This window comes from Onychostruthus taczanowskii, unplaced genomic scaffold (genome assembly GCF_017590055.1).
Source record: "Onychostruthus taczanowskii isolate IOZ18803 unplaced genomic scaffold, ASM1759005v1 scaffold19, whole genome shotgun sequence".
In the NCBI taxonomy this organism is placed as follows: domain Eukaryota; kingdom Metazoa; phylum Chordata; class Aves; order Passeriformes; family Passeridae; genus Onychostruthus; species Onychostruthus taczanowskii.
The window spans coordinates 9,799,534-9,871,622 of NW_024499128.1; the positions used below are offsets into that span (position 1 = coordinate 9,799,534).

The 72,089-nt window shown below is 41.4% G+C and overlaps 1 protein-coding gene across 1 annotated transcript; it reads right to left on the reverse strand.

Moving 5' to 3' along the window:
- Positions 1-597: 597 nt before the first annotated feature.
- Positions 598-44,511, reverse strand: CARD11 (caspase recruitment domain family member 11). Its single transcript, XM_041401689.1, has 24 exons — positions 44,269-44,511; positions 23,611-23,823; positions 22,879-23,016; positions 21,925-22,250; positions 20,929-21,108; positions 19,201-19,353; positions 18,982-19,107; positions 18,296-18,493; positions 17,253-17,432; positions 16,160-16,214; positions 14,845-14,954; positions 13,575-13,678; positions 10,692-10,744; positions 9,992-10,124; positions 9,329-9,530; positions 8,763-8,889; positions 7,447-7,687; positions 6,939-7,035; positions 5,812-5,907; positions 4,731-4,863; positions 4,006-4,185; positions 2,728-2,852; positions 1,781-1,896; positions 598-1,221 (listed from the first exon to the last, which is right to left on the reverse strand). The coding sequence occupies exons 1-24, from the start codon at positions 44,279-44,281 to the stop codon at positions 1,017-1,019; spliced, it is 3,504 nt and encodes a 1,167-aa protein (XP_041257623.1). The 5' UTR covers positions 44,282-44,511; the 3' UTR covers positions 598-1,016.
- Positions 44,512-72,089: the final 27,578 nt, after the last annotated feature.

The window sequence follows — 72,089 nt, forward strand, 5'->3', positions numbered from 1 at the left end:
CTCGCTGTCACTCACAGCACACAGGTCAAGGACTGAGTGGTTCACAGCAATTACTGGCTTATGAAATTCTCCTTTTCTTCTTCTAACAATAGTCCCTCCTGTTGAGAGTGGGCATATTGGCAGGCAATGATGTTGTAGAGAAATATTTCAGTGAAGAAACAGAGGAACCTGTTGTCCAAAGAAGGCACCTGTGGTATTTTCCATGAGTAAAAGCATGTTGAAACTGAGAGATGTACAAATGAATACAATGCAGAGGCAGGGATAAACTAAATGAAATGTTGGCAGATGTGGAAAGATCTGATGTGCCACTGGGACAGTGAAGTCTGTTTTCCTGTAAGTGCCGGGACTACAAAGGAAACCTGCAAAACTGTTAAATAAAACTGGGGTTTCAAAAGGAAGAGAAAATTTTCATTTTACTTAATGCCAGGAGGAATAGCTATTTTCTTCTCTTTTGATTAAAATGGCTGCGGAGAACCAGGGCTACAGAGCTGCTCTGGCCATCAGCAGCTGTGTTGCTGCTGCTCCCAACCAGCCTTCAGCTTCCTCAGCTGGGTATGTTCAGAATCTCACCTCAGGGGTGTGTGGGGCACATCTCAATTCCACATCCTGCAGCCCAATCCCCATGCCTTATCCCTTTCAGATTCCATTTATTTGGTCTCATCAGAAATTTTGAATGAGACCAAAGAGATGCATATTTTGAACATAATAAATTACCCCAAGCTCCCTCTCAAGATCTTTGTCCTCATGTGTTAAATAGGTGCTGTCCCTTAAGAAATGCCAGTGGATCAGAAATTGTGGTGGTGGCCCCACAGCCTGGATCCCAGCATCTGAGACTCTGGCTCTTCAACACAGCTCCAGTCCTGTTCCAGACATGCATCCTGCCAGCAGGAAGTGCTCCACCAGCAAGGGTGAAACAGGAGTGAGCTCTGGGCACCTCACCAGAGAATTCTGAGAAGCCCTGCTCCAGCTGGATGTGTCCTTTCCTCACCAAAGAGCTCCGTGTTCCTGAGGGCTTTTCATAGCTGATCCTCATCTACCCAGATGGTTTTCCGCTGCTCTTCCCCGATCCTGTCCTTTATGGTCCGGATAAGATCCTCAATGCTGCTCCATGCCTCTGCCTCCACGGAGGCATAAAGGCAAGGCAGTGCTTCCAGCTCTTTCTCCTTCAGGCGGCACATCCGTAAAAACTCATCCTCGGTCTCCGGCTTCGGCAGCAGCTTCCTGTATCAAATGAGCAGACCAAAAATAAATGTCTTGCATTTTAAGTTAATCCTGTAGTCCCAGCTGTCCCATCAAGAATTTATTTTCTCCTAACTACTTACAAGCAATAAAAGCAGTGAAGAATGCAGCTACTGCAGGTCTACCATCCCCTTACCTCCATGCTGCCCCCAAGGAGAAATATTTGCTATGGGGAAACAATTTCAGAGGATTGAATGGAGGGAGAGTGCAAGTGTTTACGAGCTCTCCTCTTCCAGCTTGCATTACCTTAAGAAATGCTGTGGGAGTGCTGAGCATGGAGAAAACCACATTTTCTTCGGTCTCATCCTCCCACTATGCTCATTGCCACCAGTGACAGTGAAAGAGTGCCAGATTTGGGGAATTCCTCTTTCTCCAGTTGTAAGATTTCAGGGAGGAATCACGGGAGGAAATAGTGCACACTGAAGTACCAGATGGAGAGGGATGAGGGTCTTTATTTCTCTCAGTGAGAACATTATTGGACTCAAGAATTATTCACTGAATAAGACAGAACATCAAATATGCAAAAGGTTTGACATGTTACCTGAACCTCTTGATGTTTTTCTCTGAGACTCTTATAAAGAGAACAATAGGATATATCTTGGCTTTGATTAAATCCTTCGTGCAGCTTATTCCAGCTTCCAGGAGACAATGCTTGTTCTAAAAACAAAGTCATAACAGTGTCACAAAGGAAAATTCACTGCTATGGAATCTCATGATAATGATATCTATCCCTTATGGGGTGATTTAAAAAGCTCTCTATTTACCATTGTACTGATTTAAAACCTTTTAATCAAATATACATTGAACGTCCAGCTCCTCCTACTGGTTTAAAACTAGTCAGTCAATAACAGCTGAGCTTAACAGCTTTCTAAAAAGGTTTAAAATGGAAATGGAATGCTCTAAAGATGAAAAGTATGACAAAATACCAGTTTTACATATAGACCCAAACACACAGACTTGCTTTTTTTCAGAAAGAACATCTACTGCAACTACTTGTGAGACAAAAAACCATCACTTTAATTCTCCTTTTTTTCCATGCTGTGCATCAAATCTACTCTACTTGACATCAGATCTCTGTCTTGGGCATTGTTGTCTTTGTTCTGTACACCCCTGTGTCTGGGTTTCAGGCTTCTCTTTCCTTTGTCTAGGTCCTTGTATCTCTTACTCTCTCGTGTATTCATATATACTTATGATATGAAAAGGAAATGAATAAAGGATGGAGCACAGAAAATGAAAGGATATTTAGCTGCATCTATGTGGGTCATCACAGGGAATGAGGAAGAACATAAAAGGATATGGCTGAGGATGGGAAAGAAAAGGAAAAGTGAGAGCACAAATAAAAGCCATTTGGGGAAATAAATAAAAATATGAGATTGAAGGAGGGCAGGAGAGAGAATATGCAACTGTAAATTGGTCAGTCTGATATCCAGGACATTGCAGAGAGGTTCCCAGAGAGGCCAGAGAAGGAAAACAGAGCACTGTGAGCACCTTTGCAGCAACAGCCTCGATGTTGGCAGGTACAATACATTCATATGTGTTCAGATTCTTTTCTCTGCTGAAGATGACAGTCTCTGTCCTTTGCTTCCTTAAGAACTCTTCCTTTGTTACAATATCTAGGAAGAGATGTGGATGGGGACAGAATCAAATTTACAGCAGCAGAACACGTAGAAAAGTATCCAGCAGTACTTCACGTGGGATGTAAGGTTGTTCAGGGAAGGAGGATGAGCAATGAATTGTCTTAACAGCTGCCTCATTTCTTCCATTGAATTCAATTAAAGCCTAATCTGATCACAGCTGAGCTTCTCAGCTATATCCTGCATCAATGAGTCCTTGGGCAATTACTACAACACTATGAAGGCATTAAATTAAAACAGTAAATACAATTCCAGCACCTAATGTTATATAGTAGCAGTTCAGGGATGGAGGATGCTGAGAAGTGCTAAAAAAAGGTGGTCTCTTCAGCACAGGATCCTAAAACAAGGATTTAGTGTTCCAACACTTGTGTTTAAAGTTTCAAAAAAATTTGGCTTAGGTTGCAATGTGTGATACTGGCCCCCTTGTGAATTGCAGCTCTACATCAAAGCTTTGTTTTATGTTGCAAGACAGAGGATATTTATTATAATACTTAACTTCTCAGTTTCTCTGTCTGGATGACTGTAAGGCTGCATACTATGCTGTGGGTATTCAGTATTAGTGTAAAAATGAAACGTCAGCTCTGTTTAATGCTGGGTTGTATACAATCCTGCCCTGCAGCCATCACGGCACTGCGTACTGCTTTAATAGTAAATACTTAGCATGGAAGAAAATCAGTCTTTCCAGTAGATCAAATGCACAATCTTCACAGCTTGCATGAAACAGAAACCTAAAGTTGCTCTAGGGAAGATATTCCTCATAATAGCAAATACTAGAAACAAATTAATCAAAATTTCACATTGCCTAGATATGCAGTATGCAAACAGTATGCAAACAGAAAGAGCACTCACAGCATTTCAGTCTCCGAGGGGCAGCCTAGCAACCACACAGCATACACATGGATAATATTTATAGACACAAAATCTCATAACCATGTGTACTGGCTGTCTCAAAAACATTCAAATATCCCAGATAGTCTCAAAAAGCAGGATTTACAGCTACACATCACTCTGATGTGACTTGAAGTACCTCAAGCAACTCTCACATGTGCATTCCTCTACGTGTGCACGCATATATATGTTCATATTTCCAACACTGAGAGCTGACAGTCATAGCTCTCTCTTATCCCATTACCTGGCTTGCATATGTTGAATTCCAGGGCACCTCCAGAGTTGAGAAGCTTCTGCACCAAGGGCTTGGCCAGCATGGTGGGGGTGAACAGCACGGGGCGCCTGCGCTCGCAGTGGATGGGTCTCACCAAGCTATAAGGGATCAGACTGAGCTTCTTATCCAGTTCACTGTCGGAATCCAAATCTGAGCAAAGAACAAGACATTTATCCTCAGGGTTCCTCTCCATCAATATTTGGAGAAAAAAAAAGGAGATACACATGAACCAGAAATGACACAGTTAGTCGTACTGGTCCTCCTTCCCTTTTACTGGGGTGATCTTTACTATACTCACAGCACTATGATGTCCAATCTAATACTAAATAATTCAACTGCCTTTTGCTTTCAAGAGATTATTTCTTAACCTCTTCAACGCATTTGCTTGAAGACTCTCTGCTTGTTAGCTTGACTTTAGGCTCCAAGTTAAATGTTTTGGAGCACAAGGCAAGAAAGTACCTAGGAAGAACTGCCAGCCAAACAGGACATTTCAGTGTCTTAAAGCTGCCTGTGAAGGCTTAGTGCCCCAAGTAATTTTAGCAAAATCAGTTTTGGTCACAGTTGTTGTTGAACTTTTGCAGAGTGTACCACAAATCCAAGACCTGTGATACATTTCCCAGCCATTCTGTTCTGTAGATGTTTATGTAGGCCTTTGTATCAGTGCTATGTGTGTAAAGGCTTTTTTAGATTTTTACCTTCCAGTTTATCAGGCAGCTGCTTCTTCCCTTCAGATGAGCTCAGTGCCAGGCCTGAGGGCCAGCCTGTGACGATGCGGACCCGCTCGTTGCTGTTCATTCGTTTGTATTTGTTCTCAGACCTACTGACAAACTAAAAAGGTGAACAAAAAAAAAAAACAAACCAAAGAGAGGTTTGAGCCTCATTTCTTGCATTATTTACACTCCTGTGTGTTCATCAGCCGATGCTCGTTTCCCACGAGATCTGAATCACTTGTGTCTATCAAAGACAGGACTCCATGGATCTGTGGACTGAATTCTAAGACTTTAAATATCATAGATCTGTTTCAGAGCCTGTGTTAATCCCCTTTGGGATTTGTTGTTTTGTTCTCTGCTCTTTAGAGGCATGTTTTCCCTTCACAGAGCTCCCTGCTATCTCCAGTACAAGCACTGATGTGTACATCATACCCAGAGTATGCACAAATGTATCACAGGCTATACCCAAAGTGCCTCTTCTTTGCTCTACCAGAGAGACTTAAAAACTCCCAAATGGCATCTTTTTACAGTCATTTTACATGAGAAATAGGCTTCATGCTTTCCTTCCTCACCCACCCGCCTATTCCTCTATCCAAACATTAACTCCTCCTCCTGTGTATTTGCTAACCTTTCCCAATCACCTTCCTTCACACAGCTTTATCTTTCACCCACAGTCTCTGTCATGCTCACAGTCACCCGCCCACAATTAAAGGAATATTTTCTGATGGAGCCCTATCTCAGAGACTTGGAGATTTGATCCAGCCCATTGGATTTGTCCTTATGGTACAAACAAAGCACATTTCATCCTCTGATGGCAGATGTGTGGGATTCCTCAAGGCACATCCGTAATGGAAGCCATACCCTTGAAAACAAACACCCCACACCACAACAGAAAACACAACCCATCCTTCTCCTTCATGCATTAAATCTCTTTTTGATAGGAATAAATTCCAATACAACCTCTAGACTTGAGCTGGGATTTCTGGGTGAATTAGGATAGCCTGAGAATATCCACTGTTCAGATCCACTATTTCAGACATTGCACTGAGGATTTGAACTTTATTACCTGTAAAATCTGGCCCAAAAGAAAGCTTGCTCTGGATAGGCGAGGGCTGGTTTTGGGGTCGTTCTGCAGGGCAGGCTCCTCTGGCTGCAATGTATTCTAGTAAAAAATTGCACAGGAGATTTTCTCATCTCCACTCTTTTTTGTATTTTTTAATCATAACATTTGAGAAACAAAAGAAATCAAACCAGATATTTTCTATTTCCAATAAAAAGGAATGATTGATACCTATCCCAAATAAAATGTTCTAAACAAACAGTGGGCATAGCACAGCCTGTGCTGAAAACATTGCTTTTTCACTGCTCTTCACATTCCTTTGTTCACAGACTGTTCTCCACACCTAAGAAAGAGATAATTTCTGCACCAAGAAAGAGCATGCACAGCTTTTGCTTTCAGAAGCACCTCTGCCAGTGATCTCTGTCCCTTTGATCAGTGGGGCCGTGAGCACAGAAGGAATGTGTGACACTTAACCTTGACTGAAATCAAGCACAAGAATTGTCTACCTGTCTCTGTAAAACTTAAAAGCATGAATGTCTCCCAGACTCTAAAAAATAACTTATGGTAACTAACACACCAGGAAGGCAGTTTTAATTATGTAAAAATTGAATTTTGGGGTCTAAAAATGCTTTTAGTGATGAAAAAGGGAAAATTTAAAGGGCTGTTTTGTGTGAAGGCCTGATAATCCCAATTCTCTCCACAGCATCCAGGCTGGAAGTGACAGGTATTTCTAAAGTGGGACAACAGACTCTATGGTTTAGAGGCTTATTCACAACAGGAGAGAAATAATTCTTAACTGCAAGGACACAGCTTCTTCCTTATGTGTACATGAAGATACATTAAATGTTTACAGGTAGAGAAGCATGAGAAGGGTGACTAAAACACAGAACAGAGTTTGGACTTTTAAAGTGTAGTCCCTCCTAGCTGGAAGGGTTAGTAGTGAGCCACAGCTGGGTTAATTCCCAGGGACAATATTATTTAAAGCAAACAGAAGGTGCCCATTGCCTGACACAATCAAAACCTACAGAGAGCGTAAACAGGAATTTCTGTAAAATGATGACGAAAAATGAAAAATGAAAAACCAGTGGCAGGGGAGTATGAGGTGTTAAAAGGACTTTGTTGTAGATACTTACCCGCAGGGCCCGAAGGGTGTTGTAGGAGTTTTCTGTCTCATCTTTGCTTCCTCTGTGCATCAACCGCTGCAGCTTCACCAAAAGGAGTTGCTGGGCTCTGAAAGAAAGGATGAAATCACACAGATCAAGATATTTTTGAAACCACTCACGAGAAAGCTGGATTGCAACGGGTCTGTGCCTACAGAAAAGATTAAACAGAAATAGCAGTGAGGACTGACTGAACCATGCAGTAAAGGAAGGAGCAAAACAATATGAAGAACTGCAGTTCAGTTAAGGACTAAAGAATAACCATGGAATATTTGCATATGATACTTTTTGAGGGACTCACTTTATTTTTTCAGGTAACATCTGGAATTTCCATTCTTAAGTTTTATAGCTCATACTACAGTTTAACATCAGACCTTATCTCAAAATTTAAGCCATAGACACTTCTTTTCTTACAGCAATAATTAAGTTCTCTGTTTCCAGATCCCTGCTCTCAGTAATGGTCACTCAGCATCACTCTCACCTGCTGTAGCTGGGAATGGTCCCCATCTCCAGGTCCCTGTCCGTGAAGGGATCCACCCTGGCACAGAGCCACTCACACCTGCCCTGGTACATGGTGTCCAGAATGTGGACGATCTCATCACATTTCACTGACAGGGAGCAGCAGTCCAGCTGGCTGGAGATGTTCAGGTTCAGGCGGATGTGAAATGAGTCCCCCGAGGTGATGAGCCCTTCCTCCAGCTCCGACAGCAGCTTGCGGTACCCTGCAGCAGGGAGAGAAGTGGTGAGGCAGGATCTCCCACTCTGCTGCTGCTCCATTCCCTCTGGGAGGAGCCACAGCACGAACTCCTGAGGTTCCTCTGAGAGAGGTTTGTACTTCCAGAGTGCTGCCTGCAGTAGTTCCAGCAAGATCATGGGCCTGCACCTCAGAGACACTGATGGGGCACTGGCTCAAGGACAGCCCATGCTGCTGCTGTCAGCTCTGTGGGAATATTCTCATTATATTGCTACTTTTAGGTAACTCCATTCTCAGTACTCCCCACATGACCTGTGGAACAAAGAACTCAGCAAAGACACAGACACAACTATAGCTCTGCCCTCTAAGTACCATGTGAGTTCTGCCACCAATTTTAATGACAAGCTATTCTCCTTATTATTAGCTCTAATTGGCACTCCCAGAATCTATAACATGCTTTATCTGCAGTTAAGTGATGCTCAAAAAATTGCAATAGTCTTTCCTACAATTGAAAACATCAAAGAAAATCAAAGGCATCACTTCCTGCATGATCTATGCAGCTGAAATTCTCTAACCAGCATAAAAACCATGAATGCCCATTTATACACACCAGTAAAGAATGGATTTTGGAACGTAATTTTTGATCCATAACCTGAAATTATCATTATAGAACCTGAACACTAAAATCAAATTCTATTCGCCACACATGAACTCCAGCTGTTAAAGATAAGATAAACCCAAAAGGTAACAAACAGGGTAACTCCATCAGGTAAATGCTAAATCGACCAGCTGGATAAAGATCATTCAGCTTACCACATCATATTGCAGAAAACTGTACATAAAAATAAGCTTGAGTGTGTTTCATGTTGCTATTGGCCACCATGTAAATTTTTCAGGCTCCTGTTGACAAGCACATGTTGGTTTTTTTCCTCAGCACCAGGCTAAAAGCTGAAGCAGTTCCACAGAGGAGCTGTAATTAACACCAGTGGCATGCTCCAGATTTATCCCAATACAAAGGATATGCTGGTCCCGTCATTCTCTTCCAGACAAGTTGCTATAAAAGCCCTTGGACTACTTGAGATAAGAAATACTTTTGGTCTTACCTTCATGATTTGATTTATACTGGAGTGTTACTGGACCACTGCACCTCTGAATTGTCCAGTGAACTTCTTCCTTTGTGCAAGTATCCAAAGGAACACTTTGATTTTCCCCTTTAATGCAGCCCTCCAACTAGATATGAAAGAAATATTACTCTTCAGTGCAAGTTCAATCTCTGAGTCAATTAAACCATTTTTTTAAAGTGCCATGATCTTTTCCTTATTAAACAATGCAGACACTTTGTTACAAGAATGTAGATTATGTCCTAATTATATGATTCTTTTTCTCTCAAACAAGAAATGCTAGCAGTCAACAGAGCTGCAGCACTTGCACAATCTCAGGCTTCCCTGGGAAGGGGGATAAATGCAGGAATAAAAATAGTCTGGGGTGTTTTTCCCCCCTTGGAAGCATTTGAACAGGGAAATTGTTTGGGAACATTGGCAATGGAAGGAAAACTAAGTAAAGAGAAACTTGGCAGAAGCATTGTTGAACTGGTGCTCATGGGTTGCCAGGGACAGCATAGGTGGGTGGGCAGACACCCAGGGCTGCTTGGTGACGATGTCATGCTCACCAGGAGGATCTGGTGTCCCTCCCGAAGGCCAGCTTTCTCTGCCAGGGAGCCTGTCTTGACAGAGCTGACGAAGCTGCCTTTGTCATTGCCCCCGAGCAGGGTGATCTCTGAGTTGAGGCTGTCCCCGTTGAGTGTCACACGCTGGACCGTGTGACACGAGCTCCTGATGCGGCCCACAGACGTGACGGAGGGACGGAAGGGCCTGTGTCCAGGAGAGGAAGGGAGAGCTGGTTATCCCACTCTGAGTTAAATGAATGCATGAGAAATGAGAGATATACAAATAAACTTCTAGCATTATCAAGCACTTGTATCTAAGGACTCTAAAAGAAAACCTCTTTGTTACTGCAAAAGTTCTGGAGAAGAGCATCTCTGAAAACTCAGTATACAACAGCTGTCCACTCAGCAAGCTCTTGCAGCAAGCGAGCAAGATCACAAGGAGAAATTGAAGCCTTTAGAACATTTTGTCTGCCTTGAAGTTTTTGAATATTCAGGATGACCTTCATGGGTTTACAGAACATGAAAGGGCTCCAAGATAGCGTTATACTGCTGCCACCATAATCACTCCTGCTGTTATAACTTCAGCAACTAATAAATAAATAGAGTTTCTACCACAGCACCCTTTCGTCTCAGTCTCTAAGGTAAGTAAACTGGCATCTCAAATACCTTTCCAGAGAGAACTTTCTAAATATGGAGTTGACATGCTCAAGCTCATAGGCATCCAGGCCTTCTGACTGATGAGAAGAAGAGGAAGAGTGCACTGAAGGAGCTCCATGTGAATGCCTGTCGTGACTGTCATCTGGAAAGAGTAACAAGAATGATAATGAGTCCTAGATAAAGTGACAAAGATGGAAAAGGGGAAAAAGAATTGTAATTGATCCCAGCCAAAGCTGAAGTAGAAAATTCTTCATGCAGAGATGTGATGCATATCCACAGGACATGGCACAAGGGATGCCACTCTCATAGAACAGAAAGTGGGAAGGGACCTCTGGATCCTGAACAAAATCTGGAGACTGTCTAGTCAAAGGTCAGTGCAGGGTCAGCTCAAGGAAATTGCTCAGAACTTTGTCCAGTTGGGTTTTGATATCTCCAAGGATGAAGAGTTTGGCTAAAATTCTCTGGACAACCCTGTTCAGTGTTTGACCACACTAGTGGTAACAAAACTAACCCTTTTCCCTCTTAGTTCTTCAGGAAATGACTACTTTCCCCTTCTCACCACTGGCAGACCCTTTGTTTTCTTGATTTACTCACAGGCTATGTGTCCCATTTACTTAGAGCAGGGCTGGTTATCTGACAGTCTCTGTAGCTGGGGAGCTGATCACATATTAGCTCATATTTCAATTATACATGATATCCTCTTGCTTACCATCCATCTCCAAAGCATCACATCCAAAGCTGTCATTGTCCTCTTCAACCAGGCTGGAATTAAAAACAAAGCATGAGATAATGGAAGAGAAAGCTGAACAGTTTCAAGCTTTCAGCAGATTTCCACCTTCAGTAGATTTTATTAAGTTCTGAAGGAGGAACTTCTTCTGTGAAAAAGGAAGATGTTGGAGATGTTGCATCAGGCAATGGTGCAGCTGCAAAAAAAATAAGCAAGTAACATCCTTGAGGGTCCAGGGATGATACAGAAAAGGGCAGGAGACAACATGTGACAGCTAGCATGGGAAACATGTGAAACAGCAAGAAGGTTCAGAAGGCAGAGCTGCCAACAGCAGTGAGGGAATGAAGATTTTGCTGAGGACAACAGGAAGCTGCTGACTGATGGTCTGGTGTGTGACTCACACCACACTTGGTTCAGCACAGAGATAAAGGGCTGCACCATGCCTGCTGTGCATGCACTGCACCATGGGGGCTTTCCACAACAGAGCAAAAAGCCAGAAGTTCACTGATGGACAGAGTGAATGCAAGGGAAGTTACTAAGGTGCAGCAGAAGAGGAATAATTTATATGCTTGATTTAAAGTACTTGAAGCATTTTATAGCAGTTTCAGGGTAGCTCTCATGACTACTCAGGTACCTGCAGTACAGAATGGCAAAGTGCTGCAGGCTTCTGCACAGGAACTGCCACAGCTCTGGTCCCAGCCCAGCTCCCAGTGACACTGCCATTCCTGCAAAGGTGACTAGGTTGGCTGGCCTTAAAGCCACTCTAAATTCACTAAAACTTTCAGGGGTATTGGAGCTGTCCAGCCAAGTGAGTGATCTGTCAGCTTCACTAGAAGGACTTCATTAAAGCATGTCCTTTGGTTGCAAAGCTGTTTAAACAACAGCTTGTTGTTTTTCCCATTCAGAATGATTTGTAGGTCTCCTGTGGAGCTGATATTCCTCATATTTGGCTTCAGCTGAAGGGTGAATTTCTGCAGCCAGGCTGCAGAGAATCAGCTATTTTTACTCCATGCATAAGCAGGGAAATAATCTACGTTTTCCTACATTAAATGATGATCTCACCTTTTTTTCCACACAAATTAAGAAGAGATGAACTGTGAAACCTGAAACTTGGCTTGCAAACAGCAATTATTCTGGATTATGTTCACAAATAAGTCCCAAAAATTTATCATGCTAATTATAAAGTTATAAACTACACTGAACTTTTGGGCAGGCTCTTGAGATACTTGACTTTTGTGATTATCAGCTCAACAAAGTAAATCCCCATTCAGACCTTGTTCCAGGGTACCTGTTCTTTCCACATGAAGAATATCTAATATGAGGGAAAAATTCAGATTTCAGTACAACTCAGTCTTCCAATGCCTTAACACACGGAACAGAATATAGTCAGAGTTACAGTGAAATAAGTCTACAAAATGAATAATCTCCATGTAATCTCCACTGTGTTCTGTAATACACTGCAAATATTGAAAAGTTCAGGCATGCCAAAGGCTTCTCAAGCACCTGAAGCACAAAACATTCAAATAATTAATAAAAATCCCCTTTTTTCCATCTTGAATTGCTACAACACACTTTAAAAAGGGACTTGGAGGACAATGAAGGAGAAGCTAAGGGAGACTAAAATAAACACTGCTTAAATCCTCAGCAGCCTAGAAAATTATGTGGGAGAACCAGCTGAGGATGCCCTCACTGGAAAGCTGTCTTGCAAAGCTGTCCAGAGAGAGAGGCAGAAGTGGCAGTCTGCCCAAGATCAGATTACTTTGAAAAACATAAAAATCTGAATAAAGTTTTAATAAAGATTAGATATTAAAAACAGATCTAATAAAGATCTAAACCCTCAACATATATTGCTTTCTTCTAAATTGGTCTGCTCTGTTATTTTCTCCTTCTCCTTGCTACCTTTAGGGAATGTATTTGTGTCTCCTGGTATTTCTGATGCAGACACTGATGCTATTGACACCACACCAATACAGCATGTCTGAGTATCACATTGCCAAAAACCTTTTTAAAAAGGGATCAGTGCCCTTTAGGGAACTGTGAGGCTGGAGAGGTTTCTTTCCTTCCTGCCACCAACTTCCCACTCACCAGCTGATGTGATTTCACTGCCAGGGGAACTCCAGGGGCCCTGACCTGACAGAAGTGGAAGCTGCAGCAGAAGGTGAAGTCAAGGGCAAAGCCTCTCTCCCCTCCCTTCTCTGCTGAGAAACAAAGCCTGAGACTCACAAAAACCAGCTCCCTCCTCTGCCTCTCCTCTCACTCCTCACAGATGTGCAAACAGCTCTGCTCTACTTCTGCAGCTTTTTGAGGAAGGGGGGCTTTGAGAGAAGGGGAAAGAACAGGGACATGAGGGCAGCAGGGAGCTGAGGGGCAAAAACTGAGTCTGGGTCAGTGTGCAAAGGCAGGGAGAGCACTCTCCAATAGCATAAGTGCTGAGGCATTCCAGTCCTGTTTGTGTTTCTGTGCATTACAGTCAATGTGTCATTCATCCCACCTGAACTTCAGACACCCCTGAGTGCTTTGGACAAAATGTGGGATGAAGGGCTGAACGTTGAGCAGTTTAGGTTAATCCTATGCCTTATAGACAGAACCAGAGGACACAGTCTTAAGCTGCATCAAGGGAAATATCAGGAAAAAGTTCTTTGCAGAAAGGATGATAAAGCTCTGGAATGGCCTGCCCAGGGAGGTGGTGGAGTCATCACCCCTGGGTGTGCTTAAAAAAAGCCTGGATGTGGCACTGGGTTTGACTTGATGATCTTTAAGGACACTTCCAACCCAGGGATTCTGTGAATTCTGTGGGTTCTATAGAGGCTCTCCAACTAGAGCCCCTTTTCCCTTGTCTCTGTGGCTCAGGGCAGGTTTCCCCACCTGCAGTGAGGGGTGTCCTCCTTGCAGCGCCGCACGATGGAGTCGTTGCCGGGAGGCTCGGGGGTGGTTGACATGATGCTGTCATTGCGATTTCGCAGGGTTTGCTTTGAAGGAGAAACCAAAAGGTGTCAGAAAGGCTATCTGGCTGAAATGTGCTCTCACTTCTAACTCACAGCAGCGTTAGCGAGGGTGCTCTGCACTGGCTGTACTCTGCACTGAGAAGCACACACAGAAAAAAGAAGAGAAGTTGATTCTACCTGTGCAGAATCCAAGAGCACTCATATTTCCCAGTTTTTAGCACAATGCACAGCTTGTGAGCTGGCACTGCACCTTCTCCTGTGACCACACAACTGCCTGATTTACTGAGCCATTGTAACTTTACTTCTGTGTGTGGCACAGCTGACATAGGAGGAGGGGGATGAAAAGCAGTATGTGTACTTATAGAAATATATATATGTAGTTGGAATGAGGAAGAAAAATACAGATCTCTATATATTAAATAATTAATCTTCCAGTGCACTGGAAACTAAACCCTCAATTGCACTAGAGGGAAAACAGTATAAGTCATCTAAACATCCAACAGATATTCCAGCAAATATTCCTAACCCAGCTAAGCTTATTACGAGTGGCAGCAAGTTCTTTCCTGGCTATTCTTGAGTATAATTTTAATTTCCTGGGGGCAGCATTTTTCACGGTGTTCTAGAAAATGTTTTGTTCTTTGTTATTAACACTCTGCAAGAGCACTCTCTCTATCTGCCTGTCCTGCTGTGTCAGTGCTCACATATGTATAATGGAATATCTACCTTGGAAGATTATGGGGATACAGCAAGCAGGGAAGAAATGGTTTGACTATGGCATGCAGAAATTTCCAACTGTGATCTGCACCCCTTTCCTCACTCGCTGTTACTTATAGACAGGAAAAGCATTATAGAACTCAAAAAACCCTTAACATTTTCTCAGATAAGTTACAAAGCAGCTTTTAAAGCAAATCTCTTTCTTCCAACAGTAAATGTTAAATGGCATGAGGAGACAGCAAGAGGTCATAAATACCTCTGAAATATCTTTAAATAAACATAAACCAATTTTGTGATTTTGGGAAAGACTAATAACATAGTTCTAACAAAATGCTGGCAAAAGGATTAAGGGAGCTTCTGACAAGGGCCTTGAATGGGATCACAGCTGGGATGCTGGGGAAGGGCTAATACTGAGTTGTGCAAGCTCTGAACCACACTAGGAGAGATGGCTGTAGACAAGCAAGGGGCATCCTTACAATCTTGGTGACTTCACAGCTGCTGATGGAGTTACTGATGGACACGGAGGAGCTCGTGTCCGTGCGGCCGGTGCTGCCCTCGGCCCCGTCTTCATCCTGAGCTCTGGCTGCTGCACTCCAGGGACAAGGGAAGCACACAGAGAAAACACACCAGAGAGAAACATGTCAGAGCACTTCCACTGCAGAGCCTTTCACAGATGTGCCCCTGCACTTATGTTCTCTTTCCATTTCAGCTGGTCTGGTACTGGACAGGGGCCCTGGACACGTCCCTGCCCTGCAGCTCTGGTTCCCATTCCCCAGCAGTTCCCAGCAAAGCACAGAAATTCCCACCCTCTGCACAGACTCTTGCCCACTTTGTCTCTCAGCTCTGTCCTGAGTGTTTTTAGTAGATCTGTGAATGCTATTTGACAAATTAAAGAAGGACTGTTTCATGAATTTATGTTTTAATTACACCACCTGAATCTGTCAATTTGCAAGGTTGGCTCATTGAATTGCACTTTGTTACAACAAAGAATTTACAACAAAGATCAAGAAGCCTGAGATGCCTCAGCAGCCCCAGGTAACACAGAGTGAATGTGGACTGCTTCTCTTCCTCAGCACCTCTGACTGGTACTAATGTTGCACACTGCCTGACAACAAAGCTGATGTTTAACATGGAATTCCTTGGAGAAGGAGCTGTGTTCCCCAGGATATTTTATCCAACAGGGCCTCACACAGCTATTGAATGAAGTCCTGCCTCTGATGGGGTTTGGTGTTTCAGGGGTAGTGTTACACAAACAAGAGGAATTAGGAGTAGCTCAAACATTTGGTAACTTGGCAGCTGGCTGGGGCATGGGTCAATCCCCCTCCCCTAGGCTTTGCAATGTTTTAGATTTAAAATTAATTCCCTTTTGCTGAAGGACAAAGGAACTCATTAGACAATCACTAAATTAGGGCCTTTTCAGCTTGAATGATTTTTCCAACAGCAAAAGGAGAATGGTATAATGATTTTTAGTACAGATGTTACACAAATGACTTTACAACTTCTGTAAACTAAATGGAAAACTGAGTAAACAGAAGATTTAGGTAAGCTATGGGATGCACATCGTGTGCCTGAGGAGGTACCTTTGGATGGAGAGGACAATGAAGTAGAACTCTGGATCACTTTTAATCATTACATTTGTAACTGTGAGAGACACTGTTTTGTTTTTTTTTACTGACTTGGACTTAGTTAAGAATTTCCCTGGTTGGCATATTTGTTTAAACAACTTAAAGAGATTAAGTGAAAGAGACAAAGCAATGGAAAAGGAATAAGGACATGAGTGCTCTTTCTGACCTTGAAACTCTGATGTTTTGTTCATGCTGACAGGAGATTTAGCTCTTGGACTTATCTAAAAGAAAGAGGACAAAAATCAGCAAAAATGCAGAATATTTACCACACACTGTAAGCCAGATATTTTCACCACCTTTTTTCACTGTTATGTTGTAATACACTTGCCCTCCTTTAAACAACAGGACCCCAAATTTAGAAGATATTTAGGTATCTAAATACAACAGCAGTGATGGAGTGTGAGCAACCTGGCTACTTTTGAATGCCTGGCCCAAATGCATTGCAATTTTCAGATTCTGCTGAAGAAAAAAAGAGACAAAAGGTGAAGTGGGTGCCTTGGGACTGGTTTCAGGCAGCTGTTAATACAACAGGCATCCTTTTGGAGTGTGCAATGTGAAAAATGCAGCTCTATTGCCATAAGTAATAACAACAGTCAGAGCTCAGAAAGGTTATGAAGGGCAGGGAGAATTCAAGTGCAGATGAAAGGGAAGAGAACCTCAAAAGCCCGAATATTAGATTTTTGTGTGGTTTTTTACTGATCATGAATCCAGCATCAGATAATAGCCATGTGAATGCAGCTAGTCGGGGAAAGCATGAACCTAACTCATGCTACCCCCTTCCTGTTAGGGGTGAGGAAATTGCCATAATTTAATTCTAAATTAGATAGTTAATTTTGCTCTAGATCGTGTCTATTTCTTTCTATTTTTCCTTCCAGCTGCTGAGAGCTTTTCCACCAACGCTTTGTTTTTCACCTTCAGTGTGTGCTGGACCTCAGGCATTATGTCATTTTTTTTTCCCACTAATGTTAAGAAGGCAAAGAATCAATTTATTGACAACGCTCCAAGAATGTGAATGAACAGCAGAAGCAAGAAGAAAACAGAAAATGGGGAGAAGGGACAGAAAACAGTCTATGAAGCCTGATTAGATCTGCTGTTCAAGATGCAAATCACCATAGGGCAAAAACTATCACACACAGCTCACTATCATACACAGATCTATTCTTTACAGCAGTTTCAGAGGCACAGCCACAACATGTGTTATGTCTGATAATTCTCAAAGTCCCTGCTCTGTGTTATTCCAGCCTGGGATTCAGACCCACCTGGATCCCCTTTAGGTTCACTCTTCTCTTGAGACGAACTTGATCAGGCAAGAAGAATTTGTTGTCTTCTGGAGAGTCCTCAGAAGTGGAGGAGTCATCGGCTTCCTGACCATTGGCTTTTGGGCCAGAAGTCCCAAAGGCCTGGGAGATAACGGTAATGGGAAGATTCCGTGGCAAACTCTAAAGACCACAAGGGAACACTTTATTTCTGAGACCAGTTTGGTACAACAAGCTCATAATCTTCCTTTAGAGTAATCTGATTGAACCCATTGCAACTCCAGTGCTTCAGAAGCTCACACAGAATGTGGCTCCAGACCCAACCAGTAATTTGGGCTGAGATTTGTGGGGATTTCTGTTCACAGACTAAATTCTTTTTCACTCATGTTCCTAAAAATATTTGCAGTTTCTACCCCAGTGTAGAAAATAATAGTTTTTCTGCATTTTCCCCCTTCCATTTAAAGTCAAGCTGTGGAACAGCAGCCTCTGGGAAGCCATGTGCATGACAGACAACTTGCAAAACACTATTCTTATATTGCAAAGAATATTGCAAAGAATTCACAACACGACATTTAGTAGATTTTTTTTTTTTCAGTTAATTTATGGAAAGAATTAGAAAAGTCCTCTCTCCCTTCCAGACCAAAATGTTTGTAAAAGCAAGTCTTAACAAGTCTCTTCCTTATAACTCTCTACAACTCCCTGAAAGGTGGTTGTAGTCAGGTGGGGTGGGTCTCTTTCTCCAGGCAGCATTGACAGAACCATAGGACACAGTCTCAAGCTGTGTCAAGGGACATATAGGTTGGATATTAGCAAAAAGTTTTTTACAGAAGGAATGACAAAGTACTGGAATGGCCTGCCCAGGGAGGTGGTGGAGTCGCCATCCCTGGATGTGTCTAAACCAAGACTGGATGTGGCACTGGGTGCCAGGGTTTAGTTGAGGTGTTAGGACGTGGGTTGGACTCCATGATCTTTAAGGTCTCTTCCAACCTGCTCATTCTGTGAATTCTGTGAACAGAAGAGATGCTGTCTGTCTTGCTCAGCCGTACCTGGTCGAGGAAGTTGCTGTCCTTGGAGAGGCGCCGCAGTTTGCACTCCAGGTTGACGATGCACGCTTCCTTGCGCACCACCTCGATTCGGAGCTCGTCGTTCCTCTCCTCCAGCTCCCGGATCTGCTTCCTGTATTTGTCCTTCTCAATCAGACAGTGCGAGTACTGCGTCTGCGCCTCGTCGCGCGAGCGGAACGCCTGCAGCGGGGCACGAAACCTCCTTGGCACCTGGGCAGCAGATCCTCCTCCTGCTGCTTTTGTTTGTGAGGTGTTGGAAATGGGGACTTCAGAAGTGGTACCCAGTCACCCATTAACACAGCAATCAGGACCAGCATGTGCCACAGTAGCATCATTAAAAATTATGATGATGAGGGCAGTTCATTTACAGCTCCCTCTGGGTTGGTGGGAAAATGTCCCAGAGTGCAAATGGGGTGACTTGACACTGATGTAAAGCCTTGCAGGATCTGCTGTTAAGATCCTGGTCCTGCCTGCCAGATGCTACACTGTGGAAACAACCCAATATTACCCTGTGTTTAATTACCATAATGCAAATCCCAACAAGAAATTCTTTTAACTGCTTATTTTATAATGGTATTTTGGGCCCAATTACCTACAATTCCCCAAAGTGACACAGAGCAGATTGAGGCTTTTGCTATTGATATTCCCCTACTTTAACTGTGAGATACCTGGTCCCGCTCCTTTTCCACCTCTTCCAGCTGTATCATCACAGTGTTCATGCGGTGCTTGTACATCTCACAGTCTTTTCCTAGTGTTGAGCACTTTAACTCCAAATCTTCTTTCTCCTCAAGATACTGGAAATGACAAACTGTTAGCCACCACTGCTCTCACAGGCATTTTGGGCACCAGCCTGGGATATTCCATCTCTCTACCCTTCCATTCCTCACCTTGTCTCTCAAGTCTTCCACATGACGAATCTCCTCTTGGAGATTGAAGATCTTGTTGACCAGCTCATGGCGATCCTCCAGTGCCTCCTTACGGTCGTGTTCCAGAATATCCAAAATGGCTTTGTCTGAATCTGGCAAACCCCTCTTGTCAGCCTGAGGAAAGACATTTTTTAGAGCCAGGCCAGGGAAACAGAAAATAGTTTTGCAGGGAGAGAAGTATCAGAGACAGTAACAAGCAAGAGGAATAGCAAATTAACAAGCTACTGCAATGGGGAAGCAGGACAAAAGATGGACATTTGTTCATATTTTAAAGCAGTGTCAGAAAAGATAAAAGAATAAAATCTGTTTTGCTGTCAGAATAGTCTGATGAAGGAACTGTTTTACTGCTCTATTGTACTGGCTATAATTTGATCCAGTTTGGATGCAGTGACAATTCTTCACTCCAAGCCCTGCATTCAAAACTCTTTTCTATTAATCAGCTCTCACTGAGCACAAAAATCACCCTTTTCCAAAGAGCAGGGCCTAAGAAAATATTCAGGAGAATTTTTAAGGCATGCACAGGTTTTGCAGGGCTGTGCTCAGAGAATATTAAACATGCCTGGAGTACCTTGTACCACTGCTTCATTTTCTACATCGTCCAGGAATATAATTTCTTGTAGATTTAAAATGAACAAGATTACCAAAGCAGGTTCCAACACATAATTGCCATCCAAAATTAACCATAAATGGAAGATGGAAAAGGCATAAAATGCTAGCAAGGAATATGCATATTTATTTTTGAAATATCTAGACTGAGTTGGAGATTTCAGGGACATTTAGGTTACCCAGTATTTCTAAGCATACCTAAGCATTTCTAAAGTAAACTGGTTCGAGTTTATTTATACTTTCACTTAGGAGAATTTAAATCCTATTTTTAGCTATTTCTCTGTTTCTTTATGTGCTGTAAGACCATTTCAATTAATATAAGAGACATACATGCACCAGAACTCCCAGAATCTTCTATTCTACATTTTTTTCAAACTTTGAATTGGATTTGTGTTAGAACTAAGAATTGTTAGGCACTGCTAGAGGCTAGGGCCATTTCTGAAACGCCTTGTACTGATAATTTTTAAGTGTCCTTTTAAAATGCCACAAGCCTTTTCTAACAAAGTGCTAAGTAATCTCACATATATCCCAATACTTGGCTAAGTTGTTCACAGAGGAGTCCTAAATGTGCTGCACATCAACTGTTTTCCCTACCTGCCCAAACACAGGCTGGTGAAGCTCCCTGTGCAGGTTCTGCAGGGCACCCTGGAGCTTAGTGACCACTCAAGTACAGGAACCTTTATCATCCTCTGCTTCATTAAAACCTTTTGGCAAAGACATGACAACAACCTAGCACAGGGTACGCAGAGCCACTGTCAAAAAGTTCTGTGCTGGCTGTTTAACACAGATTTGTAATGACAGGCTGGTACAATGTTCAGCAATTAAACACTGCACTCTTGGAAGAGCCAATTTCTCATGTACACTTGATTTTTTTAGAGGACTATTTTTGTAGAACTCCTCCTCATGCATGTGTCTGCACAGGGAGCACTCCAGGCAGCTGGGAGCTGTACAAGCAGCCTTCTGTCTATCCAAACTTTGCACTTCTGCTGGTTGCAGCTTTGCAGGCAGAGGTTTCAGCCAACACCTCCTGCACTGTAACTGGAATATGTGTGAGTTTTTAAAGGCAGCAATCTGCTTTTATACCTGAATGATGGACTGTAACTCCTGGATTTTAGTCTTCATCATCTCATTTTCACGCTCCAGCTCCAGAACCTGCTCCTTTTTGGGTCGGTTTTCAATATCATTTTTCAGCTTCAAAGACTGGTTCCTCTCCAGCTTGCACTCCTCTTCCACCTTGTTCAAGCGATGCTTCAGCTGGTCAATCTACAGGGAGCAGAGAAAAGGAGAAGGAGGAGAGGAAGGGGATTTTCTCTAGCTCTGACATTTAGTGTTCTGAAAAAACTCTCACTTCCAGGTGGAAAACATACAGGGGAAAATAGCTTAAACTGTGAATGCTAATGAAAGGTTGATAATTGGGTGCTGAATGTCCACAACTTAACTGGTGAAGTCTCAAATACAAACCTGTTACTTGCCAGCTACAACTCATATGGGCTGGTTGTGAAATTTTAGACTCCCTGGACTAAAAAAAATGTGGCACGTTCTCAATCCTCCAATAAATAAAGCAATATGAAACAGAATGAACATGTAAGAGGCTGACCACACATTGTGCTTACCTGGACTAAAAAAAAATGTGGCATGTTCTCAATCCTCCAATAAATAAAGTGATATGAAACAGAATGAACATGTAAGAGGCTGACCACACATTGTGCTTTTTGCACATGGACTATCTGGATCAGGAAAAACAGGAGAAAATTCAGGATATCTTTCTGAATGTATCCAATCCCCCCAGCAATACTGCTGGATAAGTGTACCAAGATATTACTGAGCCTAAAAAAGCTAAAATTAAGATTTTAGCAAGCAGTTATGTTTTACATTTTATTTATATTTGCGTTCTATTCTGTTAATTCATTATCTGCCATTAGTACACCTCACTGCAGTTGGCATTTCTGTACAGTGATGCCTTCAATCATCTGCATAAGCAAAGCAAATGAGAGCTCCACATCTTTCTGCTGTCAGAGAAGGTCTCATTTTCCCAGCTGCCACTGGCACCTCCATTGCTGCCCAGAGCATTTGCCTCACCTCCAGCTGCAGGTCCCGGCTCCTTATCACAGCCATGCTCTTCTCGTCACTCAGCTGGGCATATCTCATGGCCAGATTGTAGTTCTCATCTTTCACCTTGACCAGCTCATCATTGTAGTTATTCCTCTCCTCCTTCATCTTGTTGTATCTCTCCTGGAAGGTCAGCAGCTCTATCTTGTTCAGCTTTAGCTGCTTTCTCTCATCCTCCAGCTGGCGGGACTTGGCCAGGAGCTCACAGCGCTGCACGTCTTTTGTCTTCACCTGCTGCTGGAGCTTGATGATCTCATTCATTAGGAAATGGGTAAGGCCTTCGTGTCCCTCCTCCACTGAAAATGTTTGAACAGCTTATCAATGTCTGGTAAAGTACCTTATTAAGTTACTTTATCAATAAAGTAATAAGTAGGATCAGCAGAACAATGTAAGAAACAAAAGGCCCAGAATATGTACAAAGTTACAGAATTTACACAAATTCACACACAGCTGTATGTCTAACTGGGAACAGCACAAATATTACACAGTACACTGGTATCAGCATCACAATATACACACATACAGCTTGTCTGGCTAGAAGATGAAGCCTTTACATTTGTCTTGTTTCAGCTGAGCCTGTGGAAACAGCACAACCTTTGTACAATGAATCTGTGCAAGTACAATTAATCTGAATGCTTATGATGTGCTGCACGTGTGTAAGTTGTCAGTGTAATTTAGTCCACTGTTGCAATATAGCTTCTCTTGAGAATTCTGGTAATGCCTATCATTCCATTTGAAGCTTCATTCAGACAGCTGGGATGTCCCTTTGCTTTAAACATTACCAACCACATTTTGCTTTGAAGGAGACTGAAAGCATTCTACAACAAGATTAGCTTTTATTTCTACTTCTTGCTGAAAAAAACCATGCCAGTCTTCCAGAGAATCCTTACTTCAGCAGGCTCCTTTGTGATTGATTCTACTCACCAACAATAGTGGAAAATCTCCGTGTAGGCTCTTTCCCTGTCACCAGTTTGTAGAGTTCAGGGTAGTAAAACTCCAGGCTCTCTAAGAACACCACGTAGCCCCTCTGGCCCTTGGTGTGGAGGATGTCCAGCAGCCGGCCTGGGTACAGACAGCAGAGAGGTGACACATCAGCCCCACGAGCAGCATGAGCAAATATCACATCCCTGATGTTCCTAAGGTTCATCCCTGCCTTGGCAACGAGCTGTGCAAAATCCGGCTGATTAACTGAGTTCAGCTGAACCCATAAAGTAATGCCAACAATTCTGTATGTTTGTGCTGTGTTATTCTGAGGGAGTGTGGGCAAATTGGTCTCTGGCACAGAAATTTCAAAGGACAAGTTGTTCAGTGCAGCCTTTACCAAGCAGGGATGGCATATCTTCCAGTGACAAATCACAAAGTACTGCAAGACAGCTGAAAACTACTCCTGGAATGGCACTGACTGCTGCCTGTGTTAACTGAAATATTTGCCAAAGCTTTGATGGGAATTTGAACCCCATGAGCTCCAGTCTGCACAGTACTGGAAAGAGTCTTTGTTATCAAAATAGCAGCAGAATCTCCCTGTACTTTAAACCTCCTGTAAATAAAATGAGTTTCAATCTAATAATCTGTAACTTGATGCAGGCTCTCTCCAGACTTAGTAGAGCAAAACTATTCAGACAGAGATTCAGATGGAGCCACTGACCAGATAATTACCTGCTCTGTTGATTTTGGAGGGCAGCATGAGTGAGTTGAGCACCTCATCCTCATCCTGCTCGTCGATGACTTTGCACTGCCGTAAGTAGGGGGTCAGTTTGGCTGGGTTGATGTAGCGGCTCAGCATGTGTCGGTTGCACTCCACATTCTCCCACAAAGCCTCCTCCTCATCTTTCAGGGTCTCCAGGCAGTCATCCATCTCTGGCTCTGCTCCTGAGCAAGGGACACAAGTGACAAATGAACTCCAAGCAGGACAGCTGCAATCCCGGTACTTTTTTGTGCTTCCATGTCATATGGGGTGAACTCAGAACCACTTCTGACTAATGCTGAATTTGCCCAATATTGAAGATGTTTGAAGTGCAGACTGTCCACAGCTCGTCTGGGAAATGACAGTTCCCAGAAGTGCTATCTTGAGTCTGTGAACTACTGCTCATCGCTCTCCAGTAATGAATCTGTACTCAGCCAACTCCACCGAGCTCTTTACAAGTCAGAGGATGCCTTTGCTCCAGAGAGTCAATGGCAAAGGGCATGGCGCAAGGCAAGAAGGGAATGAACCTGCAGTGCTCAGAGCAAAGACAAATACTGGCTGCAGGCAATGAAGGCTTTCATCCTCACCTCCTTTGCTCCTCCAAGCTGTACTGAGGTGAACCTGCACAGATGTGATGAGCCAGCACCTGTAAGTGGCTGCACACAAGAATGGTTAAGGCAGGTCTGTGTCTGCAGCTGGCTGTGGAGGCACTGAGGGGTGTGAGTGCAGGTAGCTGGGAGCTCAGACCTTGCCTTTCCCTGCAGGAGGGGGCAGGTGACGGCACTGTGTCACTGCAGTCTGAAAATGTTCTTGACTCATGCAAATGTTGTCACACGGTTTCTGAGTGCTTGTGAAGCAATTTCCTGCCAGCTCCTAATTTGTACCCAGCTCATTATAGAAGGTTACATGGCAGGCTACAGTGAGGCAAGAAAACTTGTACTGAAGTTAAAACTAAAGAAACTTTGTGGAAAAAAAAAAATCTTTCCTTCTTTATTTTGTGATAAATATTAACCTTTCATCTAGTACTATTTTTGCATTCTGGCTTTCATAGGGCCTTGTGATCCAGGTGGCACGTGGACCATAAGCTTTTATTTCAAGTTCAGAGACCCTGGTGGAAGAAGAATATGCAGTTCTTGGATCATATGAGACCAGAGCTCTGTTTTATGAGGCTTTGCTGGTAATCAGTAACTAAAGACCTCAAAAGCAACATGCTGTTTTTCTCAGCTTCCAGCTTTAGGAACTGGGGAGCAGCCTGTGTTACACTGAGCATCCCTGAGCAAAAACAGCTCATGAGCTGCATAGCCAAGGGGTATTAATTCCTCATTTTGAAAACTAAAGCCAAAAGTGCTAATCTGCTAAATAATGTGTTTGTCAGTGTTCTCACATAATGAAATACAGAATATTCCTACAAAAACAATGCATGCTCTCTGCTTGATGCTTTCAAAAGCTTTCCCAATTTGTCAAAAATCCTAGTGTGGGTTTCAATATCTCTGTGAGAAAAATTTGGATGGTTTTTCACAGTATGGACAAGTTAAGGGAGTATTGGCAAGGGCTTTGTTCTTCTGCTACACTACAGCAGAATTTTCTTTACAGTTTCACATCCTGGGAGCCACTTATTCCATATTTGCTCTGATACTTGCATGGGGATTACATATTTTGGGGGAGACAGCAGTCCCCAGAGGGCCAGGAAGACCAGGGCAGTTCAGTGGGATGCAGAATCATGAGGCAAGGCTGTAGTTAGGGGAAAATCTCCCTGATCTTATGAACTTCACACTGCTTGGGTGAAATTCTCACTGAATGCCAGTATTTATATGTGGTAAAGATTACATTGAAGCAACGAGCACAATAAAGGTAAAACAATAGAGAAAAATCTTTACAAAGCAGGTTGTAGTGGGAGGAATGCTAAAGGTGAAAGAGCTTCATCTGAAGTCTTCACACATTCTCATGAACCTTACTCTCCACCATTATTCTAGAAGTAACTGTATTTCACTTCAAAGGTGAATTTAACAAATGCTACATAATTGGAGAAGCTGGACTTTGGGGAGCAGAAGACAGTGAAGCAGAAGGTCACACAGTGCCTCAGTCAGCTCACAGCCACAGCATCCACTGCAGCTGAAAAAAAGAAAGTCACAGGCCCTTTAATTTCTGGGAGCGTACCAGGGAGCTCACAGATGGATCTCAGAGTGCAAAAGAAGCACTTGCCTGAATTTCATAAAATGCAAGATATCTTGTAATCTGCTGCGCTGAACCAGAAATTATTGCACACTGTCAGCAGTTCCCTCAGGACATTAGTAAGGGATTTCTCCACTAAATGATTCAAAGAAGAGTTCACTCATCAGCGTAATTCTCAACATGAACACTCTTTTTTTTTTTTTTTTTTTTTTTTTTGTCAGGTTTTTACCTGACATTAAAAAAAATCTTTATCAAATAGTCCCTTGTGTATGGATATAATACATCCACACTGTTATTTTGGGGACATAATGTTTAATGGGAAAGTAATAAGTATACTGGATGAGTGGCTAAGAATTCTAAAAGATTTCTGGTAGCAAACTCCTGCTAAACACAGTCTGTTATAAGGTTCAAGCCCTGAGAAATGACATTCAATGGAGTGGTCCTTCACTGCCATGTAGGAATGTCAGACTCTCCCTTTTGCTTCCTTTGGAATTCCACCTTGGAAAAGCCCTGCAGAATCACAGTAAGCTCTGTCCTAACTGCCTGTGCTGCCCATCAGCCCCCAGGGAGGTGTCCCAGGGATCACTCCCCTCCCTGGAGCTTGAGGTGATGCCTTTGTTGTGAGGCTTTGGCCAGGCTGCTCTGAGAGCACAATCCCTGTGGAGCTGTTCCAGAGAAAATAGCAATGATCAGCTGATATTACTGCAGAACTCCTTCTACTGAGCAAATAATTATTTGATTTAGTATTTAATATAGTGTTGAATAGGAAACAAAATGCTTGCCATTGGTTGAAATTTTGGTGTGCTGGTCAAAAACCCAAATGTAACAACTGAAACTCAGTGGGACACTAATAAAGGTCTTGTAATACTGGCTTTAATTTTAGAAGTTTTTTAGCAGTACATGCACTTTCTAGGCATTTTATAGCCCTTGTTCCCTGCTTCTGTCCTTCCTTCCTATGATGATATTGCAGAAAAGTTGTTTTCACTTATAAAATTAAAAATGACAGATTTAAAATGTTTTCAAATTTGTAATCACTTATTTAATCTGATCTTTATTACCATTATCTAATTTGTGATTCCAACACCTCTTGAGCTGTAAACTAACACATCCAGGAGTTGTGATATGCCATAGAAATACTATGGCATCCATTACAAACCACAAGTGTGAACTCACAGACTTGGACTGACTTCAACAGATATTAAGCAAAAAGAAATCAGAAATAACCACAGCAGTTAAAAAATTGCTCTCCTGCTGCTCCTTTCAGTAGTTAGTATACAAAATAGCTTTTAACTGCAGGAAAGCTTAATCTAGTCATAATCTCAGCTAGTTCTACCTATTTCAAAGGTCTCTGTAGATGTAGACAAATAAAAGAGAGAATCCCTTTTTACATTAAAAGGAACACTCAGCTCCCCTTGTCTCCTTTTCTCTCTCAGGGACTATCCTTCTGCCGGCTGTTACACACAAATGAATCGTTCTGGATGTTTGCTGGTTTTTCTGTGGTGTATTTTTCAGCTGAACAAATCACCTTGCAGTTAAAGCTGCTCTCTGTTCTCACTCAGACTCCACACTCTCATATGTCAGTGACACTCTCCACTGATCAAGGGAATAAAGCCTGCAGGCTTCAGACCCAGGGGTTCTATAAAGTGCTCATCATCAGGTCACATCTAAAGCTTCATTTTTGTTTTTTGTGCTTTGTTTCATGATGGTGCAGAGATTAACCCTTCAGCTGTTTAATTATTTGCATCCCTGTGCTCTCAAATCCTGCCAGCCTGTCAATAGTCAGGAACTGCCATGTAGCAAATGCAGTTTTCAGCTCAGGTTTCTGATTTCCTGATATTCCCTTTGTGAAATACGATAAAAGGGTTTTCTCTTTGCACTGAGAAGCAGAAGAAAGTTTATTTTGGATGAGGTCATCTATTGTTAGGTTTTGGATTTCTGTATTTGTCACAGATGTTTGCAGACTGGCAGTATTTAAAAAGAAAACACAGTACACAAAATGTTTTTCATATTGTAAGTTAATAAGAACAGAATTTTATGTTAAATGATGAGCATGAAAGAATTACATACGAATCATCATACTTTAAACCAAAAATAAAGACAAAAATAACACTCCAAAATTGTGTATGTAATTTTTCTCAGCATTTTGAGGGTGTTGTTCCACATTCTCTTTCTCTGCACATCTCCAGAGTCTGTGGGGCAATGTCTTTTTTCCCTGCAGTGTGTACAGCACCTCACATGACAAAGTGTAACAACTGGGTGATTTTCTCAAAAGCTGCTTGTGTGGATATGTGCAGATTTGCAATATCAGAGAACCACAAAACCACAAAGGGATTTAGAGCTATTTTTACTTTTAGAGGAAAGTCACAGTTTAAAATGTGATAAGGAAATTATATTCCTTTGCTTAAGGACAGGAGAGCTCTGTGTGCCCTCCAGGCTTTCTGAAATGCTGAATGCCAGCAATTTCCAATTATGTTGGCTGCTCTCTGGATGTTCTCTGGTACTGAAAACCATTTTTAAAAGGTTTAAACATTGATAAAGATGACTAAATTTGCTTACCTATCCTTGCAATTTTTTCGATACAGATGTCTAAATCCAGACTCCGAAAGGAGATGAGGCAGTGTCTCCATCTGCCTTTAAGAATTTGCACTTTATATCCTTCCTTTCTCCCTCAGTGTCCCCACCTGCAAACAAGGCTGGCAAAGGGTATGTTTGTGACAAGGTAGGACTTGTTAATTAGTGACTGCAAAGCACAAGGAACCACTGAGATGGAAAGCCCTAAGAAAAATATTTATTATTAGTGCAGTTTTATTACTTCAGACTCTGCAAACCTCACAACACTTTCTGAAGGCAGCAGCTCTGCTGGCTGGGCTGCGTTGTATTTCTGTTTTGGGTCACAGAATACCACATAAAAAGAACCATTCTGTGTATCTCAGAACCCCTTCTTTATACAAGAGATTCAACCATCTTACTTATTTCAACAAAATATAAAAGAAAAAATAGAATAAGAGATACCAAAGTAATACAAGAGCAAGAAGCTTTAACCACAAAATAGGATTATTTTTGCACAAAAAAATGTCTTATTCAATTCAACTGAGTCAATCTTCCCATTCCACACAGCCTACAAAAGAAACCCCAAACACCAGCAGCCTGCAGGGAGCTAAAGCTACATCTTCAGTAGCTACCGTGAGGAGTACTCCCATTTTCTGAACAGAAGAGAGGGAGAAGGAAGCAAACCAAACTCCCTAACTGGTTAAGAAACCTCTGGAAGCATCTTCATCTGGTTTCAGAAGAGAGAAAAGAAATTTCCTTCATTTTTTTAACTGTAAGCTCAAAACCCAAGTGAGACAAAAAGAAATGAAGAATTCTATTGTGTTCCTTTCCCTTCTGTACTTCAGTACTTCTGTACTGTGATTCAGTGCTTCTCCCATCTGAAAAAAAAAGAAATCCAAACAAACCAAGCAATTGCATAAATCAGAGATTTATGTCTAATCACTATTCCTGTCCTAACAGAAGGGGGTCAGAAGAATTAATACTCTTGGAACTCTCTTTAATTATCACTTTCTGTCTTTATTTACTTTCCTAAGAACAGATCCATATAAAATGCCATCTCAGAAAAAAGAAGGGTAACTCATACATAAAGCACAGATCAATTATTGGTGTTGTCAGTCAGGACACCCAACAGTTTGCTTAGAACCACCTAAACCTGAAAACACCGTGTACAACAAAGACAGACAAGTCTTCAGTGCTGCAGGATAACATTGCCCAAGAGCTGAACAATGAATGAACTGAATTCCACACTTACTACATTGAGCTTTTGTGTGTTTTGAAATTGCAAATGAAATTCTATACAATTCCAATTGCTTTCTGGAGGAAAACGCTATTTACACATTAAGAACATTCATTTGCCCAATGCAATATCAGTGCAGCAATGCTCCTTAGGACCCTGTAATGATTTCTTTTTCAGAAAAGGCTGAGATTGGAGCTTTCCCACCTCACACCCCACCTGCTGGCAGCATCTGCTCTACCTCTTCCTCAAGTCTGGCAGCTTTGGAGCCCCTGAGCTCCCATCACCTGATCTCACAGGAAGGAAATGACTCATTTTGCTCAATGGCCAACTGAGAGCAGGTTGTGCTGCCTCCAACATGCAAAAGGCAGCATCCAATCAGCTTTGGCTGTAGCACACACATTATTGATCATAAACAAAGACAGTGGAAAAATCCTCCTCTGCAAATAGCTGAAACAATGTTTTGACAACTGTCAGTTCTCTGTGTGTCACTATTTCCTACAAACAATTAAGCTGCTTCCAGCTCTGGCAGCAATACGCTGTTTAAGCATTACCTGAGAGAGGAGCAAATTCTGGGGGTGGATTAATCTCACCCTTTTGAATCAGGTATGAATTTAGAATTCAGTTCCTCTCTAGTGAATGGAAAATGCTCTGTTCAAAACACTTCATTCCACTATTTTACACTTCCACCTTGGAATGCTCTCCAAAGATTGGTTTCCAGCCACCCCAAATCATGGTTCCCTCTGGGGTCCATGGAGAGAGATTTTTCCACCTGATACCAATATCTACACTGGGTGTTATTCTGTTTTCACATATTGTTTGAGAATATGATACCCAGGTTTCAGAAACTGTCATACCATCTTCATTGAATGCTAATATGTGTGAAAGTAAATGAGAATGAGAGATCTGAACAATGAGAGATGCAAGAAAAAAAAGTGAAGAGGGAAGAGAAAGATGAGAATCAAGGGTGAAAAATTGTGAGGTTAGGGGAAAAGGAAATATTAAATAGGGAGCAGGAAAACAAAAAGAAAGTTAGAGAAAGAGGAACTCAACAGAATGAAAGTGAGGAACAAAAGTGAGACAGAGATAAGAATAGGAAAAGCCTTACTAAAGGCAAAGGCAAGGAATGTGGGAATAAATAGGGAAGGACCTGCCACAGATCCTGAAACATTAGGAATCAGTGTTACTTCTGAGCATGCAAATCAAGATAATGGCAGAGTAATTAAAATAAATAATTTACCACAGGACTTCAGTGCATCTGTTTTAAAGGATTTGCAAAGTAGCAGTGGAGAGTGGAGTGCCTGACATTTAATAAAGGCTTTAATCTACACATGCTCCGTCCTGTTCCGCATGGTGATGAGGAGTTAGCTGTGCTAACGTAGTACAAATATGTTTATATAGCTGCCCTTCTGTTCTGGAGCACCAGCTACTGACACAAGCATTGCCTTTCAACTAACGTGTGCTAAAAGCCAAGATCTAAGAAAGAAACTGCCAAGGCTCATGAGAATGCTGGTCCAACAAATGTCTCAGAAGTCATTACTAGGTCCCAGGTTAATTTTTTCTTTAGACTGACTCACTTTGCTTTTACAATTGATAATGAGATTTTTGTCAGGAGGAGGAGGTGGAGGCACAGCTAGGGGCAAGCCCTGTGTGTTTAGGAGGAGCCTTGAATTAAAAATTCAAGTTGCTCAAATATACAAATGGTTTGATGACAGTAGGTTAGGTCCCAGTAAATGTGTGCTTGAATTACAAAACCCAGCACATTCTTTGGTGCAGAGAGCCAGTGTTTGTGAGGAACCTCCACAGGCTGAGCTACACAGAAACCTGGTAAGGACAAAGGTTCATTAACTGGTACATATGAAACCTGAACAACCCTGGCACAGACAGCCTGATTCTTATCAGTGCTGTTAACATTTCACTTCTATTAATACAAGTCACATCAGGAAGGGAGAAAGAATTGTAGCTCTGCCAAACAAAACTCCTACTTGGTCTGTTTCTTGAAAAAATTGTCACTTTCTACAAACTCTTACATTACAGAAGTTTAAAAAAATAACAGAGAGAAGAACACTTTCCATCTAGTCAGATAATGACCCTCTGTAGGTGATACTCTCATCTCCAGGCAGTCAAAGGATAACACAGAATGCATTCGAGGAGAGGACTGCACTCACTTGAACAATCTCCAAATTCGGAAACAACTGACAGTAAATGTGTAGGACATTCTTAAAACAGAAAAGGTCACACTCCATTCTTGAATACTGTCAGATAATCTCACTGTAATTCACCATGGCCCAGGAAAGTTTGAAAATAATATTTCATATAGCAGGCTTTATAACATGGTAGGAAAATAAGATATAAATCTACACAGAGAATCATAGAATCATGGAATCTTCTGAGTTGGAAGGGACCCACAAGGGTCAGCCAGTCCAGTTCCTGGCCCTGCACAGACATCCCAACAATCTCACCCTGGGCACCCCTGGGAGTGTTGTCCAAAGCTCCTGGACCTCTGGCAGCCTTGGGGCCATGGCCATTCCCTGGGGAGCCTGTTCAGTGCCTGATCAACACCTGAGCAAAGAACCTTATCCTGATATTTATGATAACCTCCCTTGACACAGCTCCAGCAGTTAAAGAATCCCACAGCTAGTAAAAACACACAAAACATAAAGAAAGAGTAAATCAGAAGCAAACTCTGATAACTCTCCTTTTAAGATCAACCTTGACAAACTGCTCCAAACACATGAAAAACAATCCCCATTCAAACTGTTTACTGTTTCACAAGAGCAGCATACACTGATTGTGATGAGAACATTATTTAGTTAAATATCTTAAATACTCTGCAAAGGTGCAATAGCTCCCATCCAGCTCTGAAAAACGTACCCATTTGTGTTTAGCTTCTAATTTCCAACAATATATCCTGTTGGATCAAACACTGGCCAGTCTCCTAAAGGTGATGATTCCCATGGTTCACACATACATTTTGCTCATTTAATGTAAATGCACAGGTTATGTAGATAGAACAGGGATCAACACCTTATTACTTTTTGTGACCTATTTGTAACCATTACTTTAAAATAGACGGATTTAAAAGAGCAGGCTGCTCTCCTGTAGCTCCTCTGTAGCTGAAACGATGTCATACATACCTTACACAACCAACACCTCACTGGAAAAAGTGAGCTCCACTCCTAGCCACAGTCTGCCACAGTCCTGGGTGCTCTGCTCATTGACCAAATCCTTCCACCTTGCTCAGAGCTGCAGAAACATCTCAGCCAGCAGCACTCAACACACACAGAGGACAACTGGATGCCATTTGTCGAGAAAAAGCCTACAATAAATCACAGCAGCCTGGTCTAGGAAGGGTAAACTCTCTCCAGGAATCAGAAGGAGCTTGATATTTTACTCCTTGTACATGGAAATGATTGTGCTTGTTTTATGAATAGATCTTCCCTGCTTGTGCTTTCTGGTCACGTCCTCTTGCTCTGTGCCCTCTCTCTTTTTTCACCAGTGTTGTGGGACTGTGACATGCAGCTCCGGAAACCTCCACCCACCACCCTCCCTCCCAGACTTACAGCCTATATATAGCAGGCAGAGAGGTGCTGGGGGCTGCCTTACTTCCCTTTTCTTCTGAACAGAGCTGAAAGTGGGTAACTTTCAAATGTGACACCGCTGCTGAGGGAAGTCTTAGAGGAAGTGTTCTCACAGCCACGGGGAGCTCGGGGCTCTGAATGGATCAGCAAGGGCCTGAGGAGGACCTCAAACAGGTCCTTTTTTCCTGCAGAGATCCCAGCTGGGTTTCCTTAGCCATCCCCTGTCACCAAAGGCCTGCAATTAAGAGCAGGAAAGCAATCTCTGCAGAACAGAGAGACAATTCGCTCTCCGTCTTGCAGAAGGGCTCCTGTGAGTCACTTGTGTAGCAATCTAAAGGAAAAATGGTCTGTTTGTACATTGTCTGTCCATTATTTCTGTAGTGGTAATGTCTCCATGACCTTGTCTTGCTGTTTTGGGGAAGAGATAATGCCAAATACTTGGCAATTCTATATTTTCTATGTTCAAAGCACTGCAAGGAGGAATTAAGCATCTTCTGTTGCTCTCTCCATAACTAAGCCCATTGCTCTGATGATAGGGAATAAAATACTGTAAAGCTTTCATGCGGAAAATTTATCCCCAAAGAATTAACTAACCATGGAAAGAGACTAAACTCTGGTCTCATCAGGAAACTCTGGCTGGTTCAGTTCATGGTTAATGTGTATTTTTTTTAAAAGACCAAAGAAACAAAGTACTAAAACAGCAATAAATCTGACTATTTGTCTTCACCTAGTGTGGTTCTTGACCATGAGTCAAAGTAAAAAGAAGTATGAGAATTGTATTGAATTCTCTGCTGGCTGTGGAAATAAATATTTGTGAAAATAACAACTGCAAAGTGATGACAGAATTACATTCCATCTGAGAGCATCCCAGCCTTTAAGGATGGGCAGCTGCAGTTTAAACATCTACAAAACCTACTACAAAAGCAAGATTTGCAGGATTATTTGCACCCAAACCCTGATTTTTAGATGTTTAACAGCACAAAGGGTGGTAACCAACTCAAAATCAGGGGAAGTTTGTTTTATTCTTCTAACTTATGCATTGAAGCACAACAATTCCTTAGCATAGGCTGACAGCAAAATCATTTGCAGAATGTGCAGAAAAAGCTTTGTTTTAAATGCAGTGTTGCATTTGTGGCTGAGGTGAGGTTACACACAAGATGAGCACAAGCAAACGGTTCCCACGCGTGAGGATTGATTTCCCTTATTTCTCATTCCTGCTGCAGGGCACAGCTCACAATTAGGGTCAGATTTTCTAAGAGCACAGGTGGTATTTAGGCATCAAAATAAATGCTCAGATTTTTGCCAGCCTTTCCTCGGAGTGTGGGATAAGGTGGTGTTATGAATCACAGGGCTGCTGAGCTTTAAGCACTTTTTAAAATCAGGGCTTCTGTACACACTTAAATTAAAGTTGAATGCTTTCAAAAATCTTCTCACAACTGGAACATTCTTCAAATTCTAGGTGTTGGAAAAATGGGCCTTTAAAGCTTTGTGAGATGCTAATTTTTACATGAATAGGGAATGGCTCCCTATAGCACCTATAAATCTGGCTGGCAGCAGTATTTAAGTAGATCTGGTTCTCTAGTGTTGTATAAACTCTGCAGCAGTGAACATTCCATGGGGAAGAAGGCAGATGCTGTGTGCCAGAGCTTACCTGTGTTAATTCTAAGCAGTGAAATAAATATTTTGCTAGCTAACAGGTGATGACAAACACTGCAGATGCATCAATCTCTTTTCAGCATATTGTGTCCAGCCACAACTGAGATTTTAAGAATTAAATGGAATTTTAAGCTTTGAACCCTCTGAAACATAATAAAAGAAGGGTTCTTTCTACATGACTTTCTGTGAGGAACCAAAACAAATTTATTTTTCTTATGCTCAAAAGCTAATACAGTGTAGAAACTGTATGAGGTTTTAGATTAGACTCTCCTTTCATCATTAGTTGCTCTATTTATCTTTTTTTTTCAAAGCCGGTATGTTCAGCCTTGCAGAATCCATGCTGCTGACTCAGCTAACTGAGCCAAAACTCATAAAAATCTATTTAAAAAAGGTCCAATGATTTTATTTTCTAATCGTAAATATGAAATTTAATTAGCATCTCATTGCTAATGAAGTCACCATGGAAGACAAGACTGAGGAATCGGGCACAGGAGTGGAACATCAAGCATAAGACAAAGCAACTGTTATACAGGAGCCAGTTTAACTCCTGCTTTTCTCCATTCTTGTTTCAGATTTTTTAAGAATGATGGGCTATTTTCACAGGTTTCCTTCACTGACAGCAAGGCTATTCTATCCTCTCTGTGGCAGTAATTACTCCATTATGATACCCCAGCATGCGAAATACCAAATAACAATAGATAAGGTTCACTCTGGATTAGAAAAGGAAGCAAGGCAGAGCAAGTTGGATCTGAATTGAAAATCCTGTTTTGTCATAAGCTCCTCAGGTCAGCAAGTGTTTCAAATCCTGTAAAAGCAATAGACTCATCAAATGAGAAAAGAACTCTCATTATTCTCCAGGGTACTGCAAACATCAGAAAGATTAAAGGAATGTTTTTAAATGAAGCATATGGAGAATTAAAAAAGCCTCTTCAAGTAGGAATGTGTCCAGCCTTTTCATTACTAGCAATTTTAGAAGCTGTGTCCCAGGCTGACATCAGCACTGAGGTCAGCACTGTTTGGTGGAATTCTGTCAGCTGGGAGCATCCTCTGCCACCTTCTCCCTGAGCTCTTGAGAGGTCAGGAGCTCTCGCTCTGGCTTCACCCTCCCAGGTGGGAGTTCCACGAGTGCCTGTCCCTGCAGAGCAGCACAGCCACCTGAGCTGAAGGCAGGGACAGGTGCCCTCCTGGTGCCCCACTGGGTGCCTTGGAGAGGGAGCACAGAACACAGAATATCACAGGAGAGGCGACCACGTGGGCAAATGCCGTGGGACAGCTCTGCAAGGGCTGGGGAACTGCAGTAACCACAAAGCTGTGTGTGCTTTCTCCCCACACTCACACTGAAATTGTTCACAGCAATCAGTGTGGGAGGAAGTGTTTACAGGACCTTTCCTGAGAGCGACTAATCATTAATAATTCCTGGATTGCTAGAAGAGTTTCAGCAGTAACTCTGTGAGTGGGCAAGCCCTTTGGGTGCTCTCAATGACAACATTCTCTGGGGTAAAAAGCAGTTTATTAGCTGTGGTCCTGGTTACTTACATACCTCAAGACAGTTTCATATCACTGTGAAACTGTCAGTCACTTGCAATAGCCAAGAGCCACACCCAGACTTGTTATCACCAAGACTGACTGGGATAACACTGCCCATTTTATCAGCAGTGCTGGTGCTGAGGTGAGTGGTGGAGTTGAGGTGAGCTGAGCAAGGACCAACAGCTTTCTTCAAACAACACATGCACAGTCCCTGCTATCTTCAGTGGAGTGGTGATGGAAGTCTCTGTAAATGAGACTCAGTCCAAATTCCTGAAATAACTCTGTTTCTTTCTAGTATTTATGATGCCACTTATTCTAGCAAGGAAAAAAGAGGGAATTAAACTTTCTCACTCCACAGTTAGAGGGTCTGAAAAGGATAATTCTGCTAAAGCATATTTTTAAAGAACAAGGCAAGTTTAAAGCAGTGGCCATATGCTCCTTTTGGATTCTTATATGCAAACTTCTAGCACTTAGCCAAAAATGTTGCTGTTCCTTCTCAGGACAGAATGGTCCAGCTGGTGGCTCAGAATCCACATTCAACCACTCACTGGCTTTTCTCTGGAGGAAACAGGGATTGCTGGTTTGGGCAGCAGAAGCTGTTCAGTTTCTCTTGGGCTTGTGTAAGGCCAAATTCAAGGTAAAGCAAATTTCTGGTCTGAGGTTACAGAGTTCACTGCCTCCACATGAGGGGAGATGAGAGGTGGGCAGGAACCACTTCTAGACACAGACAGCATTTTGCAGAATGCCAGGATGTGGCATTTCCCAGCCCACAGAAGCTGATGCTCTGAGCTGCCACCCAGCACAGCAACCCCAACAACCCAGATTACTACAGCCAGCTGGGTGTGTGCAGCATTCTTCACGAGAGAAAAGAACTGGAAGAATAACCCAAATGAAAATCTGACTTTGTTTAAAGAGTTTAGAGCATGCTAAAGCACAATGGCCCGTCTGTTTCCAGGCAGGTTTGTTTTCATTTGCTGTGCTTTGTGCATTGCTTCACCTCCCTCTGTCACAAACTGGAGGTGAGTGATGCTTTCAGCTCTAGCATCTGCTGGACAGAGAGGAGTTTGCCAGATGCCTTCTCTCACCTGATGGGACTCCCATGCATGGGCTGGGAATTAGAATCAGAGGGGACGAGGAAAGGAGATATTAAACAAGACAAGTGAGGGGAGTCAGACTGACAGGTCAGGCTGAGGGGAGGGAGGGCTTGGGATGTTCTGCGAGGACCAAAGGAGCAGTAACAAAACACCCTCTGCCTTTTCTCATGCTCTTTCCTCACCATATTTGAATGTTCAAATAATCCTTTCTACTGTTCAGTCCCTTTGTACTCTACTTGAAGTGCTGATGGCACTGGCTATTTTAACAGCCAAAATTTCTAAATGCATTCAAGATTTCTAATACTATCCTGCTCAAGTAGCTTTGGATTTCTGCACTATTATCATGTTGCAATGATGCAGTTGCCATGAGTTTACATTTTTCTGCATTGCAGCACATAATACAAGGTATCAGGAGCTTGTCACTGAATCCACAGCCTTCAAAGGGGTATTCAAATTCTGATCACTTCTGCCTCAGACCAAGCATTTTCCAGTTGTTCCTTGCAGGTGGAATATTCTTCCTGATATTGTATTCTCACATAGCTTCTAAGGCCAATCTGGAGCCAGCCCTGCTCTCCCAGGTGTGCAGCCTTGCTGGGCAGTGATTCAGTGAAGGTGCTGCTGTCAATAGTGTTTAATCCAGCAAAACTGCCTGGATGCTGCTCTCAGTATGGGTATGGATGAGTCACAAAAACACCATTCTGCAGTGTAACACTCCATATGAAAATATTCAAGTATCACTTTTCCTTCAGGCCACAGACCTGCGGATTAAAAAACCCAACAGATTCAGCCTTTCCAGCCTTTCGGGAAATGTAAAATTCCTTCACTTTTTTTGAACAACTGAAGCAAGAGAAAAACACATTGTTTTAAATCCTGACAAAAAAAAAAAGTTTAAACATTTTTTTGTTTCATACCACCCTGGTATATTTCATGGCATAAATTGCTAAAAAAGAGAGAATAAAAGAAGGAAATTAAACCTTCTAAAATAAAACTTGCCAGTCTTGGGTCTTTCTGAAAAATATGTAACTGGAAGTACAGGAATATATTACTGGAGGGATGAAGCACACACGAAAGATTCTTAAGGAATTAAATGTTGGGACTTATCCTGACTTCCTTTGGCAGGAGCTGTGAAGGAGGGCTAGCAGTGTAAGAGCAGGGAACAATCTTAACCTAAGCTTGTTTTTTTTTCCTCAGGAAAAAATCAGCTCAGCAATACTAAAGAAGGTGGGAAAAATTGATGGAATTTTCTATTTTCAGTCACTGCAAATCATTAGTGAAAAGAGTTTGATGATCTCACTAACTACCTCATTATAAACTACAAAAACCATATGGAATGTAAACTACTTTCACATGGTGCTCAGAGACATGATTTAGTGCTGCACTTGGCAGTGCTGGGTTAACAGTTGGACTCAATGACCTTAAAGGTCTTTTCCAACCTAAATAATTCTGTGATTCAGAAAAAGCCAAGCAATGAGATGCAGGAAGCAGATGCTGGATAGACACTGTGACTTGTTCTTGTAAAAACCATGAAATTGCCACCAGGGAGGAAAGGTTCTTTTAAACAAAGACTCCATGCAATGGACCAGTTTGGTCAGCGAGTACTGCAGGTCACTGAATTGTTAAAAGCCAAAAGCCTTCAAATAATCTTACAAATGTGATAATTTTTCAGTTCATGATCAAAGTTTCAATCACCATTTTCACTGCAGTTTGGAAATGTAATTGGTGTAAAAAGACTTGAAACACCCTTTGGGTGTTTTCCCAGTTTCATCAGGATTCCGAATCCCCAGAGGGAAATATTTGATAGCTGTCTTTATTAGTGTGTCAAATCTTGGAGGAACTTATTTTTGTCCTCAAATATATTAAATGTATGTAACAACCTATTAAGTACACTCAGACTGATTTCAAGTATAGGCACAGCCAGATTGGAGATGTTCCTACGAGTTTAGAGCTATAAAAATGAAGTGGAAACAATTCTTCAGCTGCTAATGACAACCATATATGTACTGCTACCATACAGCTTCTTCTGCATGCAGATGGGAAAAAAAATCCTTATCCCACTTTAAACAGAAACCTTATGCTAGAATTGAGCATCTCAATTACAACCTGAGGAAAAATTTCCAGTGCTCAGAGGACCATTGGGAATCCTTTCCTTGGCTACACTGAAGCTGATTCCTCCCCTGAACTCCAAAAACCAGGGCTAACTTGCAAATACCAAGTACCTGTGTATAAGGCCAAGCTGGCCTCAGGGACCAAAACAAACACATCCCTTAATGCAACACCAAGTTACTTCACACAAAGAAATTCACTGAGGCAACAATTACTACAAATAACATCACACACACAGCTGTATATACATTTATCCTTTTGACAAAACCAGAATGTTACAGCATTTCATTTGACATTTCTGATAGATTTCCAGTGAGATTTGGAAAATTTCTTTCCTCTTTTTGAGCTGCTAAACAGATTCACTGAAGTAGACAGCATTAGAAAGTAATGCCCCATCTAGCCCTGAAGATAAAATAGGTTTTGCAGGACTAATATAGCAGGAATATTCTCCTCACCACATGTTCATCACTGGGAGCAAACAGTGAACAACATGTTGCCAGTTTTAGGTGCTATTAGTAATGTGTGTTTTCTTTTTTTATATGAAAGCAAAAAGTTCTTGTGGAAGAGGTTTTACAGTGACTTCTGTGAGCCAGAGAGAAGTTTGGTAAGAGGATCCATGTTTACCCCTGAAAGAGTTTTCTACCAAGGTTCTTGACATAGAAACCAAGAAAGAAAGGATAAATAAGTGAAACCTGCAACTGCCTATTCCAGTAAGCACTTTGTCTCTCATGACCAAAGAGTAAAGTGTAACCGTATGAGTTTTGTAAGAATGTATAAAAGCATGCTAAAAGCTATAATAAAGAGTTTGAATCCTTTTGAAAATGGAGTGTGTTGCTCTGTATTTTCTCCATCTCAACTACAGCACTTACTCACTAGTACAATGTTATGTGTAGATCACTAAGCTTGGGGGTTCATGTTGCTCACAAGCTATTGCCCTTCCTAGAGCCCAGATGAAGAGAGGTGTTTGAAATCAAAGTTCAGAGGAGGCTGTGCTTAACTCAGTCACTGTGCAAACCTCACCAAGGGAATCCACTGCCCAGAGCTGGGACACTGTGACAGGGAATCTGGCAGAGCTGCTGTTCTGTCTAACTGCACTTTAAACAGCCTGGCACTGCATTCTCCTCTTGCCTGAGAGGAGCAGAAGTGAGAGGGTGATATAGGGAGAGAATACAGACTGAAGCAGCAGAGACAACGAAGCTTTTATCACTCATTGGATGTATGCCACAGACACCAATTATATACATTTGACAGCAACCATTATAATTCCAGAGTCCTTGAACAAATCACAAGCAGAAAGGTTACCTTCCTGAAAATGTTCATTGCCATTAAATAAGTGACCCAGACTAGAGGATGAAGGCAGCACTTAAGAAAAAATTTGGGGGAAGGGTACAGATGGAGAATATTATTACATGTAGACCTGTAAAACCCCATCATTTGTTCTGAAAAAGGAATTGCAGATTCACTGCAGATACTGGATTGTAATGTTCACTGCAGATACTGGATTACAGTGTTCTGCAAGTGCAAATCCTACAGACAGCAGTGGCAAAACAGGCAAGAGACAAATAATTTTTCTCTCATATCAGTGGTGAGACTTGACCAAACCTGGTGGGGTTTATGGTTTTACCCTTCAGTTTGAAAATCACAAGGCATACTTCCATATTTCTTTTAAAGTTTAGATTGCTGTGGAGGCTACTGCCAAAGAAAGCTGTCAAAGGTCAAACTCCCCCATCAGTTACACAACTTAATGACCATATCTAAGTGAAAGATTTGTATTTCATGAAAGATGCATTTCAATATCAAAGAGAGTGTTAAGCCATCTGCTAACAAGTGGGTAGCTAAGGATCTCGATAAATTTCATCTTCTGTGAGCAATCATCCCATATATCTATCAGATGAAAACTTTCACCAAGCAACTGCACAGAAACCAAGGTCATTTGGTGTATGGCATTCTGGTATCTTCAGCATATCCAGTTACTTGGGATTCACCCTTCTAGAGAAGGTCCAAATTGACTTTAATTGTAAAAGATACAGGCAGTCAGACGGCTCTTCCTTCTCCCCCACATTGAAAGTTTATTAAGAAAGTTTATTTAACTCTTAATTAAGAGTTAAATCTAATTGGAAGTAACTATTTGCATTAGAGCAGGGAGTCAAACACATGATCCTGAATTTCTGTTCTGGGGTTGTCTCTCTTGATACAGAGGAGGATAGAAAGTTTCCAGGCTCTTCCCTGCTGAAATTTCTCCTCTGCCAGACACAAGATTCAAGAAACTGGACACAGACACACACAAAAATAAAATTTCTGTCTCCTGGTCCCCTTGCAAATGTTACAACACATCTTTGAAAATGTCCATTTTTAACTCAAAACAGGCAAACTATATGAAGCAAAAGAAAAGTGAGGGAGGGAGAGAGAGAGAAGAGGCATTGTCTGAGCCAATTTATGTATGGGAGCCTTTGCCCAGTAATAGGGGCAAAAAACACTGATGAAACAAGGCACAAAATCCAAAAGTTTTGTAGAATGACTCAAAGGAATACAAATGCTGTTACCATCACAAGATGAGTTGCAATAGAGTGAGAAAGAGTCATATTAGACCTGAATGTATAAAATGAGCATCTCTTATTTTATTGTTCTAGGCTTGTGGGTTTCTTGCAAGATCCAAAAGGCAAAGATATTTTAATGTATCTGTTTCTGTATTCAGAAGAGAATGCTCACAGCTCAAAGGCCACAGTTTTCTAGCTCTGAATCAGAAAGGATATCTTATAATTGCAAACATAAAAATTTAAGCTCCTTTCACTCATAAGGAGATGGACAATTTCAGAGAGCCAGGCAGATTGCTAAGAGAATTCTCCCACATAATAATTCCCTTATTAATTCAACTGAGTTTAATAAGTGAACCTTATTCAGTTCCCAAAAGACCACACCAGAACATCCATAGAAATAAATCTTCAGTCTCAATAGTCCTGCTCAAGAAGGTGAGGGTAAAAAGCTTCATCAAAGAAATGCACTTATTTGTCATATCTGATTCAAAGCATACAAATTTAAGCAAGGAATAATACCAGATATTGTCCTTGGATGCAGTTTTTAGCCATGTCTGATCCTGGTGACTCACCAATATGTCTGGTATAAAATACATGAGCTGTTTCCAGATCCTAGGAGCAGAGTTACTGCCACTACAGCATTGGGGATGAGAACTTCTACCTTTGGGACTTGGAGTCCCACAGGACTCAAAAGGACAAAAACTATGCCATTGTCAGATCAGAAATTCTGCTGTGGAGCAGGAATTCCAGAAGTTTATTGAGTTTCGTAAAAAGATTTATGAACAGCTAGAACTGTTTTTTACAGTTTTCCAAAGGCATTTTGCACTGTGCTCTCCCATTTTTCATCTACCTTCAGTCCCATCACTAAGCTCTTTCTCTGCTCAGAAAAGAGGAGCTCTGCAGAGGAAAGAGGAGCTGAGAGACTGCAATACTTCCTCTGGTTCCCCTGTAGGCTGGCAGCAGGGATCCTAAGGCAGCAGTGCAAGCCCAGCTGCATCAGCAGTTCCTCCCAGTTTGAATGCAATATAAAGATAAAAACAGATAGAGAAACCTGGTGGAGAGTTGTGGTAAGGAGGTAGGAAGGAGTGGGATGGCAGAAAGAGAAGGGATAGAATACCCAAAGTCAGGGCAGGCTCTATTTGAGAGCGGAGAGGAAGACAAAGGAGTTACAGGTGTTAGCAAATGCTGTTTGTGAGACAGAAACAGAGAGACAGGATGACAGTGGTTATTTGTTGTGAATGACTAAATATGAGTCTGAGCACTGGAAGGAAGCTATGCAAGTGTAAAAGTCTCCTATTTTGGGATGCATCCCCAAAACTGTAAATATGTAAATTCTGCACATGTCCATGGAAGGGAGTAGGAGGACTAAGAGACATGTGTGTGCAAGGACAGCCCAGTGGAGAGGCAGCAGCTCTCACAAAAGGATCCTGCCAGGGCAGCAAACACAGGAGAGAGGGGATGGAGCAGGAAGCAGGAGTGCATGTGTGAAGCTGGAGGAACAATGGGAAAGGGGAACACAAGAGCAAGAAGGAACTGACAGAGGGGAGGGAGGGAGAGCTTAAGAACTTGAGGGAGGATGTACAGTCTATTGCACAGGCACGAAAGAAGGCAGAGGGAAAGGAAAGGAATGAAGAAGGGAAATATTTGTCACACAGAAAATACACTTGATGGCATAAAAAAGGCATAAAAAGATAGTGAAAATGATAATAATAAATAGAGAGGGTTGATAATAGAAAAAAGGAAGTGAGAAAACCAAATAAAAAGAGGAAGAAAACCAAGTAAGAAAGATTTTACTAGTTAACAGAAAGCATAAATCTCAGTGAAGAGATTTAAAGAAAGGGCTAGAGCACAACACACTGTGGGTAGAACCAGAAATACTCTGAAGACCAGTGCTGATGATAATTCCTTCATCTGCCCTCTCCAGACCTCCGTATCAACTCTCTTTCCCAGTGCACATTTGCACCTCCAGCTACAGCCTCTTTGCCTCCCTCAACCCTGGGCTCCAAGGATCGGCACACACCGAGTACCAGACCTGAGCAGGGCAAGGAAAGCACAGATGGAACCATTTTCAAAGAACCTTTTGAATATCAATGCAAAAAAGGTGAAAGTGGAACTTTCAGTGATCAGAGCTGTGGTAGGCAGCAGGGAGGTGAGCTGCTCTGCCAGCTGCTCTCCTTACCTTGGGTGCTCATGAGTGACCGGCTGTCTGGCTGCAGCTGCTGCAGGCTGCACTCTCTACGTTGCCTCCATGCAATTGCCAGTGTCTCTCCAGGAGTCCTGGAGAGGTTATTTGTGCTCTGCAGCTGTTGAAAAGTAAAGGAAACACAAGGAGTTAAACACCCCCTGGCCCCCAAAGTACAAAAGTTTCAGGAGAATCAGGAATGAAGGAGGCTGGGGCACTGGTGGCAGAACGAGCAAAGAGCCACACAGAAAGTAAGAAAAAGTGTGTCAGAGACTGGGAGGGGCGGAGAAGGAAAATGCAAAGATCTGACAGGAAACCAGACCATAAATCTGCTTCGGGTTGAAAAAAATACATTTCTGCTCCCCAGCAATAGGGCCTGTTTGCAAATGACTCTGCAGGCAGGTGACACCAGAGCCCAGGCAAGCAAATCAGGAGGCACTGCTGCCCCTTCCCCAGGAGGAGCAGTGGGCAGAGGTGGCAGCACAAACGCCCGGCTCAGGCACAAGAAGCAGCCTCTCTGCACTGCCTCACTGCCAGCTGCACACACTTGTAGGGCATGTTTTCCTGGGGCACAAGGGGGTGTGCTTAATGCCAGCCTGGCTGGTGCTGTGCCTCTCCCAGCACAGGGCAGCAGCCCTGGTGTCTCAGGGCACTTTGTGGGAGAAAGCAGGTGGGAGAGAAAAAAAGAATGAAGGAAGTGAAAAAAAACAGTTTCAAGAACAACAGTTCCAGGTAGAAGGAGTTCTGGGTTTTCCCAAGATTTCAAAGGTTTTTCATTAAAGCATCTATTTTATTAATAGCTCCTTTTGCTAAAAAGGTAGTCAACAATGTTTGCTTTATGCATCAGATTATTTTAGAGTTGACGGATGCTTTAAAGAACATGTTTTCCAAAGAGAGTCTTTGCTGACACAAAAAAGCTTCAGTATATTGTATGGCTTCAATGCTGGATTCCAGGTTTAAGGCCAACATGCAAACCCAGCCCCTGGTGGGTCTCACAGAGGAATTTATCTCTGGCTGCAACTAGGAGCCTCCCTGCAGCCAAACCCACCAGAGCAAAGTCACCCAGTCCCTGCCCTTGCTGTTCTCTGGGTCCTGCAGGAGCAGGAGTCACCATCACTTCTAGAAACATCCTTCAGTGCTGCTGCCACCCTGCTGAGGGATGCTGAGCCTGAACCCCTTGTGTGGTGTGCTGATTCTCATACACGGCACAGCTCTACTCCTCACACCCGAGGTTTAACCTTTACACGGGGCAGATGTGCACAGGTGAAGCCTCACTGGAGTCAGGTCCTGGATGTGTGAGGGTCAGAAAGAAGAACCTTTAAAGAAAGGATGAGTGTAACATGGATGCCAGTGTGCAAGGGTCTGCAAAGGTCACCAGTCCAGCTATAAGTGCAAACACATCAAATTACAAGAACAAGAACTGAGGTTTCAGCAGTCACCCACAGGTTTTGCTGCCTGCAATACCTTCTGCTACCTCATGAATTTTGCAAGGTTCAGTTTTTCTTTCAGGGTGACTAGAAAAAAAAACAACTATGTATATATGGGCATGGATATGTGTTTATTTCCTGAGAGAAAACAGAAATAAAATCAGAAACACTAGAAAAATAAGCATAAGCAACCGACAATAGATAATTTAGGAATGTGTGTGGGGGGAAAGCTTGATTTGATGACAGTAGTGGAGGGAGAAAATAAGAAAGGAAAAAGTATTTGGTAGAGAATAAAGAAAAACATAACAAATGGAAAGTAAGTACAAAAGAACAGTGGAAAAACTGTCAAAGGATAAAGCAGCATCAAAGAGCAGAATAGAGGAAGTGAGGTGATACAGTGAAAAGAAGAAATGTAAAGAAAATAGAGAAAACACATGGCTCAAAGTCTTGCTACAATAACACATGAAGTGTTCTTACCAAACTGAAAATCTGAAGCCTGCAAAAATTCTAAGGGTGCTCTACTTCAATCCTCCCTTATTTTTTCTCTAATTTCACATGTTTGTAACTGTACCTGGACTGGTCTAAGTTTATCCATTAGGATTATTTAGAAAGGGATTCTGGAAGCTATTATAGTTCTCTATGTCAAGAGCTCAAAGATAAAGGAAGGCAGGAATTTCTGTCTCCTGCTGAGCAACAGCAGAACTTGCTATGCTGCTACCAATTTTTTTTTTCCAGTGAGGACTATATCATGATGTGTTACTTATATTCTTGTGCAATTTTACCAAAATTCACTGCTGAACAAACTTGGAGCTGCATGTGACAAGGTGCAGGAAAACCTCCTGCTTTGAGCAGCCAAAAATCTCCCCATGCAACAACTGCACAGGTGATGTTCTGCAGTTTCTGACCGGGGGAAAGTCTGTGAAACTTTGGGTGAAAACTGTGAAATAGAGCTATAAGAATGATGGCTTACAATTCTTCCATCAAAACCAATACAAGTCACTTTTGACTTGAGCTTTCTGCTGCTTTCACAGAGGAAGCTGATTTGTGCATGCAACAGAGGAACCATTTTAAGCACAACCAGAGAAACTAACTCTGCTGGCAGGAGGCTTTGTGGCTTCACTTCAATTTTAAAATCACAGATTTCCACACACAGTTCCTAACCTGAAAGGAAAAACATGCTAAAAATTCAAATCAAAACTCACAAAGTCTCATTAAAGCTTTCTCCTTCTGTACTTGATTTCTTCAGCAAATGGGGTATCAGGCAGCACACTCTGAAACTGCCCTACAAGCAAGGGGTTAGGTATCATTTGTTCCTGTTCCTGCTTTTGCTTTGTTTAATGCTGTAGATCACAAACAGATCAAAAACTACAGTAATGGTTTTAAAGAAGATACCACATTTCCCTGCATTTAAAGTGACACCACAGAGATGAAGCAATTATCCAGCAAAGCCTGAGCAGCTTTAAGGAATCTATCACAGAAATCAAAGAACCTAAAATTCTCATAGTCATAAAGGGTTTACTGGCAAACTGAGATTAGCTGAGCAGGATACAGTCATCAATCACAAAGCCACATGTAACTGAGTATCAACTTTCTTTTAAAAGAATTTACAATCTTAATCCCAGTTTTCAGGTATAAAAAATTCTCTCAAGCTATAAAAAAAGTGTTATAGTGAGGCTGCAGTTCCTTGAGGCTGGCAGACTGAAGTTATGTGTTTTACACAATGTAAGTGTAGAAAATAATTATGTTCTATTAGGCAACCAGAAAACATGAAAAACTTCAAATATATCACCTAAAATACAGCAAAAAGCTGCAGAGTTTGAACCAGGGGCTTTCCTGGCCCAAATGCATGGTCTAGCAGCCTGACTGGTAAAGTTCTAAACAAGAAATATTTCTTTTTTATTTATTTTTTTTTTGGGTGAGAAAACTGAATTGGCTCAAAAAATACCTGCCTCTGTCCTCTGTTTCTTTCTTTCTTTTTTTTTTTTTTTTTTTAATAATGACAATTTAAAAAAATTCTGCTGGATCTTTCAGTTTAACAAGCTGTCCAGTTAAGGGACAATAAACAGTATGGGTTTTTGTTATTGGTGTTGGTTATGGCTTCTCAGATTTCTTTCATTAAACTTGGTGCAGGAAACAATAAATTGCATCTCTGCTTTCAAAGGAACTCCTCTCACCTGACAGCCCCCTGGAAGGACACACATGGTATGTTTTCTGTCTCCCTCTTTCCCAGAGACTTCAGAAAAAAGGATATATTTAGTTCCTTCCAGTTGGTCTAATTCTGCAGATCTGAGCCCTGGTGGTACGACCTGAATGAGGCTGCATTTTAAAGCCTCTGGTGGTGCTGTATCTTCCCTTCCTCCATGCTTTTACTTTGGGTTCCTAGCATAAAAAAAACCAGCAAAATTTCAAGGTCATTCTATTAGGTGATCAAGCAGTGGAGAAGATTTGGAATTTTAGATATTCCTCCCCATTTTTGCTGGCCTCCTACGCATTTTGCCCATGCTCTTTCACACCAGAACATCGTTATTGGGATCTACAGGGAAAGTTTCTCTCCTTTCTCCTTGTCTGTCCCACAGGAATCTCATATACTTCCTCTGGGAATAAACTTCCCTTGGTGTAAAGTTCTTCCTGTACACCACAACTTCCTACAGGAGGCATTTTTAAAGAGGTGATTCATCAGCTCTAAGACAGAGCTGAATCTGATGCAGAGCTCTAAATATATGCAAAATTAAGAGTTAAAAAAAAATCAGCCTTTGGAAGTAAAGAAACACTAAAATGTCCAGCTCTTAATCTGCCGCTCCTTTTCTTCTGTTCCCTTTTCTTCCCAAGAGAGCCATCCCAGCCCATGAGGAGACTGCCCTTGACTCCTTATCAGTGTAACAGTCCTGAAAATCCCTGGGTACCAGAAACGCATTTCACAAACTACTGATTTGAGAACTAATATATTGCATTTCTCCTGCATGCCTGAGCACAGCAGCACCGTATATATTGTTAACACAACCCTTCCAACTCCTTAGAGCAGAGAAACAGAAGTATTAAATATTTTCCCCGTTTTACATATTTTATGTTATCAGCCTTGCTCAACTATCCTTAGAGACTATCACTCTTACTTAAGGATGCTCACAATTTATCATTTTTCTCTGGAGATCTGACTTCCAGAACATAAGTATTTCCCTATTCAATTCACCAGCCTGTGCATAAGCAGCTGTTAGTGCTCATCTGCCTTTTCTAGGCATTAACATCAAAAATGCCCCTTGATCTTAGAAAGTGACACACAGTGTGGTTTCTTTAACACCTTTGGGGGTAATGGTTTAAATCCAGCAGGGAAATGTTCTCATCTATAGGTTTATGATACACATTTAAACAGTGTTTCAATTGCCTCAACTATGAAATAAGATGACAGCCAAATATATATCAGAGGGGAACAGAGAGCATAAAATTCCCTCTTTCATTTGACAGTGGCGGGGCTTACATGGTTTTGCATAAAATGTACAGTCCCTGTCAAGTTTGACAGTATTATGGGATCTATCCCAGTCACCTGTTAGCATATTCACCCAGTGTGGAAAATTTGGGCTCAAATCCATTCTGGAATCTGGGTTCACAATCCATGGCACAAAAGACCAGCCCTACACTAAAGCAAAGAACCCAAACCTGGGTTTTTGATAGGAAAAAGGGGAATAGCTTTAAGCTGAAAGAGGGTAGATTTAGTTGGGATATTGGGAAGAAATTCTTCTCTGTGAGGGTGGTGAGGCCCTGGCTCAGGTTGTCCAGAGAAGCTGTGGCCACTCCATCACCCTGGAACTGTTCCAGGCCATGTTGGGCAGGGCTTGGAGCAGCGTGGGATAGTGGGAGGTGTCTCTGCCCAAGGCAGGGGGTGGAACATGATGTGCTTTAAGGTCCCCTCCAACCCAAAGCAATCTGGGATTCTACAGCTCTGGGATTCAATTACCAATTCTGCCCCTTCTGGAGGCCAAAGGGAGGGAAGCTCCAGACTCTGATGCTTTCTCCAGAAGAGTCAGAGTTAATGTAGTTGTTATTCCACCTGTTCTCTTTCCCTTACACTTACATGATTCATCAAAATTGGGCATGAGCCATAGCTCAGGTGCTTGTGCTTTTCCGTATGTTCTTAATTACATGTCCACAGGGCTTAAAATCCAAGGATCTTTAAACCTTCCAGACAAATGATTTAGTTTCACAGCAACCAATGAGTTATATATTCATATCCACCCATAATGGATGATGAGACAAATATGGAGAGATAAAAAGGGAACATTTCCTCTCCTTTACAAGCAGTAAAAATAGTTCTTTCACACAGTTCAATATTTTGGTCTATTAAAAAAAAAAAAACAAAACAAAAAAAACCAAAAAAAACCCAATGCCACAACAACTGGAAAAAGTTGAGATCAAGGCAGACACTTTTAAAACAATATTTTTTTCTTAAAATAAAGAGGGACAGAAATCCCAGGGAAGAGAGAAGAAATCCAGTCACTATTATTGAAAAGAAAGGACTGATAGAATTCAGATAATTGTCACCATAACAAATACTGGAAAAAATATTTTAGTTCAAGAAGTTCTGTTAATTTTTTTTTCTAAATAAATTAATCAGTCTCATATCTCACCTTTTGCTTAAAACACAAAGTCATCTTTCCCCATTTATGTGATAGTATCTAGTCAATATCTATTCTGAATATTAGACTGAAGGTTTTTACATATCTGGAATCTAAAGGATAATCTATAAAGCTTGAAATTTAGTAGATGCCAGGAGAAGTGAGTTACTTATTTTTGTTTGTTTTAAATTGGAAATGTTTCTTGTTTTCTTTATAGGTCAGCATTTATTCCAATTAAAAGTATGCATATTTTAATAGAGACAAATTGAAAATAACTGCACAAATTTAATGGCTCACATTCTTCAACATTTAGTCTTTTTGAATCTGTACAGATTCTTCAAAAGGTCAGGAGGAGAAAAACTTGTCCTGAGAGCACTAAGATGCCACACAGAAATAGCAATGTTAGGGTTAATTAATAATATGAATGATGTAATTTCTAAACCAAGAGTTGTATATTAATCCACACAGTTTGAATGGCAAGGGGACATTTTCCACAGTTTAAATATCCTGGGAATGCAACACAGACCTGGAAGTAAAGGATTTTTACCTTTCATTACAGGTCCACTGCATCCACCATAATTCACAGAATCTACTGGTGCTTCTCCTCCGTACAGAGAACCACAACACCTTTGAACTTGAAACTGTTACATAAATGTGTCAAAACCAGAGTACATCATCAGTACACCTTAGAAAAGCAAGAATTCCTGTACTGAGTCACACCAAAGATCCACCTCTGCCAGACAACAGCAACTGCATGCTCCCAAAGCTGGAAGCTGAAGCCATCCTCACATAAATGCAGCTCCACTGCAGGAACAGGAGCTGGGTGATTACAGAGGAGAACAGAGATAAGCTTATGAAACAGGAATTTGCCAAAAGCAACTTGGGCTAAGTTAGTAATTTGATGGAAAAGTAATCAGAACCCAGAGGTCAGACTGAGATATTACCATGTTATGCCTTATTTCTCCTTATTGTTTCTCTTAAATGGAACATGCTTTAGCCAATATCACATTCAGAGTTATTCTGCCAAAACAGCAATGATCATTTCTGTAAGCAGAGGACTCTGAGGCAGGCTAGGAACAGACAATGTTTTCCAAGCAAGGGAAAGAGGGCAGAAGCAGCAGGTAGTGGAGAGTTCTTGAGAGGTTTTTAACAGCCTGTGAGACTGAACTGGCCCCTGTGACTGATCTGACAGAAATCTTGATGTCCCACTTGATCAGTATGTGGGATTTTTCTATGACTTGCTACTTATAAATTATTTTTTCATCTTTGGATGTATCTGTTCTCCCAAGAGCTCATGTTCATTTTCTATTTAACTGTGTAGCTCCCAAGGGAAGGACTCTGAGCATTCCTGTAGAAGAGTTCTTGGGATGCATATAAATAGTGGTCGTATATCACAGCACATTTTACATATGTGAGATTAAACATAGCCATAAAACTATATGACTGCTATTTATTGATCCATAAATGAATACCTGGGTTGGAATTTTTAATATTTCTCTTTGAAACAATACTATAGCTTTCTGCAAGCTGTGCTTTCTCACTGTATGACAACTCTTGTGTTAGAATATTTAACACCTTTATATCTATAGGACTTTCACTTCATTCCAATGCCCATGTACCCACACTCATTACACACCATGAAATTTGTAACACTTTAATTCACTTATCATTCCTGGAGTTACTTCTGATGCACCTGATGTAATAGAATGCAGATAACCCATCTCAAAATAAGTAATGGAAATGAAATTAATTCAAGCACACATAGGTCTAGGGTTTTATCTGTAGATCTAAATTGCCAAAATTTTAATAACTTCTTAAATTTATTACATTAATAGATAATGATATCTAATAAAACTGAAGCCTGATTTTATGAGACATTGCACTAATTATCTGGTTTGGTGTGTTAATCACTGATTCTTGTGTAAAACGTACCAGACCCCTGGTGAGTTTACTGACCCCCATTCATTCTTAGAAATATGCCTACACTACATTTTGTATAAAGGAGAGAAAGGACAGGGAGGTGAGCACATATAAAACTGGAAAAAAAGTCTAAAATTTACAGCACTGCATAGTGCTTTAGGCTTATTTAAGAGTCTAAAAAGTTTTGGAGAGAACAAAGAAACCATATTGTCTGTTTCTGAAAAGATATGGAATTATGCATTTATCCTCTTTTGGCTCACCAAAATATGAAAAACTGCTTATAAACTTGTGGGCTTAAAATTCCAGTGAGTGAAACCTGTAAATTTTAAGAAACCCCAGTGACTCCTAAATTGGACTTTCAGTGAGACAAAGAAGCAATAATGTTAAAAGTATTGACAGAAAGAGGGAACTACCATTTTATATCAGGATTTAGGGAATGATATATTCCCCTTGCAACTACTGTATCCAATTCTTATCCTTACACCATGAAACAAACTAAATTCTCTATTCTATCATGGATCTATTGAGCTCTCTCTACACCTATATAACTGAGGAATTTAACAGCTACTCACACTAATCCTGAAAATTTATCCACAACAAAAGAATTCTTTCTCAAAATATACCACCAGCCAGCCTTTTGCTAATTACCTCCCTGTTGTTAAGGGCTGGCCTGCCTTTCTCTTGAGCAGAAGTTATGCCTGTCTTGTAGCTCTTGTTGTATTTCTCTGAGCATGAGGAATGAAAGCGTGCATGGAGTGTATTTGCTCTCACTCTATTTAACCACTCACTAATAGGTGATTCAAGGTTTTTTAGCATCATTTACTTAATGAACAAGACAGGACACTTCCTTCAGGAATGGTCAGCAATCCATTTCTGGCTGTGCAAGCTTCCCAGGGGAAAAGTCAAGTGTTTGAACAAGACTATGGTTTGGGTCTTAAGAGATTTAACACATCGACAGCAGGCTGTCATGAAGGCTGAGAGCTGCTTGGAAACCATCGGTCTCCACTGACACACCAGGGAATGGGCTTCCTATAAACATCCTCTGAAACCTTTGTCCTGTTCTGTTCTTACAGAACCTAAGTGGTCACTGCTAGAGGCAAGATGCTCACAAAATGTCAGAGAAGTTGAAACAGGGAATTTGATTTTTTCTTTTTTAATTTAGTTTTAATACAGAAGGTCTAGATAATGTTTCACATTTGGACAGAGACCATGTCTGGAAATACAATCAATGTAACTCAGAAATGATGTAATAAAACTAATTAGGCAAAAAGGTTTTGGAGGTGAAAGAGGGGCAGTGAAGATGGGCACATAAGTTTCAGAAGACTTCACTCTTGCAAAGACAAAAGTACAAAAGCTTTAGCAGCCCACAGGTGAAGATCTGCTGTCCAGAAGTTGCAGCTCTCCATAGTTCTGTATGGACAAAGAAGCAAAAAAACCCTAATGGAAGTGGAAGGGTAATGAAATTGTCTTAAAAGTGATTTCATACAAAGAGAACACTGTTCTGGTCCAAAAACTGTACATCAGCCACTGGTCCAAGATCTTCCTGAGAGATACTCTGGTAATTGATGGCTTCAGAGAGAAGAACAGAGATGACAGGAAGGAAGAATAGAAAGCTCAAAATTTGGAGGGAATAGAAAAGGTTGAATCTGAAGGGAATAAAAAAATCATACATGAATATTGCACTTGAGATGATGAAAGTGAAAGGACGTAAGGGAAAATGGACCTTGGACATGGAGAGTTGGTGGAAGAGACTGCTGAGCAGGTGTGGAAGGATCAGTAATGCTGAAAGCACAGATGTGCAGACATAGGGGAGTTTTTGTCCTGATTTCTTGAAACAGACCAGGAATTAGTTTACATTTCTTAAGACTGTGGTAGTGTTCTGCTTTCAACAACAGATACAAACTAGACATTTGCTATCAATAGTACTGCTACAATACCTTCATCTTGGGTTCTCAGCAGTCACTACCTCTCTCAAAGACAGCAGCTCAGTAATATTGACCTATGCATGCAGAAAAAACAGGATTTGAAGTTTTCCAGCAGAGCCACAGACATTCTCACCAGAGGCAAACAAGAAGTGGCCTCATAAGACTTAGCACAACTTGATCCTTATTATGTTAAAATTGAGGTCCAACATTTCTTCCATATGGGAAACCACTGTGGATGCCTGAGGTATAAGAAACAAAACAAGTATGATAGTGAGTACCAAAAGCCCTAATGAAGATGAAATAACAAACAAGAAGAAGTGAGGAGAAAGATTAAGATGATGATACGATGCTTTTTGCAGAGGCTTTCACTTAGTTGAGTCTAGTCTAAACTGACAGGCCTGGCTGGGAGCAAAAACTCAAGTGTTCAGAGGAGTGGAGAAGGAGAGCTCACTTTTATATTTTGCTGAGTTGAAAAGTGTCACTTTTCATTTCGCTTTTATAGTTGCTGGAGACAATTCCAGCTCAGCCTGGGTTGGCTTTCCCTGCCCTGGAGGAAGTAAATGCCACGTGAGGAGGTAGTAACTGTGTGGTTTATCGGCTCATTTCATGGGACCTCACAAAAGCACTGCGGGCTCATCTGCAACGCTTCAGCTTCACATCGCTTGGGTGAAGCAGTGTACCAGGCATGGCTACTTTTGTTTATATAACTCTCAGCAGCTTTACAACAGGGGAGCAGAACACAATGTCTGCTCTGGCAAGCCCAGAGGAAAGCAAGAGCATGACAGGAGACCTTGCAGGAACTCGCTGTCCTTGAAGAGAGGAGGGGTGATAGGGAGAACTATCAGGAGATGTAGTGGAATGTGCACATGGTATAGACACTGGGCACATCTTATTTCTGGAATAAGACATATATATCCTTTCCAGCTGAATTCAGAATATCTCCACATGCTGTGAGGGGATGAAGGTGATGCAGTATGGACAGATTCTTTCTGGCACAACCCCGAGAGCAGAGAAAGGGACACTACACAAAGCCCAACTGCTTCTTTTTGGTTACAGAATTTAGATTAACCCACTGTGAGGCTTCTGAAGGAGGAGACAGCTGTGGACATGATAGTGCCTCTCTTTTTTCTAATGAATACTCAACACTCCTGTGGATGGAAAGAAGAGGAAGAGGAGGCAGCACCCAGCTGTGCTGCTGGAATGGTCAGAGGGTAACTCATTCTGTCATGGAGCAAAAGAGAGTAAGAGAAAATCAGAACATTCATTGTCTGTAGGTTCAGTGACTGGGTGGTACCAGGGTTATGAAGTCAGAGACTGAAGGATCAATGCACAACCACAACCTGCTGCTCTGCAGCTCCCTGCAACTGAGGCAGCTGTCCCTGGAAATAGTGCTCTGTTATAATTAAGAAGACTAAGGCAAAGTTAGTATTTTGGATCTCAGTTCTGCAAAGTCTCACATAGGTTCCTCATACTGTGAGCAGTCCTACTGAAGTATCAGTTCTTAAAATGAAGGCCATTAATAAGTCTCTGCAGGATCAAAATCAAGGATTGTATTTTCAATCCTGTATTAATCCTGAAAAGGGGCTTCATGAGAAAGACATTAGAATAAAGTAGACTGCAAAGCATATTCCATAAATTCTAAATCCTAGAAGCCAGACAAGCTGTGCTATTCATTAACATTTCTGGTCCTCCCCAAAGTCATCAGAGATTAATACAATTGCTGCAGCAAAAGGCTACACATACTATAGAAAATAAAGCATTTACATACTTATAAAGCCAGACTAAATTTGATTGCTTTTGCATAGCATCTCCACATTTATATTGATACATTTGCTATCATAAAGTGGGAAAAATAAGACACTAATTTCTCTGCATTATTTCCAGTGCTGAATCCATCAATAGTGGGAAACATACGTCATAAACAGCTGTGAAATCCAGCCTCTCATCCCATCAATGTAAGACATTAGCCAGGTTATTATAAACACAATGACACAGGCAGAGCAAAGGAGAGGGTTCCAGGGAGGGTTTTCACATGAAGTGTAAAAAGATTCTTTCCATGGTGAGTTTCTGTGACTGTTTTCACTGCCTCAAGCAAATTGCATCAACCCTCCCACCCCCCCAACAGATATCTTCCATTACCTCCACATGGATGCAGAGAGGGTTATCTCATACATCAGCTTTTTATTCAGGTAGCTAATGTCTTCAACCAGACTGAAAGTGCTAAAAATAAAATACAGAAAATACCACTGGAATGGTTTCAGAGTTTACAAACTCACAGGAGATAGCAGTCAGAAACAAAAGTGAACTTGAAGCCCCTGTAAAAGTTGAAAGATGGATTAAAATATTCTTCAGTTCATTTCTTTTGTATCTACAGTAGATTAAATTATCACACTTGGTTCTTTTTGAATTTTTTTTCCTCCTCCCCAAGTGCCCAACTCTTTTCTTTGTTCCTGCATGAAAAGACACAATTCCATTCCTTAGTTCCCATGCAAAACCATATGAAAGAGGTCTGTGGTTATTTAAGAAATCTTTGCCTCCCAACCCAGGTCCTCATTTGTCTGCCAGTGCCAACTTGAGAGAGCAGGCAATGATGTGAAAATGTGGAACCAGAGAATGTGCACACGTTGCAGTTTCAAACTTCTCATTCCCGTATGTGCTCAGTCACTCGCAGCCTTTGCTGTCCCTGTTTATCTTCCCCAGGAGCAGCAGTGCAGCTCCCTCGGCTGCCTTGGTGTTACTGTTCCTGTGCCATCTGCATGTGTGACACTGATTTATTCAGCAGAGAGCTCCCAGCTTTGGCCAGGAGGACGAGCAGCAGCTTCGCTCTCCTGAGCAAAACCCTCACGCAGTGCCAGCTCCAGGCGCTCGGCTCTGACCTGCACCTGACGTGCCACTGCCACCTGACACTGCCAAGAGACCCCAAATGTGCAGATCACAGAGTCTGGAGTGCAGCTGCTTCCACACCACAAGGAAACAGGAGCAAACATCACCTTCCTGTCCCTCTCTCCCTGCAGTGCTCAGTCCCCACCAGACCCAGCTGGTGTGAGAGCTGCACTGTGCTCTGCTACTTCAAAAACTTCATTACTTCTACAAAATATGTTGCAGCACATTTAACAATGCACTGTGAAAGATTATAAATAATTAAAACTAAACCATTCATGTCAGAAATAAATGAACAAAGCCCATTTTGCAATGCACCATCCCTGATTTATTTTTATTGCATTCATTTAGCTCATTTGTTAATTCTCAAAACCCAGCAGTCCGCACAGAGTGGGTCTCACACACAGTAGGGAATGCTAGTGAGGTTGTGTCTTCTCTCATAAAAGAGCAAATCATTTTGGGTCAATAAAAACCATACAAAATACAGAAAATTATCAACCAACTGCTTCTGGATTTCACACTCTGTGTTTTCCAAGTGTCTGCTGCTCAGAACATCTCTTTTTAAGAACCTTATCTGCACATTGCATTTGCATTGGGGTACAAAATATGCAGAATCACACTCCAATTAGAAATAATTTCAAATACAGCTCTGGCTAATATCTACCCTGTGAGAGACTGCTACTATCTTGGCTGCTCCCTGACTTCCAGTGGGCTTGTTTGTGAGCATCATAAATAACATTGCTTCTATTTAAAGCTGCAGTTTCACAAGGTGAGGATTTCTTTGGGGGTCCAGATTATGGTAGTGAGGATCAGACACCCTTATTGCTGTGCTATACTTATTTTCTGTATCACGGATATATTTCACAAAGAAAGCTTTGATCTCACACAGGAGAGGATAAATAAGCATATCATCTCTGATCTAATGCAATATGAACCCATAATATAAAAAAACACCTTACTTTTTTGCTTCATCTTATTTTCAAAGAGATTCTGTGTGGAAATACATTTAAATCTATAAACAATTCCTATATTAAACACTCAAACAATTCCCCAATAAAATTATAATGGGCTTAAACACTACTGCAAGCTATTTTAGAACAAATACATATGCACCTGCAGCAAAATAAAAAACTGGAATAATATTGGACCCTTCCAATCCCATTCATTTCATCACAAACCTGGATTTATCTTTATGGCTCAGTCCCTGAGAGAAGCAACTCCTGTAACAGAAAGAGCTGTTTGGGCTTTCTTTGCTGGAAGAATGCCCAAAGAAGCTGGAGAGCCCAAACTTATGTGAGAACCAAGAGAAAGCAGAATGCTCATCTCTATTAAGTGTCTTTTCTTATGATTCTACCAAAATATATTTTAAATTCTAATCATGTATTGTTAATACTATGCTTAAATTAGTTCATACTATTCCAATATTAATTATCCCACAAAATTTTGCAACCACTGCAGAGTTATCTTTGGTAAAATTTCATAGGTTTATTGATTTCATGTCAATATTTTAATCATAAACAGTTTCACAGATGGAATAGTTTAAATCCTTCCTAAGGTTTCCATGTGCTTCTCTGGGCTACTTTTTTTTTGCCATTTATAGAGGAAATACATTCTCAGAAGTTAAAATGGATTTGAACGGATAAGAAATCAAAGGCTTTGTTTCAATTCTGATTTTTCTATACTATTCTATGCTGTTCTGGTCCATTCCTATGCTTTTCACAACACTGGAAGTGGAGAGGTTTGTAGCTCCAAGTCACTGCTCTTCTCTGGGAGTTTCCCTATTCATGAAACTGTAGAATGTCCCTGCCTGCAGTCCAAGTGCACCACAGAAATTAGAGCATTTAATCTTGCTGCCTATTCACAACAAAACACCTATAAAAATGAACAGGATGCAGAATTAGGTGTCACACCCTTCCATTCTTGCTAACAGGCCTGATATTTCCAGCACAAGCAGCTCCTGGGCAAATCACCACGTCCATGTGTGCTGCTGCCAGCGTGGATATGGGCACACAGAGCCCTGCACTCTGTAGTCCAAAGTGTGCTCAGTCTGGCATTAAATACACTTTGAAAGAAGTGTATTCCTCACTGACAGCAGTCCAAGTGCTCCCCAGGGAGGGGCTCTCCTGCTCTGCCAGGGGGGTTACACCAGGAGTGTTGGCTGAGCTGAGGTCCAAGGACAACGGAGGAAGAGGATCCTTGGCTCTAATTCCTACTGAGAGAGGAGCTTCTGCAGAGCCCCTCTTGTGAGAGTCTTGAAGGAAAAGCAGCTGAGCTCACCTGAATCCCTCAGCAAGAGATTCCTGTGTCCACATCTCCACAGACAGGACTGGGACAGACACCACTGATAAATACACAAATCCCCCTGGTGTTCAGCAGGATGGGAACAGGCACTCACTGGGCATGAACTTGGCTTCTCCCAGAATGTACCACACTCAGGGGCTGAACTTATGCACATAATGATTATTCTACTCCATTCATCTTTATGCATGAACTGGATTTATTTTATTTTTCTAAGCCATTATTTAATACAAGAGGCAGTGCAGAAAGTAAGAAGCTAATACAATCACTTCTCTTGTGTACTGCATGCTTCTGTAGCTGAAAATGTAAAAATGTCAGAATGCATGAAGGATATCAGAAGTGTCTTTAGGTGTGTTTTGCATGCAAAAGAGCACTGGAGAAGTTTGGGGTTTTTTTATTTAAAAATATTTATTTACTCCAAATTTAATTTCTCCTACCACACCTTCAGTACTCAACAGCTAGTTAAAAAAAAATCTGATTGGTTTTTAGATATTTATAAGTAATACAAACCAAATTATTAACAAGACTCAGATCCAGACTGAGATGTCACCATGGATAACAGCCTCAACCTGAGCAGCCTGGCCAGCCCTGAGCTTTTAAACAAATGTGAACAGTTAAGGTGCTTCCCAGTTCCCACCAAGGGAACAGCTCTAAAACCTATTTTGCATTGACTAATGCTGCAGAGACTGAAATCTTCTCAAAGGAGCCACGTTTCAACTAATGCTGCTCAGTTTTAAACCTGAATGCCCCTTTTATTTGGTGTCTCCTACTTTCTGCATTACACATAATTTTTATCAGATGGAAGTAGCTACTGAAGGACCTACTGTGATCACCTGAGTTTTTTTTATACACGTGAACTTTGTCAGGGACTGCACTTCTGGGAAAACACAGTTATGCTACTGTGATAATCATGCTGCCATGACATTTGCACCATCAACAAGTAAAGCACAATATCTGATTCTTCCTCTTCAGCTGGAGGGCAAACAGGCAGTGAGCCAGTCGTGCACGGCACGGTGCCCTTGAGCCAGCTCAGACCCTGCTGCCCACCCTGGCAGGGCAGAGAGGGGCAGCTCCACCAGCAGGGCCATGAACAGGAGCAGCTGGAGGCCACAGCAGGGCTGGGGTGCAGGAGACACCGAGCCCTCAGTCTGGGATGTCTGCTCAAGAGTGCCTGAGCCACGACAGCAACAGGCAGCAGAGAATTAACACCATCACCAGAGCAATGATGACTCTTCATTATTGAAGAAACACCATTTTAATCGCCCCCTTTTTCTATTAAAACATTAACAAAAATCCCCAATAAGTAATCTGCATTTCACAAATGACAGTGACCTCGGTCTGCTGCTGCTCCAAACAGAGCTTGCTTTAGGGCAATGGGCTCTTAACAACCGTCAGTTTACAGCAAATGAACATTTATCTGATTTTTTTTTATTCTATTATATTGTATTTCTGTAATGGTGCTTGAAATTAACATTTTTGCTCTGTTTTTTCACTTTTTTGATCATTAATGTAGTAAATTATACCAGCAAAATGACTACAATGGTTTCATTTGTGTCCTAAAAACCTATTAAGTGTCTGTGTAGAAATTGTGGAGCTTTTGGAGGTTGGCTGTCTTATTTCTAAGGTCATACTTGGCCTATTGACCTAAACTAAACTGACTCCGCCTCAGATATTCACAAGAAGAATCATATCAAATTAAAAACATGAAGTGAAAGAGGAAAATAGAGCCTAGACATGTGGTTACATCATCAAAGCTAAAATTATCTGTAACTAGTCAAAGTGTTCCAGAGAACTCCACTGGCTTTTTCTTCCTGGGAGGTCCCTATTGTATTATTCAGATTTTAAAAAACTCATGAGTTGAGGTATTCAACAAGCTGCTGGATATAATTTATCTTACTTTAATTTATTGGAACATGTTTCTATATCACTGTTCTTATTTTAAAAAAGACATTTTTTTAACTGGTGAAACTAAATGCATATTTAATTTATTTTGCCCAGTAAAGAATCCTGCAGAAAATCAATTTCCATTTACAAAGATATCCCAGTAGGCTGGGTGTCCCATTACCACAGTATTGTGCCTCTTATATCCACGTTTATGTGACACATGCTATCATTTCTTCTCCGTGATTCTATTACTTCTGGAAAACTATGTTAAAACATTATATAACAAATGTGACTTCAGACTGACAAAAGCTGTGAAAATCAAAGGTAGTGCTGATCACTGGCAGGTTGGGTGACAGCACACCCGATGTTTAATGCACATATTTCCATATTTCTGCCATTACGTGACCAAGCAAACTTCTTACACCTCACCCCACAACCACTGAGCACTACCAACAGCAGGGTTTCTGACCTGCTGGGGATGCACTGCGCTGACACTGCTGCTGCTTTATTCAGTGATTTACCCTGACCCCAGGAGTGACAAACATCCCATTAACACCTTCCCACAGCAGCAGTCACTCAGCTGCATGAGCTGTTCCCATGCTCTCAAAACCTGCAGTGATCCATCTCACCCTTCCCCACATAAAGGACACTTCCCCATGCTTGGATCAAGGAGTGGAGTGGGATTTGTATCCATTTTTTGAATTTTACACTAAAAGCAAGGACCTTTTCAATTACTTATACATGCCAGAGTTCTCAAGGTATTGTTATGTAGAACCAACACCAAACAATCCAACTCTAATAAGAGCAGCCTTGGTGACACCCAATATTCACATAGGAATTCAATTAGATTTCAGGTTGGGCCTTCATTTCACTTATGATTTTATACAAAGTATACACAAAAAGTATGTGTTTATATCCATATTTAAAGGTGCTGAGAATTACAGGACCCTAATTCCACTGTGGCCTCTCATGTCATCATAAACTATGGGAGAGAGAACCCAGTGGATTACACAACCAGAACCCAAACCATAAATTACATTTCTGCAAACCTGACCTGCTTTGTATTTCAGACAAAATGTTGGTACAGATGCTGTGCAGTTCCCAGCCTTTTAGTTCTCTTGCTTTTGCTGCTTCCTCAGTAATGTGCCCTCCACATTCCCACGTCCCTTGATTTCCACAGAGCCTCGCTCCTCTTCAAGTGTTTCTGAAGAGTTCAGATATTCTTGCACACGACAATTTGCAATCAATGAGCACAACTTCAGCAGGAATGCTGATTTAGACGCACACAGGCATACCCAGGAATTATGAGGGCTTTTTCTGGGACTGCAATGTGCACAACACTGCAATGAATAATACTGTACTCCCCAAGCTGGCATAAGAAATGGCTGTAAAACTAATCACCTCCTAGCCCAAGAATGACACAGCTGAGGTTGCCTTTGCAGACACGATTCATCTGAAGGTGTGTGTTGCCCCTCATCCCCAACAGCACAGGTTTAAAGGCATCTAAGGAAATCAGATGCTCCTGTTTCACTGTAGTTTCAAGGAATGTAGCTCTGCAGGCAGTTTTAAAAACTATTGAAAATGATAATTTACTGTGTTTAATTATACAACCTTTCTGTCTTACTCAAGGATAGATGGTGCTTACTAAAGTCATGTCTGAACAAATGTAATCAAGTCCTTAAATTTTAGTATATCCTTAAATCCCATTTCCTTTACCAGGAATGTAATGAATCTCTGTTCTGATGAGGCATGATGTTTACTTTAAAATAGTATCTGAAAGCAGGAGAGAAGACCATATCTAAGCACTTTCCTTTTTGTAACTGCAAGAGGACTCAAAAGTGAAAAGAGGAAGACAAAAACTGTGTATTTCTTAAGAATGCACATAACAACCAAAGGCAAAAAGAATGGAGATAAGATTTCCAAATGTGGATGTTGTCTCTTGCTTATTCACAGTATTAGTATGTAGAGTATGCAATAGAAATACCTTTGTTCAGTATAAACACTTGCTTTTCACTTGCTAAGGCAAAGTGATGGTAATTTGGAAAAGGAAATCACAGGTCAGACAGCGACAGCAATCATTCCTGGCCATGGACAATAATCTACCCATGTGACAGAAGACATTCAATTTTTATAACCTGGATCTATGTCAGGTGACTGGGATCAGAAAATAGAGGGCAGTTTGTTCCTAACACTTCTTTGTTGCACATTTTTTACAAGGTTTTAACCTCCAGCAACTGTGGGATTTGAAAGAAGGAGGGATCTCCCTTACACAATATCCCTACATCCCACATCAGACTAAGAGTAAATCCCAGCAAGCCATTAGCTGTGTGTAAATCAATAAAAACCAACCAAACAAAAATAAATCCCAGACAACAAACATATAAGATCAGAATTTCCAAGTACTTGCCTGATTTATAAACTCTCTTTACTAATTCTGAACCCAAGCCTGTTATCAGCCCTGGAGCAGTGCATCAGGAATGCCACACAGCCACCAGTTTTTATCCTTATCTTCATCACCATTTCCCCTCTGCCACTTCAACACAGCACAGAAAAAGCAACATCTCCTCTAGTCTATGGTACCACTATGGGCATTTTTGCTCATTATTTGAATATTAAGTACTGGATTTCTGTGCACAGACTTGTTGTTACAAATATGGTTGTTGTCTTCATGTTTTATTCTTTAATAAGCTGCTGTTAAAAATGCCTTAAGATGCCCAACACAAACAGCTACAGCATGTAAAGTATAAACCACAGACAAACTGCAGGGGGTTTGTGCTCATGTGTGTGCACACATGGAACAAAGAGAAGGCAGAAAGCACTTCTAGAACTTGTCCTACTGGAAGACTGTGCTGCTACACAAGACAAGGTGATGCTGTGCCATCACTGCACAAACCCGCACAACAATTCACCAACACCATGTCCAGAGACAACCACATCAGGAGGAACTGCTGCATCACATTACTACAGTTGAAATGAAGTTGCACATGCTGACTGACTTCTTCCAAATATAGCATAAGAGTATGCTTTTCCTCTACAGATCTCTTTGAATAATTATGAGAGGTTCGGGCTTCTTGTGAGCAGTCACAGAGCTTTGAAAATGAGTATTTTTGTACCATGCTGCTGGTGATAGCATCTGTGGAACAATGTCATGGCATATGCCACACGGATATAGCACTGAAATCAATCAACAAAGCCTCCTTCTTAACATGCTGGGGGGAAAAAAAAGCGAGACACAAATATTTCATATTTAGAATTGCATATGTTCAGGGCAGGCAGTTCTGCAGGCGAGCTGTGCTCAGGCTCTCTGTGCTGCGCAGAGCTGCTGCAGTGCTCCTGCTGCAGCTCAGCCCTGTGCCCAGAGCCTCAGCACACCCAGCCAGCACCGAGGGGAGCCACCTCTCAGGAAGAGCAGGCAAAATGCATCCCTGCTCCCAGCTCACGGACTGCAGAACATTCATATCCAAAACAGAGTTGGTTCTGTCTATGTAACATCCTTCATCTCAATGTCCACTAAAATATCCTTTGGCAGGACTCAAAAAAAAAAGGATCTGTCACCTTCTGTCACCTTTCTTTTGGCATTGAGTACCTTCATACTGCTAGGGACACTCTCAGGGGATGATCAAAACAATTAGGACATTATTAGGTAATGAGCTTCATACAGCATAAATCATCCTCTCTCTAATATCTGGGTCTCTGAAATCTTATCTTCTCAGAGGATGAAACCCAATCCAGTGTCCTCAGCTGCGCTGCCCTGTAACACACCAGACACCAGCACTTTGTGACAACTGCTATTCCCTAGAAAGCTGCTTTGCTGTAGCTGGTACACTCAGCACGTTTTAGCATATGCTGAGTACATATCAAAGGCCAGCTTGGACAGGACTTGGAGCAACCTGGGACAGTGGAAGGTGTCCCTGCCCATGGCAGGGGTGGAACAAGATGAGATTTAAGGTCTCTTCCAACCCAAACCATTCAGTGAGTCTGTAATTCTGTGAAATCAGGTGTCCTGCTGACCATATGCAGGGAGAAAGTCCCACAGGAAAAGTTTCGGAAGCAGAGGTGGGGAAGTGTAAAGAGGCATTTAATTCAAATGCAAGGGGTGGGGGAGGGCAAGATCTTATTCGTGAACTTTCCTCCTGCTGTCATCCCAGGTTGTGTAAATATTAGCTCTGTGAACTGGAATAATGGCTCGACTGTCTGAGAGGATGACAAGTGACAGCGAAGAACTGGGTCAGGATCAATCCCTATTTGCATACCAATTAGTTAATGTTCTTTCTTTTCTCACACAAATAGAGGAAAGGGTAACACTTCTCACTTTTAGAATAGAAAGCTTCAGATGTCTTTCATGCAATAACCTGTGTTGTATTTTTAGAAAACTTGTTTAGGCCTCAGGAGCTCTGCTAAAACTCCTTAATCCTGATTTTAAACTCATCTAAGTCCCAGCTTCATCAACTCAGCTAATGTATCTTGTACCACTCACCTTTCCAGTAAACCCATGTGCTTAGCAAACAGGTTTTTTCTGGCTCTGGAGCAGTCACTCTTATTTCACTCCCCTAGTGCTTCTCTATAACTCCTATATTTTTCAGTATATTCCGAGAATGATGTTTGCTGCTTTCCTCTTATTCAGGCCATAGGCCCTCTGTCAACACAGCAAACCCCAAACATGTGGCACTCCTGCAGATTCCCTCTTTGGTCATCATTAAAACAGAGCTTGAATTCCACCCTGTTTCTGGGCACAGCAGATTTATGGTAGAAATTACAAGAATCATTCATCTTTTTCAGGTTTATAGTGGAGCTCACTGCTGGAGCCCGTTACCTCTCTTAAAGAGGCTACTTGCAGTAAGGAAATTGGAGAGAGGAGCAGCTAGATGGAAACTTTTATCATTTGGACACTGTTCTTGTCCTTATTGATCCTTGCCTTAGTTGAGCCAGTACCCCCAGCTCCAGTAACACCGTATTTCTAAAGAGGGCAGAAGACTCAGAGAGACTCAGAATGGTGGATTAGTAAAACAGTCACTTTCTAGACTTATTTCTTCAAGTATTTTAATATTTCAAAGGATTAACTCTAAATGTTTTAAGAGCTTTAAATTAGTAGCTGTAACCTGATCATAAATTAAACATCTTCCCTTCCCAATGCAAAACGATGCCGAGTTATTTGTATACTTATTGTTTGTTTACACTCAGCATCAAGATATTCCCTGGAAACTGATTTTTATTGCCAAAAGAATCTGAAAAGACAATATAACTTCCATACTAACTAATCTTGTATTATGCTTTCATTAAGCAACTTGTGCATTTCTGGTCATGCACAAACATCCACCCAAACCCATGAAATTTTAAATGTAAATAAATATCTCAAAATCCACATAAGCAGAGCACCTAATTCTCACATCAGAATGCAGATAGGTGAGAATATGTGTGCAATCATATCCAAGTGGAATTTCAGGTGACATAGAAGCTTAAATGAAGAGCTCTGGCCAAATGGAGGAATCACAGTAACTCCAGCTTCCTTCTCCAAACAAAATGGAAACTCAGAGTCCTGGTCATGCTCATATTAATACTACTTATTTATTTATTTTACTTTTTAAAAATACAGTACATTTCCAGGCACATCTGAGTGCAACCCCACTGTTCTAGATGCTGCTTGGCCATCTGGCTTAACATTAAGCCAGAGGAAAGCTAAAGTGAATTGGACATAAGTTCAAAATTTAAAAAAAAATTCAAATTATCTGTGCCCATACTGACTTCCCTCATTATGGAAGGCTTCCTCCCCATGCTTTTTAAACAAACTCAAAGCTATTGGGCTACTTTCTCATTCCAGGGACATTGGCTCCAGTAGACATTCCAGGAATACATACACTTCCTTTGACTTCATTAGGAGTCATCCCCAGGCCAACAGCCAGAACACAATGGATCCCTCAGATGTCATTTCCGCAGCTCATTCTGTTATTAATGAAAACTGGAAACAAAGTCCAGCTCAAGAACAGTCATCCCAGTGCTCTACTTTCCTACTGGTGCTGCAGTGCTTAGAGAATAAAAAATCCTTGTTTGTGAAATCCCAGGTGTCTTAAATTAACAACAGTTAATTTACCTATGATTAGCACTTCACATGACAGCTACATCCCATCGGAATAAAAAAACCTGTCAAGTCTACTGAAGGAAGCTTGGGAGAACAGGAAAGAGAAATTTAAATTGATTTGATCTCTGGAAATCATTAGCTGTTGGGATGGGATTGGCCAAAATGTTCATAGGCACAAGTAAAACTATTCTGTATCAACTGCTCAGGTTAATCAACCCAGAAATTGGTTGACTCAAATTCTACAACCTTCAGAAACACTCAGCCCTGTATAACAATCCTACATAATCCCAAGTATGTATTTTTTACAGTTTTTCTAGTTTTACATAAAATATAGTTCCTACAGCATCGCTGTATCAAAACTATATTTTCTAAGTGGAGAAAATTGAAAATATTAATTTCTTATTGGCCTGTTTGTTTTTTAAAGAGCATAAACAACAGCCCTTTTCTAAGCATTTGGAGGCTTCCACAAGTATATTTTTATGTAGCTCACATTGGCTTCACTGGAAGTTGTGCATTGAGTACCTGTGTGCTGCTTTGGGCTGGGGGAGAGTTAATTTTCTTCACTGGAGCTGATATGGTGCTGGTTTTGGGATTTGTGCTGCAATTACATCGAATCAAGGTCTTTTCTGCTGCCCACCACAGCCCTGCAGTGAGGAGCTTTGGATGCACAAAGAGGTGAAGGAATGCCCGGGTTTGCTTTGCTTGTGTTTGAGGCTTTTGCTTTATCTATTAAACTGTCTTTATCTCAACCCAAAAATTCTCTTTTTTACTCTTCCAATCCCACCAGGGATGTGGGTGAGTGGCTATCTGGGGCTTACTTGCTGTCTGGGATTAAGCAACATCAACTTGTGAATTCTACTAAATCAGCAATGAAATCCATAAAGGCTCCTGAAAACATCCCTTTGCTACTGCCCTAAACCCAAAGACACAGAAAGCTCAGTGGTTTCCAGCTGACAGAATATTTACAGTGTCTCATGCCTAAATGTCATTTTATTGCATTCTTCCTGCTTCATCTCCTATAAATTAAAAGACGTGTGATTAATCAGCTGTACTTTGAGTTCCACACACGAATTCATGCCCTGCCAAACCCACAGCCCAAGTGTGCCACCTAATGGCCCCGGAGTCAGGAATGCACCGGTCCCTCAACTTCAGCAATAAAATCTGAAGTGTTGCTTCACTTGTTGAGGTGGAGCTTCATCATTATTTTCCTGCAGGCCCTACCCACCACATTTTCCCAGCAATTCTGCAGGTTGGATGAAACAATTGCTTTAAGGCACTTCAAAACATTGAGATAAACAAGCATTTGAATGTGACCATGAGGTTAAAGAAATCCACAGAGCTTTAACCTCACAGTTGAAACCTCATAGCAAGCTGCACAAAAACCTGGACATTGCCTGGCTGCCTCCAAGCCTCACTGCTAAATGATCAGCATTTCCAGTGAAGTTGTGGTGAGTGGCAGCAGTGGATTCAGCCTGCTAAATGAAAGTGTTATTTATCTGTTGAAGTACTTACAGAGGGCAAGCTTAATTTAGCTGATATCATCTCCTTAAAATGCAGTCCATAGTCAAGTGAAGTGTTTGCCTTAAGAAGTACCAGGGAAAAAATTACACAGAGGAGTCATGGAATAACATTTGCAATTGTGATACATACAAAGAGAATATAATTCCATTATAAAATAAATACCACACTAGCACACATTAATGAAGTTGTCAAGCAAAGTTCTTAAAAATACTACCCAACTAAAAATACTGTTAAGGAATAAAAAAGAAATACAGATGCAATTAATTCACATAACATTTAGTATTGGGAAGCATAGCTACTTTGTAATAATTTACAAAAGAAAGCATTAGAAACGTGGGGCAGAGGGTGTAGATTAAGGAAATGAGTAATGATTTGGTTGTGTACTCAGAAACTGAACACCAGGAAGGAGGCTTGGGATTTACGTTTACACTGCTTACTGTCAGTCCCTGTTTTCTACTGCTTGAAAAGAAGATTCAGAAAATGCTTACATTTGCATGGGATTAATGATTTATTATAAACACAGTGTGCCAGCAGATGAACAAGGGATGGAAAATACTCCTTGACATCCAAATTATTTTCATATGTACTCAAACCTTCCTTTCCATTATTATTACCCAATAATGTAAAATCTAAACCTAAATATTGTCAGATACAAAACTGTATGCCAAGAAAGTGTTTACATTATTTATTTTGAAATAATTTATAATAACTCCCCATTTCTTTCCAGATATGCCTGAATTCTGTGCCTTCCCTTTCCAAGCTCTACTTCACCACCTTGCTTGCTTTAGGCAGGATGAACCATATGAGCCTTCTGATTCTGCTAAATCCATCCACACCACAAGATTGCTTTCTCTTTATCTAATGTTAGCAGTAGTAAAGAACAATTATATCAGTTTTATGGCGCTGTAGCAATACAGAATATCTCTGTGATACATAACTGTGGTGCCTTAGGAGTAGTAATTACTGAACCAGTGTCTTGACTGTATCAGTGGCACAGGCACAGGAATGAGGAAATGCTTGTGCCTGTGGTGGGCTCCCGACAGACCCCATGACCCAAGGTGCAAGGGAACTTCAGCCATAGTTTAGCACAACGAATCCTAACCAATATATTACAGTTCTGGAAAGAACTGTTAGAATTGGATAAGAGGTTTCAGATAGCTTGAGCCTGAAAGAAAAAAAAAAAAAGGTAGTGTGGTACTTAGAAACCCTGCAATGCACAGCTAAACTTCTGCAACTGTCACCTGATTTGTTCATCATTTGCTTACAGCTGCCTGTGAGCAGCTGGTATGATATGTCAGCCATGTGGAGATTCCAAACTCCAGTGGAAAGGGCAACTAAAGGAAATTTGCTTACAGCTGCTTGTGAGCACCTGGTATATGTCAGCCATGTGGAGATTCCAAACTTCAGTGGAAAGGGCAACTAAAGGAATGCATGTAGGAAACCATCAAAATGGGGATTTTAGGATGCATTTATATCCTATAGTCCAAGCATGCTATTACTGAGGCAACCTCCCACCAAATGTTCAAGCAAACATGAAACTAATCCTTCCATTGTGATGGAAGCACCTCTATTCCATGGGCTTTAATTCCCATTCCAGAAGCCTTCTGGGAATTGCCTGTACTATACAGAACTGAACTTGTTCATCCAAGCAAAAGGAAATGGAAGAGATGGTCTTATAGGCTTGTCTGTCTTTCTAAGATCAGGGTTGAAGACATGTTTCAATCAAAGTGTACATTTTCAGTTTCACTGACAAATTCTCCATTTGCTACCATGACAGGAGATGTAAGGGTGTGCAACACAAAATATTTTTTTCTCTTTTCCCATGAAGTCCTGGATTCTTTTGCCATAATGCTGAAGCTGGTAGAACACTCTGCATGTTGTGTAAGCCAAGAGGAGTATGGGGATGTAGCAAGAAGGAGCTGAGTGAGATTCAATGTCAGAACTAAGTAATTGGGGTTTTACCTCTCTTTTCCTCAATTCTCTATATTCATGCTTGGACAATTCTACACAGAGCCAGCTGACCCTACCCACCCAGAGCTGGAAGGTTCTTTTCATTTCAGATCTCATTTCTCTGACAGGCTGCCAAACAGAGAGGATGTTATCTCACAGTTTGTCACATCAGGATTGCTAGTGATGCAACAAAAGGAAAATAAAGACAGAAAATAGCAAAGAAGAATACAGGCACTCATGGCCAAGACATTTCTGAAGTGAAATTTAGAAAAGCTGTGGTTCATACTCAGTGCTTGTCACAACCGAGGCTGCTCCGTGGCTGGCCGCATTAAGAATGGGAATGGCTGCTGCTCATGGAATTCTAGTATTTCCTACAAGGCATCCCTCCTATCCCATTCCACACATTATATGCTGTGTGGTGCACTTTGTATATGGAAGGTGCTTTTATTCTATCTCCTTACAACCAACACTGGCCAAAGGATTTAGTTTTGGTGGGAAGTTATCTCCATTGCAGGTGTCGGTGATTAGCAGAGAAGGAATCACTCGATGTTTGTAGACACAGCCTTTCCCACTTTATGTGGAGATAAACTTCCTTAATGTATAGCTCTCTTAAAGTGTGCATATAGCTTAAGACTGTAATTCTGTATAAATATTTAAATTAAATCAGTGGCAGCTTTCTCTAGTGACGAAATATAAATGAAACTTGCAAAGAAAACAAAAAACCCCCAACGCTTTCACTGAATGCTACTGCAAACTACATAAGGTTTTTATGGAAATTTTTCACACCACTCCCCCTCTCATTTCCTCTTGTCATATAAATAATTCACCAGCAAAATCCTCATTCTGAACCAGAAATGAAAAATTAAATAAACAGAAGATCTAAAGATATGTATGGGCCCTGCACAAGGTATAATTTTGTTTTGTTTTGTTCAGGTAGGTAGGGAGTTGTTAGCAAGTCCTCCTGCCACACTGGGATGAGAGGGGGGATTGCGAAACCTGCAGACAGATAAAACTGCTGGAGAGGCTGGAATCTGATTTCCTTATCAGAGTCAGAAAGCTGGCTGATGCAAAGCAAAGCACAAACACTCACCTATTGGGTTTTCAGCATGCAAAAAAGAAATTGTAATTGCACAGTGATGGCTCTGAGTTAGAGGTAAAATCTAAACTGAAAACTAAACCAGGTGAGTAATTCAAATTTGACCTATCTGCCAAGGTAGGAGAATGGCCCAGGTTCTTCCTATTCAACAACAAATAGTACATTTTCCTCCATGCATATCATGCTCCAAAGATTTTTAAGTGAAAGAAACTTGTTATCTGAATAATCCAGTTT

Excerpts from the sequence above, each read along its gene's own strand:
- CARD11 (XM_041401689.1), bottom strand. Across the intron at positions 19,354-20,928 it reads AGTTACAGTCCATCATTCAG|GCTGACAAGAGGGGTTTGCC; the intron begins GTATAAAAGCAG and ends GTCTTTCCTCAG. Across the intron at positions 7,036-7,446 it reads ACCATTCCCAGCTACAGCAG|AGCCCAGCAACTCCTTTTGG; the intron begins GTGAGAGTGATG and ends CCTTTCTTTCAG.